The sequence below is a fragment of the Arachis stenosperma genome, chromosome 6 (assembly GCF_014773155.1).
Source record: "Arachis stenosperma cultivar V10309 chromosome 6, arast.V10309.gnm1.PFL2, whole genome shotgun sequence".
NCBI lineage: Eukaryota > Viridiplantae > Streptophyta > Magnoliopsida > Fabales > Fabaceae > Arachis > Arachis stenosperma.
Genome location: NC_080382.1, coordinates 128,255,459 through 128,327,547, shown reverse-complemented (window position 1 = coordinate 128,327,547; position 72,089 = coordinate 128,255,459). Strand labels below are relative to the sequence as shown.

General features: G+C 35.4%; 2 protein-coding genes, 1 non-coding gene and 1 pseudogene across 3 annotated transcripts; 2 read left to right on the top strand and 2 right to left on the bottom strand.

Moving 5' to 3' along the window:
- The first annotated feature begins 24,932 nt into the window (after nucleotides 1-24,932).
- Nucleotides 24,933-25,040, top strand: LOC130937518 (small nucleolar RNA R71). The gene has a single exon (XR_009068733.1). It is a non-coding gene; the product is annotated as a small nucleolar RNA R71 (small nucleolar RNA).
- A 19,654-nt stretch (nucleotides 25,041-44,694) lies between these two features.
- Nucleotides 44,695-50,212, top strand: LOC130935887 (ATPase family AAA domain-containing protein FIGL1). Its single transcript, XM_057865798.1, has 13 exons — nucleotides 44,695-45,012; nucleotides 45,103-45,241; nucleotides 45,327-45,710; nucleotides 46,068-46,306; nucleotides 46,628-46,755; nucleotides 46,858-46,976; nucleotides 47,059-47,151; nucleotides 47,423-47,524; nucleotides 47,863-47,965; nucleotides 49,053-49,136; nucleotides 49,224-49,319; nucleotides 49,488-49,615; nucleotides 49,706-50,212. The coding sequence occupies exons 1-13, from the start codon at nucleotides 44,696-44,698 to the stop codon at nucleotides 49,805-49,807; spliced, it is 2,034 nt and encodes a 677-aa protein (XP_057721781.1). The 5' UTR covers nucleotide 44,695; the 3' UTR covers nucleotides 49,808-50,212.
- Nucleotides 50,213-50,338: 126 nt separating this feature from the next.
- On the bottom strand, nucleotides 50,339-51,957 carry LOC130933390 (cytochrome P450 94B3-like). Its single transcript, XM_057862987.1, has one exon. It carries the CDS (start codon nucleotides 51,933-51,935, stop codon nucleotides 50,505-50,507), a length of 1,431 nt encoding a protein of 476 aa, XP_057718970.1. The 5' UTR covers nucleotides 51,936-51,957; the 3' UTR covers nucleotides 50,339-50,504.
- Nucleotides 51,958-67,591: 15,634 nt separating this feature from the next.
- LOC130934593 (uncharacterized) lies at nucleotides 67,592-68,561 on the bottom strand (annotated as a pseudogene).
- Between the last annotated feature and the right edge of the window lie 3,528 nt (nucleotides 68,562-72,089).

Below are 72,089 nucleotides of genomic sequence, written 5' to 3'. Positions count from 1 at the left end.
TGTCTGGAGTTAAACGCCAGAAACACGTCATGATCCGGAGTTGAACGCCCAAAACACGTTATAACTTGGAGTTCAACTCCAAGAAAAGCCTCAGCTCGTGGATAGCTTTAGTCTCAGCCCCAGCACACACCAAGTGGGCCCCAGAAGTGGATTTCTGCACCAATTATCTTAGTTTACTCATTTTCTATAAACCTAGGTTACTAGTTTACTATTTAAACAACTTTTAGAGAATTATTTTGTACCTCATGACATTTTCAGATCTGAACTTTATACACTTTGACGGCATGAGTCTCTAAACTCCATTGTTGGGGGTGAGGAGCTCTGCAGCGTCTCGATGAATTAATGCAATTGTTTCTATTTCACTCAAACGTATGTGTGGTCCGATCTAAGATGTTTATTCGCGCTTAATTGTGAAGGAGGTGATGATCCGTGACACTCATCACCTCCCTCAATCCATGAACGTGTGCCTGACAAACACCTCCGTTCTACATCAGACTGAATGAACTTCTCTTAGATTCTTTAATCAAAATCTCCGCGGTATAAGCTAGAATTGATGGCGGCCACTCTTGAGAATCCGGAAGGTCTAAACCTTGTCTGTGGTATTCCGAGTAGGATTCAAGGATTGGATGGCTGTGACGCACTTCAAACTCGCGATTGCTGGGCGTGATGACAAACGCAAAAGGATCAATGGATCCTATTCCAACATGATCGAGAACCAACAGTTGATTAGCCGTGCTGTGACAGAGCATAGGAACGTTTTCACTAAGAGGATGGGAGGTAGCCACTAACAATGGTGACACCCTACATACAGCTTGCCGTAGATGTGCTTTACAAACAATTGAGTTGAATGTTACATTGCAGAAATTCAGAGGACAAAGCATCTCCAAAACTCCAACATATTTCTCATTACTGCACAACAAGTAACGATTTTATTCTCTTTTATTTTTCTAATAATTCCAAACAATTTTGCTTCTTACAATTAAATCCAAATAACCTTATTGGCATCCTGACTAAGATTAATAAAATAAATATAGCTTGCTTCAAACCAATAATCTCCGTGGGATCGACCCTTACTCACGTAAGGTATTACTTGGACGACCCAGTGCACTTGCTGGTTAGTTGTGCGAATTGCCAAAGAGTTAGATTGCATTTCGTGCACCAAGTTTTTGGCGCCGTTGCCGGGGATTATTCGAGTTTGAACAACTAAAGGTTTATTTTATTTCTTAGATTAGGAATAATTTATTTTTATTGTTATAGAGTCATTAAATTCTGATAGGATAGTTTCTTTTCAAAAAAAATATATTATTTTTCTTTATTAATTGTTAATTTTTTGTGAGTCTAGTATTTTGTTCTAAGTTTGGTGTCAATTGCATCTTTTATATTTTTCTTTAAATTTTTGAACTTGTGTTCTTTGTTCTTCATTGATCTTCAAGTTGTTCTTGTTTATTTTCTTGTTTGATCTTGAGTTTTTCTTGTGTTGTGTCTTTTCTTGTTTTTCTGGTACTTTTTCAAAACATTAGCTTTCAAAAACTTTATACTTTTATCCATAAATATAATACATTTTTAAAATCAACTCTGAAGTTGCTGCCCAATTGGCTGGAGCTTTAGTAGTTGTTCTTGATAATTGGGTATCCTCTTTGGAATCTTTTTCAAAAATAATTTTTCTTTGATTGAATCTTGTGCCAAACTCTAAGTTTGGTGTTTCCTTGTTAATTTTTCTTTAATTTTCGAAAATTTGTCTTGGTTTTCTAAAAATTTTAAGTTTGGTGTTCTTTCTTTTGTTCTTGGTGTTCTTGTGAATCTTCAAGGTGTTCTTGAGTCTTTCTTGTGTTTTGATCTTAAAATTTTTAAGTTTGGTGTTCCTTGGTGTTTTCCCTTCAAAAATTTTCGAAAATAAGGAGCATTGGATCTAAAAATTTTAAGTCTTGTGTCTTTTGCATATTTTTCTCTTTCATCATAAAATTCAAAATTCAAAAAAAATATATTTTCTAACTAATTTTGAACTACATTTTTCAAAAATTTTATATAAAAATTCAGATTTCCAATTTCTTTTATTTATTTCGTTTTTATTTTATTTTATAAAAAATAATTTTTATAAAATAAATAATATCAACATACATATCATCTCTTTTATTCCATCATGGAATTAAGTGGGAATGAACAGTCCAGGAGGACTCTGGGGTCATATGCTAACCCCACTACTGCTTCATATGGGAGTAGTATCTGTATACCCTCCATTGGAGTTAGTAGCTTTAAGTTGAATCCTCAGCTCATTATCATGGTGCAGCAAAACTGCCAGTATTCTGGTCTTCCACATGAAGAACCTACAGAGTTTCTGGCACAATTTTTGCAAATTGCTGACACAGTACATGATAAGGAAGTAGATCAGGATGTCTACAGATTATTACTGTTTCCATTTGCTGTAAAAGATCAAGCTAAGAGGTGGTTAAATAACCAACCTAAGAACAGCATAAAGACATGGAAACAGCTGTCAGAAAAATTCCTGAATCACTATTTCCCTCCAAAACGGATGACACAGCTAAGGCTAAGCATCCAAGGCTTCAAACAAGGAGATAATGAATCCCTTTATGATGCCTGGGAGAGATACAGAGAGATGCTAAGAAAATGCCCCTCTGAAATGTTTTCAGAGTGGGTGCAATTAGACATCTTCTACTATGGACTTATAGAAAAAGCTCAGATTTCTCTAGACCACTCAGCTGGTGGATCTATACATATGAGAAAAACAATTGAAGAAGCTCAAGAGCTTATTGATACAGTTGCCAGAAATCAGCATCTGTACCTAAGCAGTGAATCTTCCATGAAAGAAGAAGCTAAAACAGTAACTACTAAACTCAGTCCTGTAAATCAGGCTAATGAATTCAATCAGCAATTAGACTTTCTAACTCAGCAGCTAGCCGAATTCAAGGAAATACTACAGGAAACAAGAATGGCTAACAGGAATATGGAAGTATAGTTAAAGCAAACAGAAAAGCAACTGTCAAAACAAATAGCAGAAGAATGCCAAGCAGTTCAATTAAGAAGTGGGAAAACATTAAATACCTCACTTCAAAGCAGCAGGGAGCCAAGAAATGAACATATGGCTACTCAAAATCCCTCTGAGGACAATCAGCGCCCAGAGAGGAATAATGTTGGCGCTGAACGCCCAGACCATGCTCATTCCTGGCATTCAACGCCAGAAACAAGCATGAATCCGGCGTTGAACGCCCAAAGGGAGCATGGTTCTGGCGTTCAGACGCCAGTAACAAATAAGGAAGTGGCGTCTAACGCCACTCCAGCTTCCACCCCTGGCATTCAAATGCCAATGAGGGATCAGTCACATACAAGTGCTGATAACAACCCTTCTAAAAAGGCTTCCCAACCCACTTCTGTAGGTAATAAACCTGCAGCAACTAAGGTTGAGGAATACAAAGCCAAAATGCCTTATCCTCAAAAACTCCGCCAAGCGGAACAGGATAAGCAATTTGCCCGCTTTGCAGACTATCTCAGGACTCTTGAAATAAAGATCCCGTTTGCAGAAGCACTTGAGCAAATACCCTCTTATGCTAAGTTCATGAAAGAGATCTTAAGTCATAAGAAGGATTGGAGGGAGACTGAAAAAGTTTACCTCACTGAAGAATGCAGTGCAGTCATTCTAAAAAGCTTACCTGAAAAGCTCAAAGATCCTGGGAGCTTTATGATACCATGCACATTAGAGGGTACTTGTACCAAGCAAGCTTTATGTGATCTTGGGGCAAGTATCAACCTAATACCTGCATCTACTATCAGAAAGCTTGGTTTAACTGAAGAAATCAAACCAACAAGGATATGTCTTCAACTTGCTGATGGCTCCATTAAATACCCATCAGGCGTGATTGAGGACATGATTGTCAAGGTTGGGCCATTTGCCTTTCCTATTGACTTTGTGGTGCTGGAAATGGAGGAGCACAAGAGTGCAACTCTCATTCTAGGAAGACATTTCCTAGCAACTGGCCGAACCCTCATTGACGTCCAAAAAGGGGAAGTAACCTTGAGAGTCAATGAGGAGGAGTTCAAGTTGAATGTTGTCAAAGCCATGCAACATCCAGACACCCCAAATGACTGCATGAGTGTTGATATTATTGACTCTCTGGTAAGAGAGGTCAATATGGCCGAGAGTCTCGAATCAGAGCTAGAGGACATCTTTAAAGATGTTCAGCCTGATCTAGAGGAATTAGAGAGAATAGTAGAACCTCTGAAAATCCCTCAGGAAGAGGAAAAACCTCCTAAACCCGAGCTCAAACCATTACCACATTCCCTAAAATATGCATTCCTGGGAGAAGATGATACCTTTCCTGTGATCATAAGCTCTACCTTAGAGCCACAGGAAGAGGAAGCACTAATTCAAGTGCTAAGGACACACAAGACAGCTCTTGGGTGGTCTATCAGTGATCTTAAGGGCATTAGCCCAGCTAGATGCATGCACAAGATCTTACTGGAGGGTGACGCCAAGCCAGTGGTTCAACCACAAAGGCAGCTGAATCCAGCCATGAAGGAAGTGGTGCAGAAAGAGGTCACTAAGTTACTAGAGGCTGGGATTATTTATCCTATTTCTGATAGCCCCTAGGTGAGCCCTGTCCAAGTCGTCCCTAAGAAAGGTGGCATGACAGTGGTTCATAATGAAAAAAAATGAACTGGTTCCTACAAGAACAGTTACTGGGTGGCGTATGTGTATTGATTACAGAAGGCTCAATACAGCTACCAAAAAGGATCATTTTCCTTTACCATTTATAGACCAGATGCTAGAAAGACTGGCAGGTCATGAATACTACTGCTTCCTGGATGGATATTCAGGTTATAATCAAATTGCAGTAGATCCCCAGGATCAGGAGAAAACGGCATTCACATGCCCTTCTGGAGTATTTGCATACAGAAGGATGCCATTTGGCCTGTGCAATGCACCTGCAACCTTTCAGAGGTGCATGCTCTCAATTTTCTCTAATATGGTGGAAAAATTTCTGGAAGTCTTCATGGATGACTTTTCAGTGTTTGGAGACTCATTCAGCTCCTGCCTTAACCATTTAGCACTTGTTCTAAAGAGATGCCAAGAGACTAACCTGGTTTTAAACTGGGAGAAGTGTCACTTTATGCTGACTGAAGGAATTGTCCTTGGGCACAAAATCTCGAACAAGGGGATAGAGGTGGATCAAGCTAAGGTAGAGATAATTGAAAAATTACCACCACCTGCCAATGTTAAGGCAATCAGAAGCTTTCTGGGGCATGCAGGATTCTATAGGAGGTTTATAAAGGATTTTTCAAAAATCGCCAAACCTCTGAGCAACTTGCTAGCTGCTGACACACCATTTATCTTTGATAAAGAGTGTCTGCAGGCATTTGAGACTCTGAAAGCTAAATTGGTTACAGCACCAATCATCTCTGCACCAGACTGGACATTACCATTTGAATTGATGTGTGATGTCAGTGACCATGCCATTGGTGCAGTGTTGGGACAAAGGCACGACAAGCTTCTGCACGTAATTTACTATGCCAGCCGTGTTTTAAATGACGCACAGAAGAACTACACAACCACAGAAAAAGAGCTACTTGCAGTAGTTTACGCCATTGACAAATTCAGATCCTATTTAGTAGGATCAAAAGTGATTGTGTATACTGATCATGCTGCTCTTAAATATCTACTCACAAAGCAGGATTCAAAACCCAGACTTATAAGATGGGTGTTGCTTCTGCAAGAGTTTGATATAGAAATAAGAGACAGAAAAGGGACAGAGAATCAAGTAGCAGATCACCTGTCCCGAATAGAACCAGTAGAAGGGGCGTCCCTCCCCCTCACTGAGATCTCTGAAACCTTTCCGGATGAGCAACTCTTTGCCATCCAGGAAGTGCCATGGTTTGCAGACATTGCAAACTACAAGGCAGTGAGATTCATACCCAAAGAATACAGTAGACAGCAATCAAAGAAGCTGATCACGGATGCAAAGTATTATCTTTGGGATGAACCGTATCTCTTTAAGAGATGTGCAGACGGAGCAATCCGTAGATGTGTGCCTAAAGAAGAAGCACAGAAGATCCTTTGGCATTGCCATGGATCACAGTATGGAGGACATTTTGGAAGTGAGCGAACAGCCACAAGAGTCCTCCAAAGTGGCTTCTACTGGCCTACTCTCTATAAAGATTCCCGAGTGTTTGTGCTTAATTGTGACAGTTGCCAAAGATCTGGCAATCTACCTCACAGTTATGCCATGCCTCAACAAGGGATCTTGGAGATTGAGCTGTTTGATGTATGGGGCATTGACTTCATGGGACCTTTCCCACCCTCATACTTAAACACTTATATTCTGGTGGCAGTGGATTATGTATCCAAATGGGTGGAGGCTATTGCAACACCCACTAATGACACTAAAATAGTGTTAGAATTCCTCCAGAAACACATCTTCAGCAGATTTGGTAACCCTAGAGTATTAATCAGTGATGGGGGCACTCATTTCTGCAATAAACAGCTTTACTCTGCTTTGGTTCGTTATGGAGTTAGCCACAGGGTAGCTACTCCATATCACCCACAGACTAATGGGCAAGCTGAAGTCTCAAATAGAGAACTCAAAAGAATCCTGGAACGGACTGTAATTAACCGTAGAAGGGATTGGGCAAGGAGCTTGGATGATGCTCTGTGGGCATACAGAACAGCATTCAAGACCCCTATAGGGACCTCTCCATACCAGCTTGTGTATGGAAAGGCATGTCACTTGCCAGTGGAACTGGAACACAAGGCCTATTGGGCAACCAGATTCCTGAACCTTGATGCCAAGTTAGCTGGAGAAAAACGTTTACTCCAGCTAAATGAGCTAGAGGAATTTAGACTCAATGCTTTCGAGAATGCAAAAATTTACAAGGAGAAAGCGAAAAGATGGCATGATAAGAAATTGTCATCCAGAGTCTTTGAGCCGGGGTAGAAAGTTCTGCTATTTAATTCTAGGATCAAATTATTTTCCAGGAAATTAAAATCCCGGTGGAGAGGTCCATATGTAATTACAAGTGTATCACCATATGGATACGTAGAGCTTCATTGTTAATGGACAAAGAATTAAACATTATCTTGAAAGTAACTTCGAGCAAGAATGCTCAAAACTGAGACTTGATTAGAGCTCAGTGGTAGTCCAGCTAAAGACAATAAAGAAGCGCTTGCTGGGAGGCAACCCAGCCATTTACAAAGTTTATTTACTAATTAAATAAATTTCCTTTTTTTACAGGTATGTGTCCAAGTATCTTCAAAGGGTAAAAATAGCAATTGATTGAATTCACAGAGTTACAGGGAAATTTGGAAGCTCACTGGCGTGAAAAAGCCAGTAAGAAACATTTTGGGTGTTGAACGCCCAAAAGAAGCACCCACTGGGCGTTCAACGCCAGTAAGGGTTGCCATCTAGGCGTTAAACGCCAGAAAGGAGCATCTTCTGGGCGTTGAACGCCAGAAAGAAGCACCTTCTATGCGTTTAATGCCAGATTGTTAGCATCCTGGGCATTCAGAAAAACGCCCAGTGACAAAGGACTTCCTGGCGTTCAACGCCAGAAAGAAGCATCAGCTGGGCGTTGAACGCCCAGGAGAAGCAGCATTTGGGCGTTAAACGCCCAAAACATGCATCGTTTGGGCGTTTAATGCCAGGATGGTGGGGAGGAGGTAAAATTCGTTTTTCTTTACAATTTTTAAAATTTTTATGTTTCAATTCATGATTTCTTGCATAAACATGTTTCAAAATGTCATCCTTCAAAATCAAATTAGTTTTCTAAGAACCCTAATTTCTAAAATCCCTTTTTCAAAAATATCAAATATATCTTAATCCATAAAGACAAATTGTTTTCCAATCCAATCCAACTCTTTTAAGTTTGTTTTCAAAACTCAATTATCTTTTTAAAATCTTTTTTCAAAATTAAAAATTCAGATTTATCTTTTTAATTATCATTCATATCTTTCTCTTTTTAAACTATATCTTTTTTCTTATCATATCTATCTTTTATAAATCATATCTTCTATCTTATCTTTTTCTTATTTTCGAAAATTCCCACCCCCTCCCTATATATTGATTTCGACGCCCCTCTCATCATCACCATGCCACACTTGCTCTCCTCCTATCCCTCTCCTTTCTTCTCTTTTGCTTGAGGACAAGCAAAGCTCTAAGTTTGGTGTGTTTATCCGTGATCACAAAAACATACTCATTAAAGATCATGGCTCCTAAAGGAAAACAACCCACCCCAAGAGGCAAGAAAGAGAATACTCCAAAGCCACTTTGGAATCAAGGGAAGTTCTTAACTAAAGAACATTCAGACCATTACTACAAAATAATGAGTCACAGATCAGTGATCCCAGAAGTCAAATTTGATCTGAAAGAAGATGAATATCCAGAGATCCAAGAGCAAATTCGAAACAGGAACTGGGAAATTCTAGCCAATCCTGAAACGAAAGTGGGAAGGAACATGGTTTAGGAGTTCTATGCTAATCTATGGCAGACAGACAGGCAAAGAATAATTGGAGCTGCTCTCTATGACCATCGGACCTTAGTCAGAGGAAAGATTGTTCATACCCATCCTGACAAGATCAGGGAGATATTTAAGCTTCCTCAACTGAAAGATGACCCAGACTCCTTTAATAGGAGAATGATGAGGGTAAATAAAGGTCTAGACAAGATTCTAGAGGATATATGCATCCCTGAAGTCAGGTGGACCACCAGCACGACTGGCACCCTAATTCAACTCAAAAGAGAAGATCTCAAACCAGTAGCCAGAGGCTGGCTGGATTTCATTGGGCGTTCCATACTGCCCACCAGCAACCGTTCTGAAGTCACCATTAAAAGAGCAGTGATGATTCATTGCATCATGTTGGGAAAAGAAGTAGAAGTCCATCAACTGATCTCATGTGAACTGTACAAAATAGCAAACAGGAATTCCAAGGATGCCAGATTAGCCTATCCAAGCTTAATTTCCATGCTCTGCAGAGATGTCGGAGTGAAGATGGGAATAATAGAGTATATCTCAGTTGAAAGGCCAATCACTAGAATATCAATGGACAGACAACAGCTGCAGGATGATCCAATTAAGAGGAGAGCACAGGAAGTCCTCCCAGAACTTCCTCAATTTGAATATTGGGAACATATTGAAGCATCTATTTCCAAATTGCAAGAAGCTATGAACCAAATAAAGGAAGAACAGAACAACCAAAGTAGCATGCTTTGCAAACTGCTTAAAGAACAAGAAGAGCAAGGGCGTGATCTAAGGGAGCTGAAGCGCCAAAAATTAATCCTTGAAAAATACCCCACAGACTAGAGGAACATCTACTTTCTCAGAACACAGGTTGTTGAGTTCTAATTTTAGCTTTAACTCTGTGATAGTGTTATTATAGAAATTTACCTTAGGAGATATATAGTAGTAGTAGTAATTAGTATGTCTATTATGGTTTTATTTCCAATTAAGTTATAATTTAATTTTCTCATCATCACCAGGCATGAATAAAATAGTAGATAATTAGAATTAAGAAGTAATTTATTTTTTTCGAGTTCTTAATAATAAAAATTATAATTAACTATATGTGGTGGCAATACTTTTTGTTCTCTGAATGAATGCTTGAACAGTGCATGATTTTGATCTTGAACTTTATGAATATTGGCTCCTGAAAGAATGAGGAACACGAAAAATATTATTGATGATCTGAAAAATCATGAATTTGATTCTTGAAGCAAGAAAAAGTAGCACTAAAAAAAAATTTCATTGGATCAAGAAAAGAAATAAGAGCCAACAGCCCTTAAAACCAAAAGGCAAGGGTGAAAAGGATCCAAGGCTTTGAGCATCAGTGGATAGGAGGGCCCAAGGAAGTAATTCCAGGCCTAAGCGGCTAAATCAAGCTGTCCCTAACCATGTGCTTGTGGCATGCAGGTCCAAGTGAAAAGCTTGAGACTGAGTGGTTAAAGTCGTGATCCAAAGCAAAAGAGTGTGCTTAAGAGCTCTGGACACCTCTAACTGGGGACTCTAGCAAAGCTGAGTCACAATCTGAAAAGGTTCACCCAGTCATGTGTCTGTGGCATTTATGTATCCGGTGGTAATACTGGAAAACAAAGTGCTTAGGGCCACGACCAAGACTCATAAAATAACTGTGTTCAAGAATCAACACACTACACTAGGAGAATCAATAATACTATCTGAATTCTGAGTTCCTATGGATGCTAATCATTCTGAATTTCAAAGGATAAAGGGAGATGCCAAAACTGTTCAGAAACAAAAAGCTACAAGCCCCGCTCATCTAATAAGAATCTGAGCTCCATTTAAAACTCTTAGATATTATTACTTCTTAATTTCTTTCATCATATTTTATTTATCTAGTTGCTTGAGGACAAGCAACAGTTTAAGTTTGGTGTTGTGATGAGCGGATATTTTATACGCTTTTTGGGGATAATTTCATGTAGATTTTAGCATGTTTTAATTAGTTTTTAGTTAAATATTATTAGTTTTTAGGCAAAAATCATATTTCTGGACTTTACTATGAGTTTGTGTGTTTTTCTGTGATTTCAGGTATTTTATGTCTGAAATTGAGGGAGCTGAGCAAAAATCTGAGTTAGGCTGAAAAAGGACTGCTGATGTTGTTGGATCCTGACCTCCTTGCACTCGAAATGGATTTTCTGGAGCTACAGGAGTCCAATTGGCGCGCTCTCAACGGCGTTGGAAGGTAGACATCCAGGGCTTTCCAGCAATATATAATAGTCCATACTTTACACGAAGATAGATGACGTAACTTGGCGTTGAACGCCAAGTACATGCTGCTATCTGGAGTTAAACGCCAGAAACACGTCATGATCCGGAGTTGAACGCCCAAAACACGTTATAACTTGGAGTTCAACTCCAAGAAAAGCCTCAGCTCGTGGATAGCTTTAGTCTCAGCCCCAGCACACACCAAGTGGGCCCCAGAAGTGGATTTCTGCACCAATTATCTTAGTTTACTCATTTTCTGTAAACCTAGGTTACTAGTTTACTATTTAAACAACTTTTAGAGAATTATTTTGTACCTCATGACATTTTCAGATCTGAACTTTATACACTTTGACGGCATGAGTCTCTAAACTCCATTGTTGGAGGTGAGGAGCTCTGCAGCGTCTCGATGAATTATTACAATTGTTTCTATTTCACTCAAACGTGTGTGTGGTCCGATCTAAGATGTTTATTCGCGCTTAATTGTGAAGGAGGTGATGATCCGTGACACTCATCACCTCCCTCAATCCATGAACGTGTGCCTGACAAACACCTCCATTCTACATCAGACTGAATGAACTTCTCTTAGATTCCTTAATCAGAATCTCCGCGGTATAAGCTAGAATTGATGGCGGCCACTCTTAAGAATCCGGAAGGTCTAAACCTTGTCTGTGGTATTCCGAGTAGGATTCAAGGATTGGATGGCTGTGACGCGCTTCAAACTCGCGATTGCTGGGCGTGATGACAAACGCAAAAGGATCAATGGATCCTATTCCAACATGATCGAGAACCAACAGTTGATTAGCCGTGCTGTGACAGAGCATAGGAACGTTTTCACTGAGAGGATGGGAGGTAGCCACTGACAATGGTGACACCCTACATACAGCTTGCCGTAGATGTGCTTTACAAACAATTGAGTTGAATGTTACATTTCAGAAATTCAGAGGACAAAGCATCTCCAAAACTCCAACATATTTCTCATTACTGCACAACAAGTAACGATTTTATTCTCTTTTATTTTTCTAATAATTCCAAACAATTTTGCTTCTTACAATTAAATCCAAATAACCTTATTGGCATCCTGACTAAGATTAATAAAATAAATATAGCTTGCTTCAAACCAATAATCTCCGTGGGATCGACCCTTACTCACGTAAGGTATTACTTGGACGACCCAGTGCACTTGCTGGTTAGTTGTGCGAATTGCCAAAGAGTTAGATTGCATTTCGTGCACCAACTTCCATATACTTAATAATAAAATATGAGCCTTTTTATAAAAATATAATATCAATGGCGAAGGGAAACTATAACTAATATATACAAATAGAAACAGAACAGCTAAAGACTTAACGAAAACTTCATAAGCTTCCTCGTCCGTCCTGAAAAGAAAAGCCTGTAGAGGGGTGAGAATCTAACTACACGGTCTCAGCAGAGAAGTTCAGAATTATTATAAGAGGATACATATAAAGAAGAGTATGGATTTCCAGAGCGATTATCGTTCGTCTTATGAATCTATTCAAAAATCAGCATTTAAATAATCCAAAAATCTAACTTCATATATTTATCTACAAAAAGTTCCAATCTCGATAAATCACATAACATTTCAATATATACCAAGGATCAATCAATCCAAACTTACCAATAATGGCCTCTGGCCCAAGCATAACCAATCACGGCCTCCAGCCCAACATATAATCAAACATCGGCCTCCGATCTAACTGGTGCGCGAAATTGTGATTCACTACACAACTTTGCACAACTAACCAGCAAGTGCACTGGGTCGTCCAAGTAATACCTTACGTGAGTAAGGGTCGATCCCACGGAGATTGTTGGTATGAAGCAAGCTATGGTCACCTTGTAAATCTCAGTCAGGCAGACTCAAATGGGTATAGATGATGAATAAAGCATAAAGATAAAGATAGAGATACTTATGTATATCATTGGTGAGAGCTTCAGATAAGCGTATGAAGATGCCTTCCCTTCCGTCTCTCTGCTTTCCTACTGTCTTCATCCAATCCTTCTTACTCCTTTCCATGGCAAGCTCATGTAGGGTTTCACCGTTGTCAGTGGCTACCTCCCATCCTCTCAGTAAAAACGTCGCCTATGCTCTGTCACAGCATGGGTAATCAGCTGTCGGTTCTCGGTCAGGCCGGAATAGAATCCAGCGATTCTTTTGCGTCTGTCACTTACGCCCCGCCTGCTAGGAGCTTGAAGCACGTCACAGTTATTCAATCATTGAATCCTACTCAGAATACCACAGACAAGGTTAGACCTTCCGGATTCTCTTGAATGCCGCCATCAGTTCTCGCCTATACCACGAAGACTCCGGTTAAAGAATCCAAGAGATATTCACTAGAGCCTCGTATGCTTGTAGAACAAGAGTGGTTGTCAGTCACTTTGTTCATAAGTGAGAATGATGATGAGTGTCACGGATCATCACATTCATCAAGTTGAAGAACAAGTGATATCTTGGACAAAGAACAAGCGGAATTGAATAGAAGAACAATAGTAATTGCATTAATACTCGAGGTACAGCAGAGCTCCACACCTTAATCTATGGTGTGTAGAAACTCCACCGTTGAAAATACATAAGAACAAGAGTGATCATTGGTTTCGGTCCCAGAGAGGGAACCAGAAGAACCAAGATGTCTAATACAATAGTAAAAGGTCCTACTTATAGAAAACTAGTAGCCTAGGGTGTACAGAGATGAGTAAATGTCATAAAAATCCACTTCCGGGCCCACTTGGTGTGTGCTTGGGCTGAGCAATGAAGCATTTTCGTGTAGAGACTCTTCTTGGAGTTAAACGCCAGCTTTTATGCCAGTTTGGGCGTTTAACTCCCATTTAGGTGCCAGTTCCGGCGTTTAACGCTGGGATTTCTGAGGGTGACTTTGAACGCCGGTTTGAGCCATCAAATCTTGGGCAAAGTATGGACTATCATATATTTCTGGAAAGCCCAGGATGTCTACTTTCCAACGCCGTTGAGAGCGCGCCAATTGGGCTTCTGTAGCTCCAGAAAATCCACTTCGAGTGCAGGGAGGTCAGAATCCAACAGCATCTGTAGTCCTTTTCAGTCTCTGGATCAGATTTTTGCTCAGGTCCCTCAATTTCAGCCAGAAAATACCTGAAATCACAGAAAAATACACAAACTCATAGTAAAGTCCAGAAAAGTGAATTTTAACTAAAAACTAATAAAAATATACTAAAAACTAACTAGATCATACTAAAAACATACTAAAAACAATGCCAAAAAGCGTATAAATTATCCGCTCATCACAACACCAAACTTAAATTGTTGCTTGTCCTCAAGCAACTGAAAATCAAATAAGATAAAAAGAAGAGAATATACTATAGACTCCAAATTATCAATGAAACTTAGCTCCAAATTAGATGAGCGGGACTAGTAGCTTTTTGCCTCCGAACAGTTTTGGCATCTCACTCTATCCTTTGAAATTCAGAATGATTGGCTTCTTTAGGAACTCAGAATTCAGATAGTGTTATTGATTCTCCTAGTTAGGTATGATGATTCTTGAACACAGCTATTTTATGAGTCTTGGCCGTGGTCCAAAGCACTCTGTTTTCCAGTATTACCACCGGATACATACATGCCACAGACACATAATTGGGTGAACCTTTTCAGATTGTGACTCAGCTTTGCTAGAGTCCCCAATTAGAGGTGTCCAGGGTTCTTAAGCACACTCTTTTTGCCTTGGATCACAACTTTATTTCTTTCTTTTTCTTTCTTTTTCTTTTTCTCCCCTTTTTTTCGTTTTTTTTTTTGTATTCACTGCTTTTTCTTGCTTCAAGAATTATTTTTATGATTTTTCAGATCCTCAGTAACATGTTTCCTTTTTCATCATTCTTTCAAGAGCCAACAATTTTAACATTCATGAACAACAAATTCAAAAGACATATGCACTGTTCAAGCATACATTCAGAAAACAAAAAGTATTGTCACCACATCAAACTAATTAAGCTAGTTTTAAAGATGAATTTGAAATCCTGTACTTCTTGTTCTTTTGTAATAAAAACAGTTTTCATTTAAGAAAGGTGATGGATTCATATTCATAGCTTTAAGGCATAGACACTAAGACACTAATGATCATAAGACACAAACATGGATAAACATAAAGCATAATTTTCGAAAAACAGAAAAGCAAAGAACAAGGAGATTAAAGAACGGGTCCACCTTAGTGATGGCGGCTTGTTCTTCCTCTTGAAGGTCTTATGGAGTGCTTGAGCTCCTCAATGTCTCTTCCTTGTCTTTGTTGCTCCTCTCTCATGATTCTTTGATCTTCTCTAATTTCATGGAGGAGGATGGGGTGTTCTTGGTGCTCCACCCTTAGTTGTCCCATGTTGGAACTCAATTCTCCTAGGGAGGTGTTGATTTGCTCCCAATAGTTTTGTGGAGGAAAGTGCATCCCTTGAGATGAATCTCTCCATCTGTCATGACTCGGAGGTAGAAGCTTTTGCCTTCCCTTTTCTCTTTCTAGAGGTTTCTCCGGCCTTGGATGCCATAAATAGTTATGGAAAAACAAAAAGCAATGCTTTTACCACACCAAACTTAAAAGGTTTGCTCATCCTCGAGCAAAAGAAGAAAGAAGAGAGTAGAAGAAGAAGGAATGAGGAAGAAGGGAATGGCTTTGTGTTTCGGCCATTATGGGTGGGTATGGGTGGGAAAGTGGTTTGAAGTGATTGGTGAATGGGTGAAGAAGAAGAGAGAGGGTGGTGGGGTAGGTGGGGATCCTGTGGGGTCCACAGATCCTGAGGTGTCAAGGAAAAGTCATCCCTGCACCAAGTGGCATTCAAAATCACGTTTTGAGCCATTTCTGGCGTTAAACGCCGGGCTGGTGCCCATTCCTGGCATTTAACGCCAGGTTCTTGCCCTTTTCTGGCATTTAACGCCAGTCTGGTGCCCCTTTCTGGCGTTAAACGCCCAGAATGGTGCCAGACTGGGCGTTAAACGCCCAACTGCTAGCCTCACTGGCGTTTAAACGCCAGTGGGTTCTTCCTCCAGGGTGTGCTGTTTTTCTTCCTGTTTTTCATTCTGTTTTTGCTTTTTCAATTGCTTTTGTGTCTTCTTATGATCATCAACCTATAAAAAACATAAAATAACAAAGAGAAATAGATAAAATATAACATTGGGTTGCCTCCCAACAAGCGCTTCTTTAATGTCAGTAGCTTGACAGAGGGCTCTCATGGAGCCTCATATTTTCTCAGAGCAATGTTGGAACCTCCCAACACCAAACTTAGAGTTTGAATGTGGGGGTTCAACACCAAATTTAGAGTTTGGTTGTGGCCTCCCAACACCAAACTTAGAGTTTGAATGTGGGGGCTCTGTTTGACTCTGAATTGAGAGAAGCTCTTCATGCTTCCTCTCCATGGTGACAGAGGGATATCCTTGAGCCTTAAACACAAAGGATTCTTCATTCACTTGAATGATCAGTTCACCTCCATCAACATCAATCACAGCCTTTGCTGTGGCTAGGAATGGTCTGCCAAGGATGATAGATTCATCCATGCACTTCCCAGTCTCTAGGACTATGAAATCAGCAGGGATGTAATGGTCTTCAATCTTCACCAAAATATCCTCTACAAGTCTATGAGCTTGTTTTCTTGAGTTGTCTGCCATCTCTAGTGAGATTCTTGCAGCTTGTACCTCAAAGATCCCTAGCTTCTCCATTACAGAGAGAGGCATGAGGTTTACACTTGACCCTAAGTCACACAGAGCCTTCTTGAAGGTCATGGTGCCTATGGTACAAGGTACTGAAAACTTCCCAGGATCTTGTCTCTTTTGAGGTAATTTCTGCCTAGACAAGTCATCCAGTTCTTTGGTGAGCAAAGGAGGTTCATCCTCTCAAGTCTCATTTCCAAATAACTTGTCATTTAGCTTCATGATTGCTCCAAGGTATTTAGCAACTTGCTCTTCAGTGACATACTCATCCTCTTCAGAGGAGGAATACTCATCAGAGCTCATGAAAGGCAGAAGTAAGTCCAATAGAATCTCTATGATCTCATTTTGAGCCTCAGATTCCCATGGTTCCTCATTAGGGAACTCATTGGAGGTCAGTGCACGCCCATTGAGGTCTTCCTCAGTGGCGTTAACTTCCTCTCCTTCCTCTCCAAATTCGGCCATGTTGATGGCCTTGCACTCTCCTTTTGGATTTTCTTCTGTATTGCTTGGGAGAGTACTAGGAGGGAGTTCAGTAACTTTCTTGCTCAGCTGTCCCACTTGTGCCTCCAAATTCCTAATGGAGGATCTTGTTTCAGTTATGAAACTTTGAGTGGTTTTGATTAGATCAGAGACCATGGTTGCTAAGTCAGAGGTGTTCTGCTTAGAATTCTCTGTCTGTTGCTGAGAAGATGATGGAAAAGGCTTGCCATTGCTAAGCCTGTTTCTTCCACCATTATTGTTGAAACCTTGTTGAGGTCTCTCTTGATTCTTCCATGGGAAATTTGGGTGATTTCTCCATGAAGAATTATAGGTGTTTTGACAAACCCCAATTTGAGGGTTTATCTTGTATTGAATTTAGAATATTTTGATAACCTTTTGTCACATTTAGCCTAGGAATTAGCATGGTTTTGTATCTCTCCCATATTTGTGCTTAAGTGTAAAAACATGCTTTTTAGGCCTTATTTTGATGAATTCTAGTTTCTCTTTGATTCCATAAGATGCCTTGATGTGTTTGCTAGTAATCTCAGGTTGAAATAGGCTAAGCATGGATCAAAGGAAGCAAGGAAGAAAGCATGCAAGTGGAGAGAAGCACAAAAAGCCAAAGAATTGATCTCGGCCAAGCACGCGCACGCGCACAAGGCGCTCGCGCGCACATTGCGATAAAGGACAAGGACGCGCACGCGTACCGTGCGCGCACGCGTCGTAGTCCGCACGTGATTCTTTTATTACAACACGTGCCTGGCAATTTTGGAAGGTTTCAGCAACCAACTTTGGTGCCAAAATGCATATAAGAGCCAAGGATTGAAGGGGATTAAAACTGGACTTGACACATTCACACCCATAGACTAATTGTAGATCCTTAGATAGATATTTTTGTAGTTAGTTACATTTGTAGAGAGAGAAACTCCAACTTCTCTCTAGGATTCATCTTCATTTTCTCAATTCTCAACCATTCCTTGGTGAGATCTATTGCCACTCTCAATTTACTTTGTCCATGTTGTAGATCATCTTCTCTAATCTCAATTAGTGTTGTAATTGTTCAATTCTTGTAGATCTTAGAATTAGCTTTGTTGTTTTGGATTCTATTGATTCAATAAAGATCTCATTTTCATTGTTGTTCATTGTTGATTGTTGTTTTCTCTTGTGTTGAATTGCTTTAATTCTAAATCTCTTCTCAATTTTACTATGTCTTTCATTCTTGCTCTCCACATGTTTGAGAAAATGCCAACTTTAGATATGGAGTAGAATTCCCTCACTTGGCCTAGTGGTTGAGTCATTGGAGACACTTGAATAATGGATGTCAATTGTTGATTAAGAATTGAGGATTGCTAATTGACTTAGAGTGCACTAAAGCTAGACTTACCTAGGGTAAGACTAGGACTTGTGACTTGAGTTAATTACTTTTACTTGACTTTCCTCTATAATTAGGGGTTAACTAAGTGAAGCAATACTCCTTTGTTATCACAATTGAAGGAAGCTATAGTGATGGGACTTCCAATGTTCAACCTTGGCCAAGGCTTTTAATATTGATTGATTGTTGTTTTCTTTTATTCACACTTTTATGCCACACTCTTCAAACCACAAAAAGACCACTTAACCAATACATGCATCCTTGTAGCATTCCTAGGGAAGAACGACTCGGGACTAATACTCTCGATTATAGATTGTAGATTTGTTTGATAAATGGATTTTGTGTCGGTTTAGACTATACTACGATTGACTACTTAATAATTTCTATACCGGCAAAAATTCATTCGTCAAAATGGCGCCGTTGCCGGGGAGTGTGCATGAGTGCCATGTTTTCGGTTAATGTAAATATGTGAATATTGTAAATATGTTTATCTTTTGTTTGTTTGTTAGTTTTTGTTAGTTTTAGGATCCCATAAGTTTTGTTTCTATTTGCCACTATGAATTCTCGGCCTTGTGGATTTGGATATGACTATGACTATTTTGTAGGCGATGAAAACTTGAATGATGGCTCACATTATGGGGGAGATGAATTCTTAGGAAGGGAGCCATATCCATATGAGCAATCATCATGGCAACCTTCCCCTTCAAGCTACTATGATGGTAACCCTCCCTATAATGCATATCATTCCTATGGATATGATGATTCTTATCATGGTCATACCTCTCAACCACCACTATTCTATGCACCATACTCTCAACCCACACCTTATTTCCACCAAATGCCCACATATGATCCAAACCTATATTCCCCCTATGCATGCCCTCATGACGACTATGAACAAGCAACCCTTGAATCACCACCACTCCAACATTCTTACCCTCCAACCCAAGTCCCCATGGATGATGCACTTGGTATCATTCTTCAAGAGCAAGAAGAGATCCAAACCGCCTTCACTAGTTTCACCTCCACCTTCCAAGAATTTACGTCCCGTATAATTTTACCCTCTACCAATAACCAAAATAACTTCCCACCTAAAAGCTTTGATGAATCTTCTTTCCAACCATATTATGACTTCTCCTCCCCGCCACAAACCTCCATGGAAGCATATCAATGTCCATTAATCCAAGAGCAATATGATCCTACTTATGTTAGTAAAGCGGAACAAGAATTAAGGGGTCATTTCAAGGAAGAAATGGATCGACTTCAAGCAACCATCCGTCAAAAGATAGATTCTTGGGATTCATATCACAAGCGAAATGAGTTCACGGATGATTGTGAGAAAGCAACCAAAGATGGAGGTATGAGAGAGACTTTAGAGTCTCAAGTTGAGCACAAGGAAATGGAGTGTATGTTGCAACAAGCGGAGGAAATGGAGATTGTTGAAGATAAAGAAGTGGAAGAAGACCTAGAGGAGGTTGAACAAGAAGGAAGTTCCATCAACGAAAATAACTCTGCATCAAGTGATAATGGTGATCTTGTTGAAGCTTCCCCCTTCGAATGTGAAACCAATGTTGAGGAGGGTGCGCAACCTCCAACACATAACTTGATCAATGATAAAGGTTTGAAGGAAGTTAGCAAACAAGAAGAATTTAAAAAGAGTTATCAAAAGATGGAAATCATCATGGAGGAGCCAAAGGAAGTGGAACCTACAATGTCAAGACCATTGGATATCTTCCTTGCTAAGTCGCCGTCCCAATTACAAATTGAATGGGTAATCATCTCATCCTTTAACTTTCTTGGCCCATATCAATATGCGTTGTTAGAAACGGACGGCCAACTTAGAGCTCTTTGTGGGCTAGAGAGTAAGAACGGATTAGATGTCGGTGGACAAATTAAATCAAGGTGCATAAAGGATGAAATATCAAACTTTGAATCTCAAAGGCGGAGTGAAGCCAAATTCAATGGGATTAAGATGATGAGTATGAGTTACAAGGAGAATTCAATAAGTTTGTCACCCTATTGGAAGCATGAAGATCAAGAAGAAAAGGGGTTAACAAACAAAGTATGGGACCCCGGAACATACATAGATCACTATCAACTTAGGGGCCTTGTTACTTGCTTAGGCCCCCTTGAAGGCCTTGTACGTTTAAATTGGGATCCCGGAGGCTATTGGAAGAGCAAACATTGGTGGGGATTCGAAGAAGAGTTCAAGCATAAGCCACCCTAGCAAGGACTCCACCAAATGTCCAACTTAAGGACTTTAACTAAAAGTGCTAGGTGGGAGACACCCCACCATGGTAAACTCTTTCCACTCTCTTCTAACCTTGTTTAATAAGTGATTTGAGTTACCATTGTAGGTAGTTTTTCATTTCATAATTAGCTTGTTTGTGTACATTAGTTGCTAGCATATTAACATGTATGTTGTGCTTAGTAGAAATAGAATAAATCTCAAAACCAACTTGCATTTTAGAAAGTGTGTGATTTTGACTAAATAAGGAGTTGTAGCCTTGTAGGCACCATGGGGAGCCTTTGGGCAATTAGAGTTTTTAGGCATTTCAAAAAAAAAAAAAAAAAAAAAGGTTGGACGCGAGCGCACCATGTACGCGCACGCGTCCCTGTGTAGATGCACCATGAGCCACACTCCCGAGAGTTGGGCCTCCGTTGGGCAAACATCATGCCTTGAGCCCAACGCAATACACGCGGACGCGCACAACATGCGTGCGCGCCGTTCTTAAGCACATGGACGTTTACGCGGACGCGCACCTGCCGCGTCCGCGCCGTTCACTGCTGCATCGATTGAGCCAATCCACAGAGAGTTGAGCCAGTTTTGGGCAAACCTTAAGCCCCTGGCCCAACCTGCTTCGCGCGGACGCGTACATGCCGCGTGCGCGCCGATCTGATTGCGCGACTTCCAGGCCATTGTCCAGAGAGTTAGGCCTGCGTTGGGCCAACTCTAAGCCCCTAGCCCAACTCCATGCACGCGTGCGCGCACTATACGCGCACGCGTCCCTTCCCATTTTGCTCACATACGCTCAGGCGCGCTATACGCGCACGCGTAGACCTCAAGTTTTCTCAATCGACGCGGACGCGCAAGGTGCGCGCTCGCGCCGATTCAAAAAATGGGAATCCTAAGACGCGAAGAGCGTTGCGCCGCAGCGCACTCCCTTCTTCCCCCTCCCCATTTTCTTTTTTTCTTCTTCCTCCCTCCATAATCGCCGCTGCTCAGCCGGTACCACCGCCACAGCCAGAGCCTACCGGTGTACCTATCTCGGATCCTCAGGATTAGCATCGAGGACGATGCTTGATCTTAAGTGTGGGGAGGTAGCCGGTGGCATCATTAGATACCGGTGAACATTTTAACCACTTTTCTAGCTATCTCACTTTGCACACTTTTTTTTGTTGTATATTTGATGTATTTTGAGTTTATTTTAGATACCTTTACTGCTTAGTCAAACATTGAGATTTTTCAAGAAGTTTAAATAGAGGGCATCAACCCAATTGATTGAAAGAAAATTTTTGGTAAAACTTGCTTGAATTTCATACCTTGTGAAGCATGTATTGAATTAAGAACACAAGCTTGTGAGACTTGAGCCTATTGATGTGGTTACATTTTATAACCACTTATTTTCCATTCTTGTGTGAAATTGTTCTCTTTCTATGATTGTAATCCTTGATTTGCTTGATTCTATATATCCATTTATCTCTTGTATTTATGCATTTATATGATTGAGGCCATTACTTCATTAGCCACTTACCCAAATAGCCAACCTTTTACTCTCCATTGTTAGCCAATTTTGAGCCTATGCTTAACCAACTTGTTCTCAATTTAGCACATTACAAGCCCAAGGCGGAAAACCAATGAAAAGTCCTTACTTGGATCTTTGATTAGCCTAGGCTAGTGAGAGCGTTCATTATTCAAAGTTGGTGAGGTTTGGGAACATTGGAGGGGATAAAAGGGGTAGTACACTTTCATGTTTAGGAATTGGGTACATACTCATGTATTGATTAAATGAATAGACCTTGTGCATTGATGTTCTTGTATATAGTTTAACAAAAGAAAAAGAAATGGAAAAAAATGATGAAAAGAAAAGGAAATAAAAGTGAAAGAAAAGAAAAAAATTGTATATGGAAAAAGAAAAAAAATAATAAAAAAAGGGGACAAAATGCCCCAAAATGAAGTCAATAAAAAGGAATCAATGCATAGGTGTTATGAATCAAATAAGGATGCATGATTATGTAAGAAAAGTGAAGAATGGGTAGTTAGAATAGTTTGAATATGTATAGGTCGTTATATAGGTTAGGTGGGAAAGTCTATGCTAATCAAAGATTCAAACCCTAGTCCACTTAACCATAAATGACCCTACCTTGACCCTAACCCCATTACAACCTAAATGAAAGACCTCATGATGAATGTATGCATGCACTGAATAAATGTTGATTGTTAGAAGGAAATCAAATTTTGGAAAGCTTGATTAGAAGAGAATTGAGTGAATTGACCCTTAAACACTTGAGTGAATAGAGCGGATACACATATCCGGTGAGGGTTCAAAAGTTCAATTACATGTGTTCACCCATATTATCTATATTCTTGCAAGTTTAAATTCTTTTTGGCAATTCAATCCAATTGTGGTTTGGAATTAATTCCTATTGCCTAGCCCTTGTGCTTACACATGCTTTCTTGGCAATTTGATATGTTTGAACTAAGCATTTCCAATTGCTTTAGGTAGTTGCATTTAGATAGGACTCATATAGCTTAATTGCATTTAATAAGTGTCATACCCCTTAGTTCCTTCTTATTTTAGCATGAGGACATGCTAAGGCTTAAGTGTGGGGAGGTTGACAAACCCCAATTTGAGGGTTTATCTTGTATTGAATTTAGAATATTTTGATAACCTTTTGTCACATTTAGCCTAGGAATTAGCATGGTTTTGTATCTCTCCCATATTTGTGCTTAAGTGTAAAAACATGCTTTTTAGGCCTTATTTTGATGAATTCTAGTTTCTCTTTGATTCCATAAGATGCCTTGATGTGTTTGCTAGTAATCTCAGGTTGAAATAGGCTAAGCATGGATCAAAGGAAGCAAGGAAGAAAGCATGCAAGTGGAGAGAAGCACAAAAAGCCAAAGAATTGATCTCGGCCAAGCACGCGCACGCGCACAAGGCGCTCGCGCGCACATTGCGATAAAGGACAAGGACGCGCACGCGTACCGTGCGCGCACGCATCGTAGTCCGCACGTGATTCTTTTATTACAACACGTGCCTGGCGATTTTGGAAGGTTTCAGCAACCAACTTTGGTGCCAAAATGCATATAAGAGCCAAGGATTGAAGGGGATTAAAACTGGACTTGACACATTCACACCCATAGACTAATTGTAGATCCTTAGATAGATATTTTTGTAGTTAGTTACATTTGTAGAGAGAGAAACTCCAACTTCTCTCTAGGATTCATCTTCATTTTCTCAATTCTCAACCATTCCTTGGTGAGATCTATTGCCACTCTCAATTTACTTTGTCCATGTTGTAGATCATCTTCTCTAATCTCAATTAGTGTTGTAATTGTTCAATTCTTGTAGATCTTAGAATTAGCTTTGTTGTTTTGGATTCTATTGATTCAATAAAGATCTCATTTTCATTGTTGTTCATTGTTGATTGTTGTTTTCTCTTGTGTTGAATTGCTTTAATTCTAAATCTCTTCTCAATTTTACTATGTCTTTCATTCTTGCTCTCCACATGTTTGAGAAAATGCCAACTTTAGATATGGAGTAGAATTCCCTCACTTGGCCTAGTGGTTGAGTCATTGGAGACACTTGAATAATGGATGTCAATTGTTGATTAAGAATTGAGGATTGCTAATTGACTTAGAGTGCACTAAAGCTAGACTTACCTAGGGTAAGACTAGGACTTGTGACTTGAGTTAATTACTTTTACTTGACTTTCCTCTATAATTAGGGGTTAACTAAGTGAAGCAATACTCCTTTGTTATCACAATTGAAGGAAGCTATAGTGATGGGACTTCCAATGTTCAACCTTGGCCAAGGCTTTTAATATTGATTGATTGTTGTTTTCTTTTATTCACACTTTTATGCCACACTCTTCAAACCACAAAAAGACCACTTAACCAATACATGCATCCTTGTAGCATTCCTAGGGAAGAACGACTCGGGACTAATACTCTCGATTATAGATTGTAGATTTGTTTGATAAATGGATTTTGCGTCGGTTTAGACTATACTACGATTGACTACTTAATAATTTCTATACCGGCAAAAATTCATTCGTCATGTTTCCATAGGGTTCTCCTAGGTAATTCACCTCTTCCATTGAAGGGTTCTCAGGATCATAAGCTTCTTCTTTAGTTGAAGCATCCTTAGTACTGCTTGGTGCATTTTGTATTCCAGACAGACTTTGAGAAATCAAATTGACTTGTTGAGTCAATATCTTGTTCTGAGCCAGTATGGCATTCAGAGCATCAATCTCAAGAACTCCTTTCTTCTGACTTGTCCCATTGTTCACAGGATTCCTTTCAGAAGTGTACATGAATTGGTTATTTGCAACCATTTCAATTAGCTCTTGAGCTTCTGTAGGCGTCTTCTTCAGATGAAGAGATCCTCCAGCAGAGCTATCCAAAGACATCTTGGATAGTTCAGAGAGACCATCATAGAAAATACCTATGATGCTCCATTCAGAAAGCATGTCAAAAGGACACTTTCTGATTAATTGTTTGTATCTTTCCCAAGCTTCATAGAGGGATTCTCCATCCTTCTGTCTGAAGGTTTGGACTTCCACTCTAAGCTTACTCAATTTTTGAGGTGGAAAGAACTTTGCCAAGAAGGCATTGACTAGCTTTTCCCAAGAGTCCAGGCTTTCTTTAAGTTGTGAGTCCAACCATGTCCTAGCTCTGTCTCTTACAGCAAAAGGGAATAGCATAAGTCTGTAGACCTCAGGGTCAACCCCATTAGTCTTGACAGTGTCACAGATTTGCAAGAATTCAGCTAAGAACTGATGAGGATCTTCCAATGGAAGTCCATGGAACTTGCAATTCTGTTGCATTAGAGAAACTAATTGAGGCTTAAGCTCAAAGTTGTTTGCTCCAATGGCAGGGATAGAGATGCTTCTCCCATAGAAGTCGGGAGTAGGTGCAGTAAAGTCACCCAGCACCTTCCTTGCATTGTTGGCATTGTTGTTGTTTTCGGCTGCCATGGGTTCTTCTTCCTTGAAGAATTCGGTCAGGTCCTCTACAGAGAGTTGTGCCTTGGCTTCTCTTAGCTTTCGCTTCAAGGTCCTTTCAGGTTCAGGGTCAGCTTCAACAAGAATGCCTTTGTCTTTGTTCCTGCTCATATGAAAGAGAAGAGAACAAGAAAATATGGAATCCTCTATGTCACAGTATAGAGATTCCTTGAGGTGTCAGAGGAAAAGAAAATTGGAAGACAGAGGTAGAAAATTCGAACTTATCAAAGAAGATGGAGTTCGAATTTTGCATTAAGGAATAGTGTTAGTCCATAATTAGAAGGATGTGAGAAGAAGGGAAGTAATTTTCGAAAATTAAGTAAAAGATTTTAAAAACATTTTGAAAAACACTAATTAATTTTCGAAAACCAAGAGTGGGAAAGTGATTTTTGAAAAAGATTTTGAAATTAGAAATTAAAAAGATTTGATTGAAAACTATTTTGAAAAAGATGTGGTTGAGAAGATATGATTGGTTTTTAAAGATGTGATTAAAAAGATATGATTGAGAAGTTATGGTTTTAAAAAGATGTGATTGAGAAGATATGATTTGAAAACAATTTTAAAAAGATTTGATTTTAAAAATTAATGACTTGCCTAACAAGAAAAGATATGATTCAAACATTAAACCTTTCTCAACAGAAAAGGCAACAAATTTGAGATGTTCAATCAAATCATTAATTGTTAGTAAGTATCTTTGAAAAAGGAAAGAAATTGATTTTGAAAAAGATTTGATTGAAAAGATATGATTTGAAAAAGATTTGATTTTGAAAAACTTTGAAAACTTGAAAAAAATTGATTTGAAAACAGAATCTCCCTTCATGTGCCATCCTGGCGTTAAACGCCCAGAATGGTGCACATTCTGGCGTTTAACGCCCAAAACTCTACCCTTTTGGGCGTTAAACGCCCAACCAGGCACCCTGGCTGGCGTTTAAACGCCAGTCTGTCCTTCTTCACTGGGCGTTTTAAACGCCCAGCTTTTTCTGTGTAATTCCTCTGCTGTATGTTCTGAATCTTCAATTCTCTGTATTATTGACTTGAAAAGACACAAATTAAAAATATTTTTGGATTTTTAATAATGAGGAATAATCAAAATGCAACTAAAGTCAAATAACAATGCATGCAAGACACCAAACTTAGTAGTTTGTATACTACTAACACTAAAAAAATGAGAATGCATATGAGACACATAAACACTCAAGTCAAGAGAATTCAAAGATCAGAGTAAGAAATAATCAAGAATTACTTGAAGATCCTTAAGACACATGAATGAATGCATGCAATTGACACCAAACTTAAAATGAGACACTAGACTCAAACAAGAAACATAAAATATTTTTGGTTTTTATGATTTTGTAATAATAATTTTTTTTTTATTTTTCGAAAATTAAGTGAAAAGGAAGAAAATAAAGGTATCAAAATTCTTAATGAGAATTCCAGGAATCATGCAATGTTAGTCTAAAGCTTTAGTCTAAAGGAATTAGACATAGCTAGCTAAGCTTCAGCAGGACATTGCATTCAAGAGCTAAATTGATGATGATCAATCAGCTTTGGTGATGATAAGAACATCACCTTGAAACACTAGAATTCATTCTTAAGAACTCTAAAGAAAAATAATACCTAATCTAAGCAACAAGATGAACCGTCAGTTGTCCATACACAAACAATCCCCGGCAACGGCGCCAAAAACTTGGTGCGCGAAATTGTGGTTCACTACACAACTTTGCACAACTAACCAGCAAGTGCACTGGGTCGTCCAAGTAATACCTTACGTGAGTAAGGGTCGATCCCACGGAGATTGTTGGTATGAAGCAAGCTATGGTCACCTTGTAAATCTCAGTCAGGCAGACTCAAATGGGTATAGATGATGAATAAAGCATAAAGATAAAGATAGAGATACTTATGTATATCATTGGTGAGAGCTTCAGATAAGCGTATGAAGATGCCTTCCCTTCCGTCTCTCTGCTTTCCTACTGTCTTCATCCAATCCTTCTTACTCCTTTCCATGGCAAGCTCATGTAGGGTTTCACCGTTGTCATTGGCTACCTCCCATCCTCTCAGTGAAAACGTCGCCTATGCTCTGTCACAGCATGGGTAATCAGCTGTCGGTTCTCGGTCAGGCCGGAATAGAATCCAGCGATTCTTTTGCGTCTGTCACTAACGCCCCGCCTGCTAGGAGTTTGAAGCACGTCACAGTCATTCAATCATTGAATCCTACTCAGAATACCACAGACAAGGTTAGACCTTCCGGATTCTCTTGAATGCCGCCATCAGTTCTCGCCTATACCACGAAGACTCCGGTTAAAGAATCCAAGAGATATTCACTAGAGCCTCGTATGCTTGTAGAACAAGAGTGGTTGTCAGTCACTTTGTTCATAAGTGAGAATGATGATGAGTGTCACGGATCATCACATTCATCAAGTTGAAGAACAAGTGATATCTTGGACAAAGAACAAGCGGAATTGAATAGAAGAACAATAGTAATTGCATTAATACTCGAGGTACAGCAGAGCTCCACACCTTAATCTATGGTGTGTAGAAACTCCACCGTTGAAAATACATAAGAACAAGAGTGATCATTGGTTTCGGTCCCAGAGAGGGAACCAGAAGAACCAAGATGTCTAATACAATAGTAAAAGGTCCTACTTATAGAAAACTAGTAGCCTAGGGTGTACAGAGATGAGTAAATGTCATAAAAATCCACTTCCGGGCTCACTTGGTGTGTGCTTGGGCTGAGCAATGAAGCATTTTCGTGTAGAGACTCTTCTTGGAGTTAAACGCCAGCTTTTATGCCAGTTTGGGCGTTTAACTCCCATTTAGGTGCCAGTTCCGGCGTTTAACGCTGGGATTTCTGAGGGTGAGTTTGAACGCCGGTTTGGGCCATCAAATCTTGGGCAAAGTATGGACTATCATATATTGCTGGAAAGCCCAGGATGTCTACTTTCCAACGCCGTTGAGAGTGCGCCAATTGGGCTTCTGTAGCTCCAGAAAATCCACTTCGAGTGCAGGAAGGTCAGAATCCAACAGCATCTGCAGTCCTTTTCAGTCTTTGGATCAGATTTTTGCTCAGGTCCCTCAATTTCAGCCAGAAAATACCTGAAATCACAGAAAAACACACAAACTCATAGTAAAGTCCAGAAAAGTGAATTTTAACTAAAAACTAATAAAAATATACTAAAAACTAACTAGATCATACTAAAAACATACTAAAAACAATGCCAAAAAGCGTATAAATTATCCGCTCATCACTAACATATAATCAAATCTTAACCTCCGGCCCAACATATAATCAAACACAATCAATTAACAATTAACCACCATAATCCAAATCAACTAGTCACAATCACAAATAATGAAGTTCAAACACAATTAAGAGCAATTACAGCAAGTATAGCAATTAGTAGTTAATCAGAAATATTCACATAGGCAAATCAAATACAATATGTGTATCCTAATAATGTCACAATGATGCATATAATGCATGTCTATCCTACTGACCATAAGCTCACATGTCGGTTAAATTGCCAAAACCTGACACATCGCAAGGAGAGTGCCCTGTACAGTGTACACCTCGCAGGGTTGAGTGCCCTGTAACCTCACAGGATTGAGTACCCTATATATCTCGCAGAGTTGAGTGTCCTATGCACCTCGCACGGTCGAGTGCCCCTATATATCTAGTGAGCGGGACATCACCACTGTCCTCACTGTGAGAAACCAACAGCCCCACAAAAATCAATTATAATCATCATCTTCATCAAATTCATTATTAATATAATCATAATCTCATATTTCATTCTTAGGATTCCCAACTTGAAATTCATATTCTTTGAATAACTTCCTCAACTCTTATATTTGATTCTATTAAAACCTCCAACTCACTCCTATTCTCAAAACCTTTAGGTAATTAATTAATTAACTTTTAAAATTTTACTTTAGCTAACCCATTTTCAAGAAATCTTTCATTATGCATTCTTCCTTTTCGTTGCTAACCGAAAATAAGTTAATTTAATAAAACTTCTCAAAATATAACTCTTTAATCCAAATTTTTTCAGATAAAACTTCAAAACAAGCTTTAAAACTTCCAAAGTCTCGCAAACATAACCTTAAACAATGAAATGCATTAATATATCAGAACATTCAAATTTTCATCATCAAAATAAAGAACTAAGTTTTGATAACTTATTAGATTTATAGAGGAGCTCTACTTGGTCTCCCAATTTTCAACTAAAAACAATATCAACCAATATCCAAATTGCTTTTCAAACTTTTGAATAACCAAAGCGTAATAATTCATATTAAATCCAAACATCAATATGGATCTGTCATTATCATGCACATAGACATTATTAATATAACTCAATTTTCACTTAAATTTTTATAAAAATTTTGGCAACATTTCCTCTGAAACTCGGACTTTATCACCTTTACGGGTTCCCCTCATTTTCATAATTTCTCAATTTATCTTGACCCAAAAGTAGCACTCAATCCAAAATGAACCAAATCAATTAGAATTTTCAGGATTTAATAATATCCAATCAACTCAAAAAAATACACTTCATCAAACAAATTTCAATCCAACGGCCAAATCAAGAAATTCAATGTAACCAAAAAAGTACAACAACCCATCACTTTCAATAATTCAAGCAAAACCAATTCAACAATCACCAACTCAATCAAGAAACAACTTTAACCATGAAACCCCAACATCATCAATTACTCTTCATATTTCAATTCCACGCAAATATCACGTTATCACACAACCACAAACTAAGCATTCTCAATCAATTAATAAATTAATCAAACAAACAATTACATCCATCCCACACAACTTAGTTCAATCCATAAAACTTACAAAATCATAAAAGTATATTTTTCATGTCAATATCGACTTGTAACCATTATTGAAAATAAAAACGTTTTAAGTAAAGACCTTACCTCGAATAGTTGAAACCCGAACGCTGTAAAATGCGTCAAAAATCCTTTTCTCCCAGCTCGTAATAGCGGCAACTACATCCACAGTTCCATTCCACTTCTGCAACAACGACGACAACTTTAATCGCGACATGCAATAACCAGACCTCGACCCTACGTTATCAAAACCTCAGAATCTTTAACAGATATAACAGAATATTAATTTCAAAGGTTCCAAAATGAAAACGCTTACCATAACTAAAGAGGAACTACTAAATCGAACAGTAGTAGCTCCAGTAGTGGTTCCGACGGCCACAGCCACGGCAATGAGGTCATAATAGAGCCAAAAGAAGTGGCGACAAGCTCCAAGCAGCTCTGGTGGATCCCAACAACGGTTGCCTTGACCACCATGACCCAGACAGTAGCGAAGGCAGCCTCTGGCAACTCCGAGACGACATTTGCTCGATGGCGGTGTGTAACACCCTACCACACAGAGTTTTACACTTAAGTCGTAAAACAGAGATGGTGTGGTATTACAACCTTTAAAATAAAATATACATACATAATATAATTGAAAGAATATAATATTTAAGGAGTCTTGAAAGTTGGTTAAGCAAAAACGTGAAAAATAAAAGCGGTTAACGATTACTTGCGTACGAAGAAAAGTAAATATATATATATATATATATATATATATATATATATATATATATATATATATATATATATATATATATATATATATATATATATATATAAGAACATAGTGTCAAGGATACAATATTCAAACTCCAGGTTCAACCTGCAAAGCTAAGGCTAGCTGGAGGATATTTACATAAGTATATACAAGTCCCAAGTTTCCAAAATACTCAAAATAACCCTAATTCTCCATCAAAAGCCTCTATGAGGTATAAGAGCGAAACAAAATAAGGGAGAAGTCTATACAATATATACATATACATCAAAACACCCAAAATACAACATCCCAACTCCGCTGCGACAGGAACTATAGACGCCTAGTGAGGTACCTCTCGACCTGCATCTGAAAATAAAAAATATATGTATGGAATGAGAACCGGAGGTTCTCAGCATGGTAATGGTGCCAAAGATACATAATATAGAAGGTCTCAGAAAGTCAGAGGCGATCCTAGAACTTTGACACTCAGATTTAGAACTTAAAGACTTAAAACGGGAAACCATAAGCAGGGTAGTCATCTAAGGTTCTTAATCTTAACTAAACTTTAACTAAATCCCTCAATTCTTTGCCTTCCCCCAATCCTCTAAAACTCCAGTGGAACTGCCCTTGTCACTCATCTGCCAGACAAGGGGCATCTCAGTAGTACAAATAAACAAAACAAATAAGAAAAAGCACAATTAAAGTACAGCTACTACAGATAGCAAGTATGGCAATTAAGCACAGTGATTCACAAAGGCAAACTCAAATAATGCACAAGCAAATAAAACAAACATATGCATATGATATATGCATACCCTATGGCTGATAAGTCTCATCTATCGATTATCAAGTCAACTCGACATATCCGGTAGCTAACCCTGGACAGCCCATCGTGCGCGCATCCCGAAGAGTCTATGCATAACTCTTACCTGAGCGCAATAGTTGCTGCAATAGGGAAGAAATAAGGAATGAAGACTGTAAGTAGCCAAATAACCTCTAGCAATAAGAAAGAAGAAGAGGAAAAAAATCCCTCTATTATCCTTTCTTTAGAAGGCAAAGGGAAGGTTTTCAGGAAGCAAATGCGAAAGAAGGGTGAGGGTAAATGAAGTAGAGAGAGATGAACTTAGATAGATTAGTGCTTCATTAAATCAATTGGTATCGAGCATTTTTGTTAACTCTAATATATTAGGAGTGTTCAAAATCTAGCCTGGCCTCAAAGCATATTTTGACATTTTTGTCGGATTAGGTTTGAGTTTGTTAATCTACTGGGTATAATTTTTAGTACGAGTTTGAGTCATACTTTGAATAAACCTAACATAGTTTGAAGTCGTATTTTATCATATAAAATATTATGTTTGAATAAAAATCTAAATAATAAATTTATTATATCATTTTTACTTTTATAGTACTATAAAATTTGAGAGATATTTGTATAATTTTAGACTATATTTAATGGTAAAAATTTACGTACAATTATTTTCATGTGAAGTTAATAATTCAAAATTATTTGATAATAATTTAATCAAATTCGTCAAATCATATAACATTTTTTAACTATTAAATTGATAAACTCTTCACCATATTTAATATATATTATTTTAGATATACAACTAAGAAGCACATAAAACAGGGGGCTCCAGCGCAGGTAAGACCATGATCATTTTACACTAAGAGAATACTTCTAACTTAAGTTTTGGAGTGTCATCGCAGGTTGTCCCCCGGCCTGGACTATGAACAATCATCCTCGAGATCTCGAGTCTTAAGTCCGTATCATGAGTCAAGTATGAACAATATCAAATTTGACTTACGAGTGAGCACTCCTTGGCCCCGCTATTCAATTGTCAATGTTAACGCTTGTTACAACTTACAAACCTAACAGGAATGAACACAACAGCCGCGGCACCCAACCTTCCCTTCCGTTTTGGTTTTGGTCTGACGAAATTTCCTCCGTTCCTTTCCTTCTTTCTTTGAGGTCCAAAACCACGGAAGCATGTATATAATTTTTTTGTTTGGTACTTTAGCTATCTTGTTTGGTTAAACAAATTTTGGTCTCATCTTCAAAGGTCAAATTTATCTTCGGCCCAAGTGATACGATCCCACTCCATTTGCGTTTATGGTCCAATGTAAAGAGCTAAGTTCGTATTTTTGTGTTTTTTGGTATCGAGCATTTTTGTTAACCGTAATATATTAGGAGTGTTCAAAATCTAGCTTGGCCTCAAAGCATATTTTGACATTTTTGTCGGGTTAGGTTTGAGTTTGTTAATCTACTGGGTATAATTTTTAGTACGAGTTTGAGTCATACTTTGAATAAACCTAACATAGTTCGAAGTCGTATTTTATCATATAAAATATTATGTTTGAATTAAAATCTAAATAATAAATTTATTATATCATTTTTACTTTTATAGTACTATAAAATTTGAGAGATATTTGTATAATTTTAGAATATATTTAATGGTAAAAATTTACGTACAGTTATTTTCGTGTGAAGTTAACAATTCAAAATTATTTGATAATAATTTTTTCAAATTCGTCAAATCATATAACAATTTTCAACTATTAAATTGATAAACTCTTCACCATATTTAATATATATTATTTTAGATATATGGTTTTTAATATTGATAGGTCTGTTATAAATCGGTTACATAATATAACTTAGCTACATACATTATAATTTGGCCATTAAATATAAAAAATGTATTAAAACGTTATGATATACTTTTATCTATTACTAATACAAACTGGTAATGGAAAAACAACTACTGATGCTTATTCTTATTATAAAAGGAGAATAAGCAGAAAGGAAGGGGTAACAGATGGATTCGAGAATTACTTTTTAGACAAAGCTCATTATTCACACACTGACTTAAGCATCAGAGTACATTTTGTAGGTGTCCACCTCCTTGCTCTCTTGGTTCCAAGGTATACCTCATCCCGACGGAAAGTTCGAAGACAGCCACTGGAGGACGAGCAATCCCAAATTCGAGCCACACAAGAACAATTGGCACCAACAGTGGGACCAAAGATTTAAAATTTTTCTTTGGGCTCCAGGATTTTTAGGTGTGCCTGTGGTTGACCATCCTCATTCAACGCCATCCGAGCTTCTTCGGATTGTAACGGAGTTACAACAGGCTAATCAGCACATGATGGAAGAAATCAAAGAATGGCAAATCAGATAGCCGAGCTTACCAATGCTTGGATAACTCTTAATGATGATCATCACAAACAACCAGATGATGAGGAAGCAAACTCCAAACTAACTCATCTTTCTGAAACTCAGGAACCATGTGAGGATTAACCATTCAATATAGAAACAGAATCAGACAACATAGTTAGTCCATTCACCAAAGATGTCATGAATTTCCAATTGCCTAGAAACTTTGCATTACCAACTTTAACTCCTTATGATGGCTTGGGTGATCTGAAACAACATGTGAAAAATTTCGTTCCATGGTGTTAGTAAACGATGATTCTGACCCTATTTTATGTCATTATTTTCCTACTTTTTTAGACAGTCCTATACTTGATTGGTTTTCTTCTTTGCCTATAGAATCTATTTCATGTCTTCAGGAGCTAGCCAAGCTGTTTGAATATCAGTTTGCGGCATCTTCTATTTATTTGCATGATTCAGGTTATTTAAGCACGATCAAACAGGGACAACATGAAGGTCATTGGGACTATGTTACTCGATTCACTAAGGTGGCCATGAGCATTCCGAATATCCATTTAGAGGTACATTTACATGCTACTAAAAGTGGACTTCGCTCAGAAAAGTTTCAAGAAACTATAGCTGTTGCTAAACCACGAACCTTAGCTGAGTTTCGTGAGAAACTTAAAGGTCAAATAGAGATTGAAGAGCTTTAATAAGCTCGAAGGTCCGAGGAAAGCAACAATAATAAAGACGATGATAAAGCTCGGAAAAGCAATAACCTTTTCGGTTAACGCCACGTTATGATTCTTATACACAATTCAATACTAGAAGGGAAGAATAATCAAGGAGATACTTAACGGAAAACTTATAAAACCTCCTTAGAAGGCTAGAAATGATCAAGATTTGAAGAATGTGGATAAGTCGAAGTACTATGCCTTTTATAAATAATATGGTCACACTACTGACGAGTATGTTGTAGCCAAAGACCTACTAGAACGATTAGCTCGGCAGGGGCATTTGGATAAATACATCGGTGGCCACATTCAAAAGCGCACCGAGCATTCTACCAACCACTCTTCTGCCGGAAGTTTTCTCGTGAAAAATACAAAATCACTTATACTGAAGCTGATCAACCCCAAGGTGTTATTAACTGCATATCTAGGGGCTTTGCTGGTTGATGAGCAGATAATTTATATGCTTTTTGGCATTGTTTTTAGTATATTTTTAGTATGTTTTAGTTAGTTTTTATTATATTTTTATTAGTTTTTAGTTAAAATTCACTTTTCTGGACTTTACTATGAGTTTGTGTGTTTTTCTGTGATTTCAGATATTTTCTGGCTGAAATTGAGGGACCTGAGCAAAAATCTGATTCAGAGGCTGAAAAGGACTGCAGATGCTGTTGGATTCTGACCTTCCTGCACTCGAAGTGGATTTTCTGGAGCTACAGAAGCCCAATTGGTGCGCTCTCAACTGCGTTGGAAAGTAGACATCCTGGGCTTTCCAGCAATATATAATAGTCCATACTTTGCCCGAGATTTAATGGCCCAAACTGGCGTTCCAAATCAGCTCAAAACTGCCCGGCGTTAAACGCCGGAACTGGCACAAGAATGGGAGTTAAACGCCCAAACTGGCACAAAAGCTGGTGTTTAACTCCAAGAAAAGTCTCTACACATGAAAGCTTCAATGCTCAGTCCAAGCACACACCAAGTGGGCCCGGAAGTGGATTTTTATGTCATTTACTCATCTTTGTAAACCCTAGGCTACTAGTTCTCTACAAATAGGACCTTTTGCTATTGTATTTTCATCTTTGGATCTTTTGATCACTTTAGATCTTAGGATCATCTTTGGACATTTAGTTCTTAGATCATGGGGGCTGGCCTCACGGCCATGCCTGAACCTTGTTCTTATGTATTTTCAACGGTGGAGTTTCTACACACCATAGATTAAGGTGTGGAGCTCTGCTGTACCTCGAGTATTAATGCAATTACTATTGTTCTTCTATTCAATTCAGCTTATTCTTGTTCTAAGATACTCATTCGCACCCAAGAACATGATGAATGTGATGATTATGTGACGCTCATCATCATTCTCACTTATGAACGCGTGCCTGACAACCACTCCCGTTCTACAAGCAAACAAGGCTTGAATGTTTATCTCTTAGATTCCTTAATCAGAATCTTCGTGGTATAAGCTAGAATTGATGGCGGCATTCAAGAGAATCTGGAAGGTCTAAACCTTGTCTGTGGTATTCTGAGTAGGATTCAAGGATTGAATGACTGTGACGAGCTTCAAACTCCTGAAGGCTGGGCGTTAGTGATAGACGCAAAAGAATCAATGGATTCTATTCCAACCTGATTGAGAACCGACAGATGATTGGCCGTGCTATGACAGAGCGCGTTGAACATTTTCACTGAGAGGACGGGACTGTAGCCACTGACAACGGTGATGCCCAACATACAGCTTGCCATGGAAAGGAGTAAGAAGGATTGGATGAAGACATTAGGAAAGCAGAGAGACGGAAGGGACAAAGCATCTTCATACGCTTATCTGAAATTCCTACCAATGAATTACATAAGTATCTCTATCTTTATCTTTATGTTTTATTCATATATCATCCATAACCATTTGAATCTGCCTGACTGAGATTTACAAGATGACCATAGCTTGCTTCATACCAACAATCTCCATGGGATCGACCCTTACTCGCGTAAGGTTTATTACTTGGACGACCCAATGCACTTGCTGGTTAGTTGTGCGAAGTTGTGAAATTATGTTTAGACCATGGTATTGAGCACCAAGTTTTTGGAGCCATTACCGGGGACTGTTTGAGTTGTGAAAAGAATGAATCACAATTTCGTGCACCACTGGTGGAGGATTTACTAGCTCTGCCTGCAAATGTACATACCGAGCTATGCTTTCGGTAGAAGATGCTGTTAGTAATCCCCAACCTCCCCCCACCTTTCCAGAAATGGTATTCAATCCATCTGATTTCAACACAACTGTAACAAACATAGATGATCCGGTGGTGAAATCTATCCAATTGGGAGATTTAATTGTTCTAAAAGTACTTTTGGATCTTGGAAGCAGTGCAAAGGTCCTTTTTTATTCTACATTTCAGAAGATGAAATTAAGCAATCACATACTACAATAATCCACTGGAGACTTAGTGGGTTTTTCAGGTGAACGTGTACCTGTTTCAAGATCTGTGTGGTTACAAACCACACTGGGTGAGCATCCTCTAACCAAAACTTTAGACATTCAATATCTTGTTGTTAATTGTTTCAGTCTTTATAACTTAATACTTGGCTGACATTTTTTTGAATAAATTTGATTCCATAGTATCCATAATTCATCTGTGTGTCAAGTTTCATGTGCAGGACAATTTGTTGCTACCATCCGTAATGATCACCGTGAAGCTCGGCACTGTTATAATGCCAGTCTAAGAACATCGGATAGAACTATAGGTGCCCATATCAATGTTGTTCACAACTCGGTCGATCTTTCGACATTATCCGAGTTAGATCTGAGGGCTGAACTCCAAGACCAACCTACAACAATGGAGGAATTACAAAAGATTTTTTTCACTAAGGATCCAAACAGGTTTACCTATATAGGTGCAACTTTGTAGGGGTGAGAAAGATAGGCTTTGAGAATTTCTTCAACAAAATGCATATTCATTTGCTTGAACACCTGCAGATATGCCTGGCATAGACTTTTCTGTCATTTCTCAGAAACTGGCACTAAGTTCCTCTGCACGGCCTATATCATAAAGAAAAAGCAGAACCTTGGCATGGATAACCATCAAGCATCCTTGGAGGAGACTAAGAAACTCATTGATGCTGGCTTCCTCCGAGAAATCAAGTTTACAACTTGGTTAGAAAATGTTGTTATGGTAAAGAAACATATTGGTAAATGTCGCATGTATGTTGATTTTACTGATTTGAACAAAGCTTGTCCAATGGATGCATATCCTTTACCATCTATTGACACTTTAGTTGATAATGCTTCTGGTTTTGGTATTTTAAGTTTTATGGACGCATATTCTGGTTATAATTAGATTTTAATGCTTCATTATGACCAAGATAAAACTGCTTTTATAACCGAATATGGTACTTTTGTTATAAAATCATGTCTTTTGGTCTTAAGAATGTAGGGGATACCTATCAAAGACTTATGGATAAAGTATTTGCCAAACAAATTGGTCAGAACATGGAGGTATATGTTGATGACATGGTGGCCAAGACTAAGATCGGTCAATCACACATCGCCGATCTTGCTGAAATCTTCACTGAAATAAGAAAATACAACATAGGATGAAACCCATAAAAATGTGCCTTTGGTGATCAAGGAGATAAATTTCTTGGTTTCTTACTTACACGCCGAGGTATAGAGGCAACCGAGACAAATATTGAGCTGTCCTAGAATTGAAGAGTCCTCAAACTGTCAAAGAAGTTCAACAACTAACAGGGAGACTCGTAGTTTTATCTAGATTTTTACCTTGCTTAACTTTTAAATCTTTCTACTTTTTTCAATCATAGAAAAAGAAAAATAATTTTAATTGGGATGATGCATGTGAAAATACTTTTACAAACCTTAAAGTTATTCTTTTGAAACCTCCTATCTTACAAAAGCCTGAACATGAAGAGGAGTGCTTTATCTTTATCTATCCATTATTGATTGGGTTATTGGCTCCATTCTTGTTATAGAAAGGAATAAAATTCAATAACCTGTGTACTTCATAAGTAAATCACTACAACATGCCAAACTTCGTTACCCGAAGATAGAGAAGCTCACTCTGGCTTTCGTGTTTTCAGCTAGGCGACCTTATTTTCAAAATCATGTTATTCTTGTTTGGACTGAGCAACCGTTACAACAAATGCTTACTAAATTAGAGTTCATCGCCGAATTTACCGCTCTTGACCCAAAGGATCATTTCATTGAATGGACCTTTTATGTTAATGGTGCTTTGAATTCACAAGGGTGTGGAGCTGACATCCTTCTTGATGATGGTAATGGAATTGTCCCAGAACATTCTTTATATTTCTCTTTAAAGGCAAGCAACAATTAGGCCGAATATGAGGCCCTCATCACTGGCTTGATATTATCAATAGACTTGCACATTTTAGGACTAAAAGTACATTGTGACTCTCTATTAGTGGTTCAACAAGTAAACAAATTATTCCAAGTCAAAGACTCTCTTTTGGTAAAATGTTTAGATATTGTCAAATCCCTCATTTCTCATTTTTCCAGATTTGAAATTCGTCACATCCTGAGAGAACAGAATCACAGAGCTGACATTTTATCTAAGCTAGCAAGTACACACTCACATACTTCAATTTTATTACAATCTACCTTAGTTACACCAAGTGTAAATTTGATCGATATTTTAAGTGTTACTCAGGTTCATGATAGGTGATAGCCTTATATTCAGTATTAAAAACTGAAAATATACCATCAGAAGCCGACGATCTAAAAAGGTTTTGGCGACAAGCTTTTTTCTGTACCTTGTTGAATGACATCCTCTATAAACAAGGTTTTCCTTGCCTACTTTTAAAATACTCAAACAGGTCAGAAGCCGATCTTGCTTTAACAGAAGCCCATGAAGGAATCTGCGGTACACACATGGGAGCTCGGAGTTTATCTTCAAAAATACCCCGGGCAGGATTCTATTGGCTGAGTTTGCAAAAAGATTGTTGTGAAAAAGTAAAGACCTGTGACAGCTACCAGAAACATGCTCCATTAATACATGTACCTGCCGAGCTATTACATAATTCTGAAGTAAGTTGGCCTTTTTACCAATGGAAAATTGATATTCTCGTTCCCTTTCCTATAGCACCAGGTCAGATCAAATTTTTAGTAGTTGCTATTGATTATTTCTCTAAATGGATTGAGGCACAACCATTAGCTAAAATAACGTCTCAAAAAATGATTTCCTTTGTCTGGAAACATATCATATGTAAATTTGGTATACCTCAACATGTTATCACTGACAATGGTCGCCAGTTTGTCGATTATTCATTTACCTATTTTCTACAGAACCTTAGAATTCATCAACATTTTTCTTCAGTTGAGTATCCGCAAACTAACGGATTAGCCGAGGCAACCAACAAAGTCGTTTTACATTCCCTAAGGAAGAAGCTAGACGATGCTAAAGGCCTTTGGGTCGAATTAATTCCAGAAATAATTTGGGGTTACAATACTATTATGCACTCTACCACAAAGGAAACCCCATTTTGTTTAGTTTATGGATGTGAAGCAATAATTCCTTTGGAGATCTCTCAGTCATCACTACGTACTCAAACGACCAATTCTAACAAAAATTCAAATGCTTGAAGATTAAAGTTAGATCTTATCGAAGAAATTCCGGACATAGCCACTCTAAAACACTGAGCAATGCAACATTACATAACTCGGCGATATAATCAAAAGATCCATCCTAGATCATTCCGAATTAATGATCTAGTCCTTAGAAGGACCGAGAATGCTCGCCGACCTCTATCTAATGGAAAACTCCTAGCAAAATGGGAAGGCCCGTTCCAAGTTATAGAAGTTCTCGATAATGGAGCATATCGTCTCCAATCTTTAGATGGTAAACCTTTACCTAGTACTTAGAATATTTCTTCTTTAAAGTGGTACTATAGCTAAACGACAGGGACAAACATGTACTCTTTTTTCTACTTGCAAGATTTTTCTTAAAAAGGGTTTTGCTTAGAGAGGTTTTAATGAAGCATGTCTACCTGCACCTTTTTACATAAAGGTCAAATACATGTTTTACATTATAGTTCAAACCGACTTATATGTTGGCAATTTTTTATATGGATTTCGTCTCCATAAATCTATCCAACTGATTTAAACGTCTACTACTTACTCAATGGATTTTATATCTGCGGTCTATCAATCTGACCTACATGTCATCAATATGATAACCAAACTCACATTTTAAACAATTACCAACTTGTTCTATATATCATTGCTATGACAAATCGAGCTTATAAATCAATAGTCTCTCAATCGATTATATACATTAACCATGTATCATTCAAAATACTATCTTCATTATCGATCTAATCCAAGTTTGAATAATAATATTCAACAATCTATTAGTTCCTACATAACAAAATAAAGCATCATCTGATCACAATTAGTAAATCCATTCAACAAAAGGATGCTATTCCAAACACACACTAATAAAGCTCAAAATAAAGAAAGTAAAAACCCTATTCATCGGCCACAATTTCACCCTCTTCTTCCGCAGCAATAGCATCGTCATTCACGAGCATTCGCTTATATACCACTTTGGTGGGATCCATGATAGAAAAGTCCTGGTCAGGTACCAAAAATTTTGCTTAGGTAACTGCTCGTTCAAATCCTTCAGCAAAAGCATAAAGAATTTATGTTTCTTTGCTTTTCTCCAAATTCTTCATTTTTATAGTAGTTTCTATCACTTGATTTTTCATATTATCAATATCACCCTCTTTTTTCTTCAACAGTTTGGCATCTTTTTCATGAACACTTTTAATTGTTTTCAATTCTTCCTTTTCGCCGACGAGTTTCTCCTTCAACTCTTCTATCATTTTTTTCCTGCTACTTCCTCCTTTATCTCTTCAAAGTCTTTTTTTCTCCAGATTCTTTTTGTGTTTATTCTCTTGACTTCGGCCAATGCTTGCCAAGCGAAAGCCGAGCACCTAGTAGGAAAAACACAACTTTATAATAAAACAAAAAGTTTACAAATATTGCTCGAAAATTCTACTTATACACACCTATAAGTATTGATCAATATCAATATCGCCTACTTCATATTGACCAGTGTAATATCAGATGATGATTTAAACACTTCATCAACTACCACTATAAAAGAAAAACTACGATCCCAAATCGATGTTCCATCACCCACATTCAAAAAGGAATTTAATTTTTCTTGATTACTTACAAAGGTAGTCAATTCCTCTAATGGAATCTCTTTTCCTCCCCCATACAAATTTTCATCTCCAGCAACTAAGTCTATTTTCCTCTTTTTGAAAATCATGGGTTTTCTTTTTGTGGCTGGCTAATTAACTTTGCCCTCTCCATCTCCCCTAGCCAGGTCAGATGAAGATCCTTCTTTTTTCACATTATTGCTCTTCAGCCAAGCTCTCAAACACACTGCAGTAACACTTGGATATTTTTCACATACAGAAAATACAAATGATCTCTAAAAACACTACACAACAACAATTTTCTCAAAATAAAACACGATTATAAGTCTTAGCAAGGTATTTGACCATAGACCCTCTATCTTCTTCCTATGGAAGCAATTCAAACACAGATATCAAACTTATTCATTTTAATCAATCCTAATAGAAACTCTATTATACATTAATTTCTACTATTAATTTTTTCAGGGCCTAACATATGCACTGGCTATGAATAGCAGTAAAGGATAAACTTTTCACCCAAGTATTCATCCAAATAGAACGGAATTTTTTTTCTACACATTTCACCTTCAGAAATATCTCCTTAAAATCTTTAAATGAGGATTTATATAATTTGAAAATTTCTAAACCAGGAGTGTTGTTTAAATTCATGCACACCCTTTTTCAAACCCCTTGGCTTGAAAAAGCAAAAAAATAACTCTAGCGATGGTTTTATTTCAAGAAATTCAATTAAAATTTCAAAACATTTCAAAAACGCGCAACCATTTGGATGAAGTTGAGATAGCGCATAGTTCAATTGTTTCAACACACAACATTCAAAATCAGTGAGAGGAAGTTTTACTCGAAGTTCTTGTAAAATGCAACTATGCATATATAAAAATTTAAAGTCATTTCCTATGTGAAAAACTCGTTCAACCCTAGTGCATGGTATCAAATTCACCCGAACACCAAATTCTCCCTTACTATTTTTGATTTGTCTAATTCATCTACACTCTCCTTATCTAGGAACACCATACCCATTGTTTTGAGAAAGCAAACAACAACAACAACAATAGTTAAAATGACAACAAAACTAACTCACCTCTTTTGCTCATAATTATTCCCTCTTAGAAAGTGTCGTCTTTGAAGCTGTTGCCTTTATGAGAACCACCATTGTAATTCTAATCATTTGGGTTCCTTCTAAAGATCTTAGCCTTCGTTTGCTTTTCTTCACAAACCAACGATGCAGATCTCATAAGGAAATGAAACAATAACTATTTACTTTTAAAGGAACACTTTTTTTAAATTTTTGTATTTTGGTTATTTTAATAAAGTATGTTGACCTGGAGGCTCTACACCTATAACTAAAAAGATGCCGAGTTATAAACCATCATTTAAAATTCAACCTGCTTTACTAAAATATCACCATGCCAAGTTTGGGGGTTATAATATGGGGAATGGATCATCTTAATTATAAAAAAAATTTGAGGGAGTAAAGTGTGATCTCTAACTCTTCATTGCACTCTCTCTCATATTTTTTTGTCCCACTTATAAAATTAATGGTGAGAGATCATACTTTACTCCCTCAATTGTTAAAAAAAAATTGAGTGGATCTATTCCCCTATAATATGCTTGTTACAAATCAGTTACATAATATAACTCGACTTCATACATTATAATTCGGCCATTAAATATAAAAAACGTTATGATATACTTTTATCTGTTAATAATACAAATTGGTAATGAAAAAATAACTAACGCTTATTCTTATTATAAAAAAGGAAATAAGCAAAAAGAAAAGGGTAAGAGATGGATTTGAGAATTATTTTTTAGACAGACCTCATTATTCACACACTCACTTGAGGATAAGAGTGCTTTTTCATGTGTACACCTGCTTATTCTTTTAATTCTGAGGTATAACTCATCTCGAAAAATTTGAAGACAACCACCGAGGGCTATCCCAAAATCAAACTAGACAAGAATAGATATATTAAAAACATAAAAAAATAAAATAAAAATAATCTACAAGTATTTTTATATAAAATGATTGAATAGATTTAAGAGAAAAGGAGAAATCAATCCCTAACTTTTTGGTCCGCAGACATTTTCTGAACATTTAAATTCCTGAACATTTTCAAAATCTAGACATATCGATCCTTGAGTCTCATTTGTTCAATTTTAAAAACTTTTTTACGTGTACATCCATATCAACCAGGTCAATACAAAGGGAGCTACGCTTGATTTTTCTGTTGAATTTGATAAACTCAAGTAAATATGAGAGATCAATATGTCTAAATTTTAAAAAGGTCAATAACTTAAATATATTTTTAAATTCTCGAGAATTTAAATATATTTTTAAATTTTCGAAAATTTAAATATTTGCGATTAAAAGTCGGACGAATTTATCATTTTTTCTAAATTTACTTAAATTATCGATTTGATTTCCCATCTATCAAGCTCAGGTCAAAATCATTTCTTCCCCCCAAAAATAATCATATGTTGGACAGTAGGAGTGAGGCGCGGTTAATACATTTGAGTTTGAGAGAAGAAGAAAGCAAAACAGACAAAAAGAAAAATGGCGGGAGAGAACACTATGAAGCAAAGGCCTCTTCCTGTTCCGTCTTCTTCTCCGTCAATGAGAGCGAAAATGGAGGAAACAACAAAGGAAAAATGCTGGAGAATGGAAGTCGACGAGAATCTGAAGCGCCTCCAGTCCCTTCAGTTCGGCGTCGACCACGCCCTCACCACCCAGGACTTTTCCTCCGCCTATGTCCTCGGCCTCCGCCTCCTCGGCTTCCTCGACTCCCACTCCCATTCCGACGTCGACGAAGCCTTCATCCACCCTATTCGCCGCCAAACCCTCTCCACTCTTGCCTCCGCTCGCCGTTCCCTCACTCCTGATTCCGATCGGTATTGCCTCCAACTCTTCAATTTCTAAAGTAGTTCTCTCTCCCTGTGTATTTATTTATTTTTAATTTAATGCTTTTTTTGTTTCCTCAGTCTAGCTTTTGAACAAGCAAAGAAGCCTCAGGGACGCGTTTTTGCCACATCAGGTGAAATTGACATTGACAAGATCCGCAAGTCGAAGTACTTTCGAGCTCTTCTCGCGCAATCTAATGAAATTGACGAGAATCAGTTGGTGATGGACCTGATAACGAAGTACTTGAACTGTTATTTTCATCTGACTGTGCTTTTTGTGAACAAATGGTGTTTTCTGTTTGCAGGGTGAACAAATTGGGAAGCAAGGCGGATCGTGCGAGAAGCCGTCAAAGGAAATGCTGCAAGCGAAGCTGACGTCAGCGTATGGGAAGAGTGCATTGAGGAATGATAATGCTATGAAGAACTTCTTCAATTTGAAAGATAATTGCTCTGAGGAGTGCGTTGTTGTTGAGAGGCCTCAATTTCAGAACAGCCATACAAAGGGTTCTACTATTTCTTCTTTCTTGCAGGTTGAAGAGGAAGAAAGAATGAACTCGTTTGGGAAGAAACGTGTGCATATGGAAATTAATAATAGTCCCAAAGTTGGTTATTCGAGGTCACCTTCAAGCAAAGAGGATGTTAACCCTGAAGTTTCTGGCAATGGATTTGTTACTGCTAGAGCCAAATTGGTAATGTTATTGAGCCTTATTGCTTGCAGTGCTTTGTCCTTCTGCTGTCAAGTCTTGAATCCGGGGCATGAATGATAATTGTTTTAATTCATATGATTGATCATATGACTTCTCATTGCATTCTCTCTGATTTGGTGCTAAATTCCGTTTCCTTCAACTCTTAGTAATGATTTATTTATGATCACTGCTTTTGCAAATGATTCTACAGAAGCAGGTAATATTAATTTCTGGATGAAACATAAGGAACTACTCTTTGATTCACGATTCTCTTTTAATTAATCTGTAACGTATCTGAGTTTATATGATATGCATTACATTTGCGTCTAGAAATCCTGATAACACACCTAATTTGGACAGGAAATGGAAGCAAGGCAAAAGAGAGGGGCAGTTGGTTCACCCAATGCACCTGTATCCCCACAAGGCGATAATAATCCTTCCAATAGGTTATATAGTGGGAGATCGTATGGCATTTCACGACGTGGCTTCCGTGGTAATTTTGTCCCACCCATTAAATCCAATGGGAGTAATGTTGGAAATGTGACTTCACGAATTGCTGGAAAGGGAGATGATTCTCTAGATGATTCTACCAAAAGATGGTTAGTGGTACAACCATCATATGAATAGTACTAGGTTACTAGCTTTTTACTCACCAGTTCGCATCCTCCTAAATTCATTGACTTTAGGCACTCCAAAGTGTAAAGAGAACTGTTTCTTGATAAGTTCTTCGTAGATTGCATCTTAATATTTAATTTTGGTGCGATCAACCCTTAACTTGGCACGCTATTTTGTAGGCCTCGATATTGACATTCTAAACATGTAGAGTTTATCCTTTATCACCATTCCCTTTTTTTTTAATCTAAAGTTGTAGGCAAGATATATGCATTAAATTTTTAATGTGTTTCATAATTTGCTTCTAGTTTGGAAATGCTGTGTGGGCCTGATGGTGAGCTTCCTGAGAAATTGAGGAATTTGGAACCTCGCCTCATCGAGCATGTTAGTAATGAGATTATGGATAGAGATCCTAATGTCCGTTGGGATGACATTGGTAATATAATTAGCTATTGATCTTTCCTCTCTTTGTTCACAAACTTGCAATTTGCATCCCTGTGAAACTAAATATACTCTTTATACATTGATGATAATGCAGCTGGGTTGGAGCATGCCAAGAAATGTGTAACTGAAATGGTTATATGGCCTCTGCTACGTCCAGACATATTTAAGGGATGCCGGTCACCTGGTAGGGGTTTGCTCTTATTTGGTCCACCGGTAAATGCAACGTTCTCTTCCTAATGATGTGATTAAAATTACTCTGGTTAGTGTTTAATTTATGTACTACTTTGCATACAAGGGAACTGGTAAAACGATGATAGGCAAAGCAATAGCAGGGGAGGCAAAGGCAACCTTCTTTTACATATCTGCAAGTTCATTGACAAGCAAGTGGGTAAGTTAGAAATTCTTCTGAGTTTTAGCTGTTTATATGCTTTAGAAGGTTAGCTAATATTTTTCTCGTAAAACTTAAATATCTTATGCTTTTTTTCCCCTTTTTTTGGAACACAACCTTAACTACTTTCCTGCAGTCTTAGTTAGATTGTTGAACTTGAACCCCAGAATGTTTTACAATATCTTTCTTCTTATTTCACTCATTAACTGTATTTTTATCATATCCTAACGAGCCTATTTCGAATACATGTTATATCTACTGATGATCATAGATTGGTGAAGGCGAAAAGCTAGTAAGAGCCCTTTTTGGAGTTGCCAGTTGTCGTCAGCCAGCAGTAATTTTTGTTGATGAGATAGATTCACTCCTCTCTCAGGTAACCTATAAGATTTTCCCACTAAATCCAAACATTTTGATGCTATATGGAAGTTTATGACCAAAGGCATTTTAGGATTTTTAAAAATTTGAACTGTAGCATTCTAATATGTATGGATGTTCACGACAGGAATCCTATGGATCGCAGTGAAAAATAAAATAAACTAGGAAAATTGTACTTTATTTCTGCACAATGCCTGAAACTTTTACAATTTGCTTATAATATTTTTAGTTGTACTATATGCTGCATTATTTTTCCCCGTATTCTTTTATTGTGTATGCCTTGTCACACTATATGCTGCATTGTTTATTTATTTTATTGTATATGTATTGTCACAGCGCAAGTCAGATGGTGAGCATGAATCAAGTAGAAGGCTTAAGACACAATTTCTCATAGAAATGGAAGGCTTCGATAGTGGCAGCGAACAGATTCTACTTATAGGTAATTATTAAGAGTGGGCTCAGATTCCTTTTTGTCATTTTCCTCTGGTAGTATTCCCATTTTAGCTCAATATCTATAATCTATGCATGGCATGGGTATGGCTTAAATATAGTTCTGTGGGGATAGAACCAAAGAACAAGCTAATTTAATATTTGCAAGTTGAAATGTGCACCAGCATCATAACTCATAAGCATTATTACCCAGATAAAGGGTTATGAAGCACCATACATATGGCTAATGTGGTCATTGTCATAATTCCTAATCTATGAATAATTTTGTTTGTGTATTCAAAATAAGTAACACCTGGCTAGTTTTGCATGCTTCCTATTTAGTGGTTCCTCTGCTTAATCTGCAAGGTGATTTTCTTTATTAGGACTAATTACAATCATTTTATCTCAGATTTGGGGGAAAATTTCAACTCAACTCCTCTCTACTTTTCTATAACAAATATTTATCTTCCCCCTGAGAATTAGTTGATAATACACTTGGTATCTTTGTATTTTGTGAAATATAACACTAAACAGTTCTGTGAACATATGGAAACTAACTTTCTTTAAAGAGAAGTTTGAGGAAGGCAGTGTCACTTTTTTTTTTTTTTGGTGACGGAAGGCAGTGTCACTTGGACAAATAAAAGAGCAACTATCAATTTTGCCAAATTTTAGGGGAGATCAAAGTAGTTTACTCCTACTATTATTAGGGATGGTACCTATAGGATATACCTGAATAAACTAGTTTCTTCCTAGAATGGAAGATCACGTCTATCATTACACAAATATCTAGGGAATTATATGAGGGTTGGTTTTTGAATTTATGGAATGCAATGGAAGATCATGTCACAAGAAAAAATAAAAGGAAGTTGGACCTAACACTTCGTTCTAGTACTATCTTGTTACGCCTTTTTCAGATATCAGTCATAATCCCGAGTTTGTTTATTTACTGCTGTAATTGTAATGCAAGTAAATTGAGCTTTTAAGGACAAGAATAATTTGGACATGTTCAACTTTATGGCAGTAAGCTTCTAAATATAGCTTGTGTTGTCATGTTATATTATTTATTTTTTGGTACTGTTATAATATTAATTATATAGGGGCAACAAATCGTCCCCAAGAGCTTGATGAAGCAGCAAGAAGGAGACTTACCAAAAGACTATATATCCCCCTACCCTCCTCAGGTACTATCTATTTATATTATCATTTTCTAAATTATTCAAACTCTTTAGCACCATTTGACTGACAAAGCTTTTGTCTTGTTCATAAAGAAGCTAGAGCTTGGATTATACGTAACCTACTAGAGAAAGATGGATTATTCAGTCTATCAAGGGAGGAAATAGATATCATATGTAACATAACCGAAGGTATCAACATTTTTCCAAGTTGGCTACAGTATCTTCTGCATAATATTTTTATTGTCAATTGAAAATTCCTATTTGAATTTGTAGGGGGGAAAAAATTCTTTCCTTAATTTCTGTTGGGTGTTGACTAACCAAATGGTTATGTTTCTGCTTAATAATGTCGTTTACTAGGTTATTCAGGATCTGACATGAAAAACTTAGTGAAGGATGCATCTATGGGTCCCCTAAGAGAGGCCCTAAAACAGGGTATAGAAATTTCAAAGTTGAAGAAGGAGGATATGAGGCCAGTAACCCTTCAGGTATGCACAATTAGCACAAATAACCAAGAAAACCTTTTTTGCTTCTTCCAAATTTTAAATCTCATCTTGATTAATTTGAATTTCATCTAGGACTTCGAGAATGCCCTAAAAGAAGTGAGGCCTTCTGTTTCCACTAACGAACTTGGCACCTACGATGAATGGAACAACCAGTTTGGAAGCCTATCACGGTAGACTGTAGAGGTTCATCTTATCATTCTATGGAGACGGTTTTGAAAAAATCAATTAGACAATGGATAGCAAAATTAATTTCAATTGCAATCCCTGCATACACCGGGTATTGTATAGTTAATAATTAATAATAGGTAAATACTTTAAGGAACACATTGATGGGGAAAAAGAATTAAAAATGAACTACGCAGGTCCCAAACGTTAGTTATATTTAAATCACTTCCGTACGTAGATCAACCACGGGTTATGAAATAAATAATCAATTGCGCCAGGCATAAAGCATTATTCCGTCCAGATCTTTAAAAATTAGGTCGTAGATGTACAAAGCACGTTTTACAGGAACTAATTTCTCTATTTGAATTATTTGTGCAAAACACAACTGTAAGAATTGTTTGCTCCTAATCGTTTTCGTTATACAAGAAATAAATATGTACATGCAAGTCGCAAATATCCATCTATTCAATAGAATCAATACGATGTAATATGGTACACCAACCATTTCCCTTTCATTCTCGGTGGTCTCGAAACGCCAACATAAAAGGAAAAGAAAAATGGTGAGCCTCCAAATTGTCCCCTTAAAATATTTAATCTAGTACACTTTAATATTAAAAAATTGGGCTAATCTGCCACCTTAAAAGAATTGAGCTAATCACTACCTTAAGAAAGAAAAAAAGAACATAAAAAATTGTGCTCTTCTAACTCATTTTCTTTTCTCCCTATTTGAAATGAATATCTTTAAGCCGCCGGCCATGTGTGCAGTGAGAAGTGGCACAAACGTAGGCTTATTTGTGCTAACGAGTCTGATCTTAAATCTCTTGAGAATTGAAACCACAACATACTTCGTTTGAACAAAAGCCATTTCCTTGCCCAAACACACCCTTGGACCAGCCTGAAAAATTGGAAACTTGTACGGAGAAACCTCAGTCCACTTTCCTCCAGTAAACCATCTCTCCGGCCTGAATTCAAACCTATCCAACCCCCATAATGCTTCCAGTCTCCCCATTCCATATGGAAAATAAGTGACCCTATCTCCTGCTTTGACCACAGTGCCATCTGGCAACACATCATCACATGAGGCATGCTTAGAGTCCCATGCCACTGGTGGGAAAAGCCTCATTGACTCGCATAGGCACGCTTTCAAGTAATTCAACCTCTTAAGTGACTCATAATTTAATGGTTCATTTGCCTCTGCCTCTTTCAAAATCTTTTCCTCCACGTCGGGATAATGTGACAATATCCAAAAGAACCATGTCAATGCCGCTGAAGTTGTGTCCTTCCCAGCCATCACAAAACTTATCACCATATCCCTAACAACATCATCTTCATAACCAGCACATATAAGCCTTGACAAGAAATCCTCCTTATTATTTTTCATCGTCTTCTTCTTCTTCTTCTCATGTATCAGTTTCATCACGTGCGTGTGAACCTCAAGAATCGATTCTTTAAGCCTCCGCTCAGATCCAACTCCAAGCAATCTCTTCACCTTCCATATCACAAACAACGGTGCCGCCCCTCGCCTCGCCGATATCGCCGCCGCCACATCGAACGCTCTCCAGAGCGACGAAACGGGGACACGAGGGTCCAAAGAACACGCATTACCACTCCCCATGGCGAACTTACAGATCACGTTGAACGAGAATCTCGCGAGAATCTCTTGCAAGTCAAGAACGCTTCCACCGTACGAAACTCCCTCTAGCGCAGGGACGAGCCTCCCGTACACCTCTTCCGCCAGAGTGTACATTAAGAACTTCCTTAGCGACCTTGCTGAGAACTCATGGCTTGCGACCTTACGTTGACTAAACCAACGGTCACCGTCCACGTTGAAAATCCCGTTTCCGAGAAAATCACCCAGTACGTGAGTGAAAGGCTTGCCTTTGGGGAAGTTGAAAAAGTTGGTCTTGAGTATGTACTCAACGTTGGAAGGGTTGGCTGTTACAATGGTCCTACGTGAGCCTAAGCGGTGAACCACGATGGTGTTGGTTGGTGACTCAGCAACAAGCTCCGTGAACCATTCGAGTAAGCGGTTACGGTTCCTGTAGAAGGAAATGAGGTGTGAGAGCTTCTTTGTTCTCCAGAACTGAAAGAAGAAGTGGGTGAGGAGGAGGAGGAAGAAGGGAATGAGAACTCCCATGTTATTACTATTATTATTAGTATTTGCCTTTTGCCCCCTTGGGGCTTTGGGCACTACCGTTCTAGTTAATAATATATGGAGAGCACTGGGAAAATTCGTTGGCTATTCTGGGTTGACTCTGCCATGATCGTTTAATTTGTATATAATATAAGCATGATCGCTATACTATTATAGGAATTTAATTTGTCGGGTTGCGTGTTAATGTCTGAATATTTGATGGTGATGGAATATTTAGAGTAGGATTTGATTTGGGGCAATCTTTTAAATATTTTTTTTTGAGTTTTTTTTTTTTATATTTTGTTATTTATACAAAATTTTAATCCAAAAATTTATGTATTTCTTTTACAAAAATTTTTATTTTTTTTGGATAATTATATTTTTTGTTTTTAATATTTGTGATTTTTTTTTAAAAGTACTCTTAATATTTAATTTTAATCAGTTTTGTTTTTAATATTTTTGATTTTTTAATTTTATCTCTAATATTTTTTATTTGCATCAAAATTATCCCTAAATATTTTTAATTTTATCTTTAATATTTTATATAAAATTAATATTTAAAAATAATTTTGACATAAATTAAAAATGTTAAAGACAAAATTAAATATAACTAAATATTAAGAATATTTAAAAAAAAATATTAACATTAAAAATAAAATGTATATTTTTATTTTTTTTCCCTAAAAGGTTAAGTGTTAACATAAGAATGGTTGGATTTTAGTATAAAAATATTTTATTTTATTTAAATTTTTTGTTAGACTGTTGGCTTAGTAGCAGCTGTGTCAATTGGCTATCAACGAGTATTCACTGACGAGTAGTAAAATTGTGGTGTTGAGAGATTAGAAGAAAACTGTATGAGTGCAAAAACAAAACAAAATTAAAAATTTGATAATATTTTGTCCTCTAAATTTGATAAAAATATTTTTAAATTTTATTTTGTTTTAATTTTATCTAAAAATTTTCGATTTGTATTATACCTTTAAGGCTTAATTTTTCAAAAAATTTAAAATCAATTCAACAACAATTTTATAAGAACAACCTTTAACATAAGCAAATCAATTATTATTTTCATGTATTATTGTTAGATTAGTTTTAAATTTTTTTAAAATTTAGTCGTTGGAGATATATTTGATGCAAATTGAAAATTTTTGGACAAAATTAAAACAAAATAAAATTTAAGAATATTTTTAAAATTTTTGACAAATTTCAGAAATAAAAAATATACTTTACCCTTTAAAAAAATTGATAAAAAGTGTGAATCTAATTCAACGTGAATACTTGTATGTTTAATAAGAATATGATGTTTTTTCGCTGTCAATATAAAATTTCTTTTGTATGTGTCATTGTTATCATCATGGTTCTGATAATCGAACTGATTATTGAATCGTTTTAACTATTAATTTATTAATTTATTAGTTCAATGATCCAAATATCATTTAATTAAAAAAATTATTTTATAATAAAATAATAAATAAAATATAAATAAACTGATATCATTTAATAATGTATACAAACTTAACAATTATATCAAATCGGGAGAAGTATGAGGTATAGTATAAATAATTCAAAACAATTAAAAAAAGGAGTAAATTAGTGAGAGGGTGAGCTAGGGAGAATTTATCAGAATAATTCAAGAGAAAAGAATATCAAAGGAAGAGTAATTAATTTCAGGGGAAGAAAGTGAGAGCTTACAACATCCATACCAATTCTTAGATATCTTACTTGTTTATATACTTGCTGTTATTCAAGGAAAGTTTGTTGTTTCTGTTTTAAATTTGTTATTCTAGCTGAGTTTGTTATGCTAGCTATTATTTTCTCTAGTCTTCTATTATAAATACAACAAAATATAGTTATAGTCTAACATAAATTTTAAAATATTATTTAAATTAATATAATTAAATTTATATCTAAAAATAATCAGCAAGAATAATCTCAATAGCAAAAAATCATAATAACAATAATTTAATGAATTAGCAAGAGTAAGATTTGAATAAAAAATTTAACAATCTAATAATAAAAAAACAAAAACAATCTGAATCTCAATATCTTAAGAATTACAATAACAACAATTTAAAAAATTAACAACTTAATAATTAAAAAAAAACACAGCAACCAATAATCTCAAGAACAATAATATGTATACATCAACAATTTATCAAATAAATAACAACAAAATTTAAATAGAAAAATTCAACAAATTAAATCACAGCAACCTAATAATTTAGCAAATTAACAAAATAGCAGTCCAATAATCTAGCTATTAACTTAACAAGTTTAAAAATAAAAAACCACAATAAAAACAAAAATATTAAAAACAACAGAACAACAACATAACAGAAATAAAAGGGTGATGAAGTATATGAATCCATTTCTAAATTGAAGCAATTATATGATGAAGGTATAGACATAGGGTCCTGGAGAAGAGGTGGTGCGCGAATTTGTGACTCGCACAACTGAATCGACAAATGCACTGGGTCGTCCAAGTAATACTTCAGGTGAGTGAGGGTCAAATCCCACGAGGATTGCCGGATTGAGTAAGTTGTGGTTATCCTGCAGATCTTAGTCAGGTGAATAGAAGGATAGTTGTTGTTTGTTGTAGGTGCATAGACAAGCAATAACAAAAGAACGTAGAAACAATAATTAGCAATCAGTTAAGGCTTCGGAGGTGCTTCATCTTCTATATTAACACGTCATACTCACTACTGCAATGATGGATGATTCCTTCAATGGCAAGGCTGTAAGTGATTAAGCCATTAGTTGTGGTCATTAATCTCCTCAAGTCCAAACCAAACATCCAAATGAACTAGATCAATTTGGGAGAGGGTGAAGCGCGCGCAATTCAATCTCTTTGATGATCCTACTCAAAACGCCACAGACAAGGTCAGATCTTTCGGATCAGAGACTGACGCTCTAATGGTTCTAGCCCTTAGAGTTACAGGAACCTCAATTGCCCCTGACTAACGAGGTTATATGTTACATACACCAATTAGTCCAGATAATTCTGTTAGAACCCGTAATGCATCCTCAAGCTGTAGCTTAATACTATCCGGGTCAGAACTCGTAAGGAACTCATGTAGAATCGAGATTCATAATGATGAAGAACGACAATGCATCATAGAATATAATCAAACATTCATTGGAATAGAAAAGTAATTGTATTAATCCATAGGAGTCAGCAGAGCTCCTAACTTTAACCTAGGAGGTTTAGTTACTTATAATTTACAGAGAAACTTAGGTCTATGAAGTATGATCCGTCCCCCCTAGGAGGCGTGCCTAATTCCTAAGTGTTCTCCTCTTTAAATAGAAGGTGCTAACCCTAAAAGATGTTAATTTAAAATTAAAAGTACAAAGATATGCGAAACTAAGCTAAGGAGTGCTAAAATCCACTTCTGGGCCACTTGGTGAGTGTTTGGGCTGAGTTTGGCGTCCAACTTAAGGGAGTGGGTATTGAACGCCCATTAAGGAGTGTCCATGCTGCTTCCTTGCTCCCTTTGTGGTGTTGAACGCCAGTTCAACTTGGGAGGTTGGTCCTTCTTGGGCGTTGAACGTCAGAAAGGGAGGTAATTTGGGCATTCAACGCCCGTTTTGGGCAGTTCAATATGAAAAAACGTTTAAACCATTATATATTGCTGAAAAGATCTGAAAGTTAGCTTTCTAACGCCGTCAAGAACGCGTCAATTGGACCTCTGTAGTTCTAGAAATGCTCATTTAAATGCACGGAGGTCAGATTCTGACAGCATCTGCTATACTTTCCTTGCCTTTGAATTAGACTTTGCCAAAACTTGATAAAATCACCCAAAATTCACCTAAAATCATAAGAAAAACACAAAAGCTCAAAGTAGCATCCAAAAAGTTAATTTTGCATTAAAATCTAATAAAACATAATAAAACTTAACAAAATATATTGAAAACACTAAGAAAATGACATCAAAATGTATATAAAATATCCGCTCATCAAGATGTGACTGGACCATCGCGAAATTGGAGAAGGGGTGGTTGGATCGTCGCATAACTGGAGCCGCAAAGGGTGGAACGCGGCGAAACTAGAACAGAGGAGGGTGGAGCGCAGCAGAACTGGAGCAAAGGAGGGTGGAGCGTGGTGGAATTGGAGCAGAGGAGGGCTAGAGCGCGGTAGAACAGAATCGATGTGGCAAAATAGATGTTGCACAACAGAGAAATGACACGAGATGAGTTGCAGCGGGACGGTGGCTTCGAACATATGCGAAGCGACGTGACGACAGAGATGAGCAGAGACAACGCTAAAGTAGTGGGGCGACGGGTGGACTAGATTCGACGGCGGTGGTAGGATGACGATGTTAACAACTTAAAGAAGAGAGTAGTGATGGAGGCTAGAGTTTTTCTTTTGAGAGAGGGAAGCAGAGGGATGATAAATGAGAGACAGAGAGGGTGATGGTGAGGCTTTTTTTTTTATTTTTTTCGATTTTCTTTTTTCTTTAATTTAAAATTCACAACGATGGGCAGAAATGTGAAAACTGGTCCAGTTCAGTTCGGTCCAATCGATCGATTTCTGACCGGTCCGACAGTATAATTTTAGTCTTTGAAATAGTTGGTTTATCCATTTGTCCGAATAGTTTTTTTTCCCAATTCACAGTTCAACTAGTTCGATCGATCGGTTCGAGTCAGTTTTCAGAACCATGGTTATCATTATAATTTCATGGCATTAATCAATTTGGATGGTTAGAGTAATCAACTTATTCATTTACTTAACTAAGTGTCGGAGGTTTGAATTTCGCCTTGTGCATACAATAATTTATTAGTCAGTGACAGACTCTTATATGGAGCTCAGATCCACAACAAATTAGTCATTGATCTGTCAAGATTATCATGGACAACAAAAAATTTTCACAATATTGAAAAAGTATAAAATTTGAAAATAAACCGAAGAAAAAAATGAATTATTACTTAGAATTTGATTCTCATTTATTTTTTACTTACATATTTTCATTTATTTTAGATATGATATTTTAAGTATGATTTCACCTTATTATCATGTTACTACATTAGAATAAAGTATATATTATGTATATATAAAATATAAATTAATATGTCAACTAATTCACTTTTTTGATAGAGTATTTTTGTTTTTTATTTATGTTATTAATGCTTTAGATAGTAATTAATATTAATGAGTTCAACCAAAATGATAATTTTTCTAATTTTGTAGTTAATAGTAACTAATTTAGGTTGATTGAGTGGTTAACTTATTATTTTGCTTAAACGATTGTCGAGAGTTTAAATTCTTTCTTGTATATAGCAACTCATTGAACATGGAAAAAGATAAAATAAAAATGAAAGAGCAATATAAATATCATATTTTTTTGTTTGAGATTGATAGCCCGGAAAACGTATAGGCCGAGATAAAATTCTCACCTATCAGTTGCTACTGCTTTTCCCTAACAACCATTGACATTAGTATCTCACTAACTACTAAGTATAGTTGTAAGAACCGAAACGAGAATCAAACCGATCAAGTTATTAGTTTATTGGTTCAATCAATAAATTACTGGTTGAATCGGTAAAATCAGTTTCACGTAAATAAAAAATATAAAATAGTCATAAACTTAAAAAATTCAAAATACATATTTTCGCTAACATTTTAAAATAACCAAGTCTCAAATTCTAAAGATAACTAGTACAAAGATAGACATGAAATTAGTTAGTACTACTACAATAGTATCTTAATTAGACACAATAAAGATAACAATCCATGAACTATATCCAAAGAGTGATTTCAAAGTCGGAAAATCGTTCTTTATCTGACAAATGTGGAGCTACATCCTGATTGATTTCATTTTAATTTGCATTTTTCACAGAATTATAAGCTCCATCATCATTCCAATCATCTTCCAAATCCAATTGATCTAGTATTATAGATAATGTTTCACAAATCAGGATAAAGAATAATATAAAATATCTTATAAAGTATACCAAAATCACAGTTGATCATAATTTATAAATAAATTAAAGAAAGCATACCTAAATCATCTAAAGGTGATTGAAGAGACATATTTACAAGATCATTTCGTAAAGCATCAACTTCTAAATTCACAGCAACATCAACAAAACGACTATAAACACTAATAATAAGAAAAAAGACATAAAAAATTCAACAAATTCAAAAAATTTTAACAAACAGATTCATACTCAACAAATTCAAGAAATTCAAGAAATTAACCTAAACAGATTCATACTAAAAAATTCAACAAATTCAAGAAATTCAATAAATTCAACAAACAGATTCATACTCAACAAATTCATAAATTCAAAAAATTAATCTAAACAGATTCATACTAAAAAATTCAACAAATTCAAGAAATTTAAAAAACAGATTCATACTTAACAAATTCAAGAAATTAAGAGAGACCACAAGCGATTTGGGACTGTGGATAAGAGCAAAAAGCCAGAAACCTTTGGATCTTTATTAGAAGACTATGAAGGCAGTGCTACTAATAGGGAAGCCAAACTACAATCAAACAGAAGAAGGGCATGTATACTAGAATGGTTGGTTAAATTATCAATGAAGGATACTCGTACTCCCATCCCTTTTCAAATCTCAAAAGTCATGCTCAAATTTAAACTATTTCAACTGTATTAGAAGAAGAGCACCAACTTGCTTGAGAGAGCAGAGGACGCAGACGATGGAGACCACCAACCTGTCTGAGAGAGCAGAGGATGCAGACAACGTCGTCGCCGTTGTCGCGACGAAGAAGATGAAAAAGCCGCGATGCAAGAGACATTGTCGGAGATGTACCGTGTCCGGCGAGACAAAGAAGACGACACGGCCGGCGGTATCGTGGTGAGGTGAGGGTGAGGATGAGGGTTACCATTTAGGGGATTAGGGTTAGGGGGAATGGGAATGGGTGTATTCGGTATTCGAGTGTTTCTTCTTTTTTTTTTTTCTAAAAATCCAAAACAACGTCGTTTTGGCAAATAAAAAAAAGTTTTGAACTGGCTGAGTGATAAAAAAATTGCCAATTTTTAGTTTTTATCAAAATCGAACGGTTCAATCTAATTCTATCTGATTCTGTTCTTTATATGATTATATTGTTTAACCGAATCGGTCAAATAATTAATTTATTGATTTTTTAGTCAAATCAACTGGTTCAGTTCAATTCTTACTACTATGCTACCGATTGGAAAAGGTGGCAGAGATACCATGACATCCAAAAGGGACTTACGAAATTGGAATTTCGATGACCGGTCTTTATGCATGTTTTTTTATGGCTGAGTTCTTAATGATTATTGCAAGTAAACACCAAATCCGGTCCTTGTCCATTTTCACGAAGGACAAAGCGATCTCTGTCCAAAAAAAAGGGACACTTCGACCCTCAACCTTTTTATTTTGGGACAATACGATCCCTCTATTAAAAAAATTATTTAAATAATAATAAAAATTAGTTTTGTGGGGGTTTTATTTGTATTTTGTGGGAGATTTTAATCCTTCACAAAATTATTTTCAATAATATAGCTAATTACTACCACTACTTTATTCATCCTCATTATTATGGCTCCTACTTCTATTATTTTTATTGATTTATCATCATCATTGTCTCCTCTACCATCATCATCACTAATACCAATATTTTCAACATTAAAGTTTTTTTTTATTTCTTATTCGATGTTATTTTTTCTTTTAAAAAATATTTGTACTACAATTACTATTTTTTGTGGCATCATTTCATTGATAATTTTTCTTCACTTAACCATCATTGGTAAAGGAATTTTTCAAAAACAAATTTATTAATAGTTTGTGGAGGTTTAAAAACCTCACAAAATACAAATAAAACTCCCACAAAATTAATTTTTATTATTATTTAAATAATTTTTTTAATAAAGGGATCATATTGTTTCAAAATAAAAAAATTGAGAGTTAAAATGTCTATTTTTTTTTTATAGAAATCACTTTATTTTTTGTGAAAATAGACAAGAACCAAATTGAATGGTTACTCTTATTATTGCATTGGAATTAAGGCTTGTGCTCAGGAGTTCGCTCCTTAAGACGGTCCTCAAGGAGCCTTCCTAGAATTGAGCATCGCCCTTGGAGTAATAAAGGGGGCATAATAGGAAGGTCACGAGTGCATGTTTAATGAAATATTTGTTTGAAATTGATTATTTTATGAAAAAAAAAATATTAGTGGGTGGAGGTATCTAATTTGAAAAAAATTCTACCAAAATTTTGAAATAATTTTTTGAAGTTATGATATCATTAATGTTTAGGTTGTTACTGAAATGATTTATTTTGTAAAAAATAAAACAAAAATGTTTAGTAAAAAAAATAGTCAAAATCAGTCTAAATTTATTTTATTTAATATTTAAGATAAAATGTTTTTTATTCTTAAATTTTGACAAAAGTTTTAAAAAAAGTTAAGTACGATTTTGGTCCCCTAAGATATAGGACGAAAATGTTTTTCGTTCTCAACATTTTTTTGGATATGAAACCCGTCCTTAAGATTTCCCATGATTTTAAAATCGTAATTCGGATCAAAATACTTTTCTCATTCTTCACTAAAATACATTTTCTATTCTTCTCTGTCACAGCAGCATCTCTTCTTTTTCTTCTTCTTCAGCAACAATAATAAAATAAAAACAATATAATAAACATAAAAAATAAAAACAAGAATAAAAACAGAATCATAAATAGAAGAGACAGAAGCATAAACAGAATTGAAAACAAAAACAGAAGTAGAATTAGAAATAGAAATAGAAACATAATCCTAAACATAAGCAGAATCAGAATGGATGGATTAACAAAATTAGAATTAAAAACAATATGATTAATAATTTGATTAACAAAATTAGAAACAAAAGTAGAATTGAAATCTAGAGATGATAGATTTTTCAAACCTTGTGGAAATCGGCGGTGGTCGTGATAGAGAAAACCTGGCAGAGGACGCCGCCCTTGAGGCGGTGTAACAGCCTAACTTTCAACACGTCGTGATCGTACCAAAAGTGAGGTATTACTGACCTATTTTCCGTATTTACTATCTAATACTGAGCCTTTAGTTCGATTTCGTATTTCAATTTTTAAGAAAAAGACAAAATTTTGTTTCTATTAATTAAAATCATATATAAAAAATCTCCAAGCAATACTAGTCACATAGTTAGTAAGAATAATAAATATCATACAAAAGAATTCAAATAAAACTCAGATACAACTCCTATCCCTCTGTATAAAATAAAATCTTAACTAACAAAGGCGAAGGAATTCTAGGAAAGCGACTCAGCACATAAACTTAACTCAAATAAGACTAATAATCGCCCGCAGTTTCAAACTGTGTCTTTGAACCTGTGTCACTGAAAGGGTGGAAGATTTTGGGTGAGAACAAAGCACGCGTTCTCAATAGGGAATGAGAATGCCGTAAGAGTAATGAAATAAAATGCAAATAATTAACTTTACTCAATAAAACTATATTTTTATCAAACCTTTTGAAAATACTTTTTACTATTACTTTATATAATTAATGACCTTCTTTAAATTTTCGAACTCAAGACAAATCTCAATCACAACCTCAGTTCTCAGTCACCTCAATACACAAACAAATAGCAATAAGACAAACGGCACAATCACAGAGAGACAAGATAAGCAAACACAATCAAATACAAATGTGCAAACAATGATGATGCATGTCTAGTCCTATCGCAGGTAATGAGCTCATTTGTCGGTTTCGACCTGCACCCGACGCAATCTGACTCGCAAGTCAAATAAGGCATTTCAGCGGCATAACTTCTGCAAGTTCTACTTCTTGCAGGCGCTGATTCTCTAGCTGAAGTATGCCGAACATGACCTCTGCAAGTACTTGTAGGCGCTGATTCTCCAGTTAAAGCATGTGCCACTTTCTCCTGGAAGCCATTCCATACACACGGGCAACCCTGCACAATCATTCACACACAAAGCCCATGACCTCCAGTAAGCGTTACGTATCGCCGTCCTCACTGAGCCGTCTCTATTGTGTCAAGTGAGTGTTACGTATCGCCGTCCTCACTGAGCCGTCTCTATTGTGTCAAGTGAGTGTTACGTATCGCCGTCCTCAATAGACACTTGGCACTAAAGCCCAACAACACTCAATATTTTTTCAGTCACTGCTCTCTGCTCTTCTATGACAGAATTTCCTTTACTTAATAAACTGGATTCAAGTCATTTTTATTTAAAACCAACACCTCTCTTTATAACCTTTCCAAACCTCCGAAACCACTTTACTTACAACAAGTTCTTCTTTCATACAAAAACAGTTCTTTCTTAACTATGATTTTTCCAACCCAACTTCAAAACTATTTCAGATTTAAACCTCTTTAAAAGAATCATTTATTAAATAAATCTCACGGCAGGGTCTCGAGACTTTAGGGAGGACGGCAATCAAAGTCAAAACATAAAGTCTTTCTTAATAAATCATACCCAAACGTAAATCTTTTCTTAATAAATCAAAAGCCAAATAATACTATTTCTCAAGTCTAACATTTTTCTAAATATTTCAAACAAAATCTTAAGTTTCATAATAAAATTTTGACATCTCCCCTAAATCTTAGACTTTGCCACCCCTTTCGGGTTCCAACCGAACCATTCTCAACCTCTTTTCAAACATTTCCAAAATCAGAAATCATTTTCAAATCTCAGTTCAATACCAACAAATCAAACCGACTTTCCAACTTAACAATCAGAATTCTCAACATTCCTAAATAATCAAGAAATCAAATACATATTCATCACATTCAGTCACAAATACAATTCAAAATTATTATTCAGTCATTCGAAACAATCATAAATTATTTACAAACATCTACAAGATTTTCATGTCATTTATAAATCAAAACAATTAATTTTAACATGAAATTTCCTACCTTTATACGAAATCAGAATCAACGAAAATTTTGAAAAGTTTTCTGACTGAACTGCGGAAGAAGAAAACGTCAGAAGTTGTCTGTGCCTCCTGAAATTTTAATTGGTCGAACTCAAAGGGAAGAGGAGTTACGTCACCATCAACTTCTATCAAATAAAAATAACACCAATATATAAAAAAAAGATATAAACATTTTTATCAAATTAGATTTTTTATTGGAATTACGGTTCAAAAAAATCGAAGTTAGAAGTTTATTGAGGAGGTCACGGTTCTCTTTCTCTCCCTCGGCACTTTGGTTTCTTTTTTCTTCAAAGAATGAAAGCCTTGCGGGTATGATGATGATTAATTAAAAGGGTGGATTATGTGTCACATTCATATACATATATATGCATGCATAAGCCAAGTTTCTAATTCTTTTTGGTCATATATATAAAGGCGGCTATGCATTACACGTTTTCAATCTTCAATCCCCCTTTTTTTTAACTTTGTTCCCCTTAATAATTTTGGTTTATGGAGTGGAACCAATCATAATAACAATAAAAATCAATTTAATTTTTGTTTTATTAAATTATTTTTTTGATAAATAATTCAAATTTAATAGAATAAGTAATAATTAAATTAAACTTTAATAATCATAAAATTTTATTTAATTATTTTTGTTAAAAATAATTTTTTTAAAAATTACATCTTAATATAATATATTAGCTTATAAATAGTTAATTATTTAATTTTTAAAAATCTAGAGTCTTACAGGCGACAACGACGTAGGAAGATGAGAGTGCAGTTAAGTGGATGCTCGTTGAAGGATTAGAGAGTGGCGGCACGGATGACGGAGTGGAAGTTGTCACAGAAGAGCTGAACCTTCTTGGCGAGTTCGGCGCAATCGTATCTCCTCTCTCTCTTGCGAGCTCTTTTTCCCTTTGGTTCTGATTCCCAACAGCGAGGTAGCTCCAAGCCTTGCCGACGCCGACCCCCCTTTTTCCTCTTCCTTTATTTTTCTTCTTTCCTTCTCCTTCTTTTTTCCTCCCTCTCACATGATTCCCTTTCTCTCTCTCATCCGTTCTCGCTTTCTTTCTCTTTCTCTTTTTTTTTTATAATTTTTTTGTTAGGGGTAATTGAGTAATAAAATTTAAGTAAAAAAGACGACTTTAAAATTAAGTTAAATCTAAGAGACAATTTTGTATGTAAAAAAAAGTTGGAACAAAAAAATTATTTTGGCCTATATCTTAGGGATCAAAATCGTACTTAACCTTTTTAAAAATATCCCTAAGTTTTATTTTATTTTAATTTTATCCTAAAAGTTTTCGATTTACATCAAATATACTCTCAATAGCTAAATTTTCAAAAAATTTAAGACTAATTCAACAATAATGCATGCCATATTATGTTTGATTTGCTTATGTTGAAGGTTGTTATGAAATTGTTATTGAATTGATCCTAAATTTTTTGAAAAATTAGCTTCTAGGGATATGTTTGATGTAAATCGAAAATTTGTGGGACAAAATTGAAATAAAATAAAATTTAGGGGTGTTTTTAAAATTTTTGCCAAATTTCAATAACAAAAAGTATACTTTATCCTAATATTTATTAATTTATTAATTATTTTAATAATTAATAAATATTAAATAAGACAAATTCTGTCTGTTTTTTTTTATCTCCCTAATATTACCGAAAGTAAAAATATTGTTTGGTATAGATCACTAATTTAAAGGAAAACTTTGCTGAAATTTTGTAAAACTAAAATAAAATTTAAAGCTATGATATTATTAGGGGTGGCAAATAGAGAAGTCCGACCACTCCGTCCTGCCTAGTGAGACAGTCCTGGATTTCTCTCCCGTTTTGCTTAACATCGGGCTGGCGGGCCAAGCCCGTCAATTTTTTTTATAAATCATTAAATATTAAACAATATATATAATTTCACAACTATTATTTTAATAAATTTATCATTTTTAAAGATAAAAAAAAATTATAATTTCTAAATTACAAACATTAAAGTTCTTATAATTATAAATATATAATAAACATAATTGTATGGCCCACATCGGTTGGGGAGGAGAACGAAGCATGCTTTATAGGGGTGTGGATACCTCTCCCTAGCATGACGCGTTTTGACGAGTGAGTGTGGGGGGCTTTGGCTAGCATCCTTATCGTCAAAGGCAAAACCGTGAGGCCTTGTGTGCCAAAGTGGACAATATCGTGCTAGCGGGTGGTCTGGGTTGTTATAGATGGTATCAGAGTCAGAACCCGGATCGATGTGCCAGCGAGGGCGCTGGGCTCCTTAGGGGGGTGAATTGTAAGGCCCACATCGGTTGGGGAGGAGAACGAAGCATGCCTTATAGGGGTGTGGATACCTCTCCCTAGCATGACGCATTTTGACGAGTGAGTGTGGGAGTTTTGGCTAGCATCCCTATCGTCAAAGGCAAAACCGTGAGGCTTTGTGTGCCAAAGCGGACAATATCATGCTAGCGGGTGGTTTGGACTGTTACAATAATCATAAACCAAGTTTTTAAAAACAAAATAATAAAACTAACATCGTCCAAAATATACAATTAAACATCTTTAATAAATTTAAAGTTTTATAATAAATTTAACTATTTCAATAAATTTATAATTTCTAAAGAATAAAAAAATTATAATTTCTAAATTACAAATATTAAAATCTTTATAATTATAAATATGTAATAAATATAATTATAAACCAAATTTTTTAAAACAAACTAATAAAACTAAAATTATCCAAAACATATAATTAAACATCTTCAAGTTTATAATCAATCAAACATAAAATATAATCCAAAATATAATTCAAAACATCTTCAATTATTATCTTCATCCTTTTATAAATTAATAATATCATAGAAGTTTGTAAAAAAGGACTTTGACAAAAAAAAAGTCTAGTTTATCAGCTAAATCCATCTCACCTTGCTAAAACTCATGAATTAGATGGTACAAATTAGATGAAAATTTAAAATTTGGTGGTTTTATATTTTTAACCCAGCCTACCTTTTTTAAGGAATTATGCGAATCGATCCGACAGATTTCGGTTTATTTGTCATCCTTAAATATCATTAATGTCTAAATTGTTTTGTATTTTTGTAGAATAATAGTTTCAACTCACTGTTTGTGGATGTACAATATGTCGTTTGATCGACTGAAGGATTAAACTTGAGTATTTTTAAGGTAGCGAGACTTTGTTGCGTATATGTTCAACACCAAACCATTAAGGTCAAAAGTTCTTTTCAAGATGTCCATGTATTAAGTTTCGTCTTACAAATATTTATGTATTGTGATATGACTAATAATCATTTGCACCTGCATGGCTTCAAAATTAGATATTAGATGTGGCTGAACACGAGGAAGTTGGTGTAGATGGAATCAATTGTTTCACATTGTTATAGCAAATAAGGGTGAAGGTTGGTCAAGAAGGACTAGTTTAAGGGATGCTAACACTAAAGATGTAAATTGGAAGAGTAATCATGATAGATTAATGAGAAAATATTTGATGTATTTGGTCTTAGTAATACAACATATTTGTTCGATAAAAAAATAGTGAATATGAATATTAAATAATAAAATTCAAATTTTACATGAAATTATAAAATATATAAATATTAAAGAGTATATATTTTTTAGAGTATCTAACACTCTAAAAGAATAATTTTTGATCTTCTAATAAATGTTAGTCTAATTAATATTATACAAAAATATGATCAATTTAAAATAAAATATAAATAATCTTAATAGTATAAATATTGATAATGTAAATATAGTCATCAATGATTCATTAATCCAATATGAAAATGATTCATTAATCCAATATATATTATATATAATTAGATACGATTCAATCTTATTTTTTAATTTTAAAAAATATATTATTTTCATATAATTATTTTATTATTGTTATTTTTATAAAGATGCTATCAATAATTATGGTAATGAGGGAGATAAAACAATAAATTTACAATGATATTAATTATTAAATGATAGATTTGGTCTAATTTTATCTAACTTTATTACTATATAATTGTTCTAATTTAGATTAAACTAAATGTCATCATTTCTAATTTTAAAAATGATTTAATTTGTTCAAATATTTAACCAAAATAATTTTATTTAATTTTATTTTTAACAAGTGTAATTACCCGTGCCATGCACGTTATAAGATTGAAATTATAATTTTAAATTATTTTTTAAAATTAATTTAAATTATAATAATTTGATTAATAAAAAATTAATATGTTATGGATTGTTTGTTTGTTTTTTTTAATTTAGTATTAATTGGATTAACTCTAAAATAGTTATTAATCGATTTTAATAATCTACTTTCTTCAATAAATCAGACATATATACTGAATGTGATTATAAATAATATAGTAATAGTTAAATCTACCCACAAACATATCGGCTATTATCACACTCTAAAACAAATTAAATATAAAGGCTATTAGCACGCACTTATAAATCTATAAAATCGCACTATCTTTAATTCGTGCAAGGGTTTATTTACCAAATAAACTTAAAATATAAACAAAAAATATTTATAAAATGGACCTAGCATCGCTTGAAAGAATCATGGAAAAACTACCATTTGTACCCATAAATTTTGCGAACACTGACAAAAGTACCCATCAAACAAGAAAACTAACGTTGTACCCATAAAAGATGGGTTCTGTGTGACAATAGTATCCAAACCATAATTTTTTGTTAATTTTTTAATAAAATTCCCAAATTAACCCTTCTATCTTCATCCCCAAATTCCAAATTTCGCAACCCATTACCATGTTCAACAACAGTCCCCTTCTATCTCTCTTCACCATCATCATCATTAGAATCCAAAGTGAAATTCATGGAATTCTCCAACTGCTGCATCTCAGCAAAACCAATCGGCCTATAACTGGCAGCAGCAGAAGAAGATTCTAGAGATCCTCCACTCCTCGCAGAGATTACCGAATAAGCACCAACAGAAAGAACAACCATGAAAGCAAGTTGGCAGTTGAACTGAAGCGTGGCAAGGGCGTTGGCTCTGTGGTAGTCCATGTGGCCCTTGCACCTCAGAGTATAGTTTCCCCTGCTCAGCTGGTGCAGGGAGCACCCTTGCGCCACCCAGCCGGAGAACAAAGCCAGGCCAATCTGAATGATCCACGTGCCCTGAAGGATGAAGCCCATTCCACCGCCCAATTTGGGGAAAGCGGAGCCCGGAGACTTCAATTCAAGAAAAGTGGAGAAAACACATACAGCGATGGGAACCAGCAAGAGACTGTAGTAACGATTTTCGACCCCGCTTGGATCCTTCCTCTGAAGGTAGAGAACAAGAGGAACTCTTGGACGAAGGCGAAGGCGGCAAGGAGTTCTAATAATGATGAGGGGAGAGGGAGGGGGAAGGTGAAGAGAGAGAGGAGGGAGTAAGAGAGGAAGAGGAGGGCGATTGGTAGGAGCTGGAGTTGGAGGACGGAGCCAACGGCGTCGTTTGAGTTGTGTGCGTCGAAGAGGGAGACGAGGGAGTTGATGATGAAGAAGGCAGAGAAGATGGAGACGGAGATGAAGAAGAGAGAGGATTGAGATCGAGAATGAAAATCTTGTTTGCGGTTGGAGAAGGTGGCTTGGAGGGTTTTGTGGGAACTCACCGGAGGTGCAGAGGAAGAAAAAGGATTAGGGTTGTGAAATTTGGAATTTGGGGATGAAGATAGAAGGGTTAATTTGGGAATTTTATTAAAAAATCAACAAAAAATTACGGTCTGGATACTATTGTCACACAGAACCCATCTTTCATGGGTACAACGTTAGTTTTCTTGTTTGATGGGTATTTTTGTCAGCGTTCTCAAAATTTATGGGTACAAATGGTAGTTTTTCCAAAGAATCATGGAAAATAATAAACTTACCTTATCATCCATAAGAACCATTTTTATGTAAGTCGTGTTGTTCTTGTCAAATTTGGATGAGACTTTTCATAACCTTATAATTCTTGCCTTTATTTTTCAAACTTTTTCATTATATAATCTATCATAACTAATACTGTTGATAGAATCGTAGTTAGTATCCTTTAGGTATGAAAAATAATAAACAGAAGAAGTTTCATGTCTGAGATACGAATTTTCTAGATGATAAATAATTACAACAATTCACTATTAATCCTTATATATATATACACACACTAATTATACACGGTAATAGTTAACAAATATTTTTAATGGAGATACTTACTCAATATATATGTTATCGACATTAATTATATGCCAATATTTTTAAGAAAGAGCTAAAAGAGGATATATATAAATATATAATATTATTGCTATATAGGAAGCATACATAAATTGCTACATTTTTTTATTATGTTATACAACTTAAAATTATACTATCATGTTATTATTAATCCTAGATACTTGCTATAATTATATCAAATTTAATTATGAATCTAAATAAATAAAATAGATAACATTCAATATTATTTTTTTCTTTTTTTACATTCAATATTACTGTAAATATAAAAAGTAAATTAATTAATGAAAAAATATGAGCAGAAAATAAAATATATTAATTAAAATTCAATTTGTTATCTAATTAATCTTGTGTCCATACTATATAACTTTACAAAAATGTTATGAATCACAACTTTTTTTATTCTACAAAAAAGAAAAACACTATATGTAGCCTTTAGTAGTACAAAAAATAATTATAAAAATTAATTATTGATATTGATATTAATCATAATTGATTATTAATACTATAATTTTTTAAAATATATTTTACCTTTTTAAAATATAATGCATGTACCGTGTAGACTTTATTGTTATCCACTAATTGATATCAAATTAAATGGGTCACTATTAATGTATGCATCAATTATCTCCTAATAAAATTATTGTACTTGGATGAGAATTAGAACTATATCAATTGATATAATTAGAATGATTAAAAATATCGATGATTTATAAGTAGTTTAATAACGCATTAAATATTAATTTGATATAATTATAATGAAGATATTTTCTTAAATTAATATAATCATGCATTATTTATGAGCTAATTGTAATATAATTAAAATAAATTTATTTGAGAAAAAAATTCATGTATAATTTTCAGAAATTATAATAATTTTTTTATTTGTATATACGTATATATTAATTTTGTTAAATAATTATATATATATAAATAATTATATACATATACATAAATAAAAAATATATAAATTATATTTTGTTAAACTCCATATTACCAGCTATTAAAAACATTTAAATCACATGTATGTATTAATTTTTTTATTATAATTATTTCGTTTTATATATATGATTATTTTTTATTCTACAAAATATTATTGCTATATATGAAGCAGTTTTATATTACTATAATTATATCAAATTTAATTATGATGGTAAATAAATAAAATAGAAAATAATCAAAATTAATTTTTTTATAGTCAAAATTTACTGTAAATATAAAAAATAAAATCACTAATGATTAAAAATTTGAGTAGAAAATAAAAATCTATAAACTAAATTCAATTTGTTAACTAATTAATTTTATGTCCATATAATATTATTATTGTTATATATTGATTAAAATTGCGAATACATACTAATAAAATTATTACATACAAATGAGAATTAGAACTATATCAATTATATTATTATTATTATTATTATTATTATTATTATTATTATTATTATTATTATTATTGAGAAATGATGATAATTCATGTGATAATGAATATTACCTATAAAACATCTAAAATTAAATAATATTCAAGTATAATTATGTGACAATTATAATTCAAAAATTACTATATATGAAGTCACGTGAATTATTATTATAATTGATATAATAATTGCTATAATTGCTACATATTCTCAATCTTATCGGTTGTATCAATTTAACTATATCAATTATATTCAAATTAGTATCAATTATTTTATGAAAATTTTTGCTATAATTAGATTATACTTATGAGATTATTTGTATTAATCGTTATAATTAATTTAATAAAGATATTTATTAAGTATATATGTTATCTATATTAATTATATGCCAATATTTGTAAGAATGAGTTTAAAAAAGTGATATATAAATATATATAATATTATTGTTATATAAAAAATAGATTTAAATAATATATTAAATATTAATTTGATATAATGATAATAAAAATATTTTTCTAAAATAATATAATCATACATTATTCATGAGTTAATTATAATGCAATTAATTAAATATATAATATTATTTTATATTATTTATTTACCGTCATGATTTGATTTGATTGTTTTCTAGTTTATTTACTTACATAAATGATTAAAATATATAACATAACTATCGTAATTATTATAATTTTATGATATAATTATAATTAACATATTTTATCGTAATTAAATATTAATTTGATATAATTATAATGAAAAAAGTTTCCTAAAATAATATAATCATACATTATTATGAGCTAATTATAATACAATTAAAGATATTATTATATCATAATGTCTACTTACTATATTAATATAATATTAAAAGATACATGTTTCATTATTTTTTATAAATAAAATCGATTTTTATTGGCAACTAAATTGTATTTAGGTCAACAAAAACTATATGTTTAGATAAAGATTTTTTGTCAAATATAATGAAAATACAAATAAAGAAATAAAAGATAAAAATAAACTTAAATAATATATCTGGCACCACTTCATTTTATTAATTATTAAATTATTTAAAAATAGTACATCCACGAAAAATACTTATAATATATAAATTGAGGCAATAATTTAAAATTTTCTAATTATAATTTAATCAAATACTAATATTAAAACAAAATTACTTAAACAATATTGAATCTATTTTAGTTCTTAGTCACGTATAATATAGAGTCATTCTCGTAACGATAACCAACTGAAATAACATCGTAAATATCAATATTTAGAATTCATGCAAATTCAAACCATCCTCTTGTTAAATAAGCTTCATCATCCACTATTCATGCAATGTGGCAAAGTATAGAATTGCCACATCGAGAAACCAAACTAACTCTTATTCCTCTCAATGGCATTGCATGCATGCAAAAGAAAGCCGGTAATTTCTGAAAAAAATCACAATATGTTATAAAATTATTCTAATAATGAACAACTTAAAATAAGAAAATTTAAATATATTACCAATCGTTGAAATTGCATATTCGAGTTTGTCACGAATTTAGCAAAATTGAACTTAAACTGAGAGAATTCAATCTCATTATGTGTTCCACTTTGAAGATTTTCAGGCAGACGTAAAAAGTATGGAGGAGATGGAACTTGAACTTGCCTTATAAAATTCC

Bases quoted from the DNA above. Each gene is read 5' to 3' on its own strand.
- LOC130935887 (XM_057865798.1), top strand. From the start codon at position 44,696: ATGAAGCAAAGGCCTCTTCCTGTTCCGTCTTCTTCTCCGTCAATGAGA. The intron at 47,152-47,422 runs GTAAGTTAGAAA...TGATGATCATAG, and splicing joins GTTCATTGACAAGCAAGTGG to ATTGGTGAAGGCGAAAAGCT. The intron at 47,525-47,862 runs GTAACCTATAAG...GTATTGTCACAG, and splicing joins TAGATTCACTCCTCTCTCAG to CGCAAGTCAGATGGTGAGCA.
- LOC130933390 (XM_057862987.1), bottom strand. From the start codon at position 51,935: ATGGGAGTTCTCATTCCCTTCTTCCTCCTCCTCCTCACCCACTTCTTC.